The sequence below is a fragment of the Astatotilapia calliptera genome, chromosome 3 (assembly GCF_900246225.1).
Source record: "Astatotilapia calliptera chromosome 3, fAstCal1.2, whole genome shotgun sequence".
In the NCBI taxonomy this organism is placed as follows: Eukaryota; Metazoa; Chordata; class Actinopteri; order Cichliformes; family Cichlidae; genus Astatotilapia; species Astatotilapia calliptera.
In genome coordinates this window covers 8,501,295-8,554,849 of record NC_039304.1, presented here as the reverse complement: position 1 = coordinate 8,554,849, position 53,555 = coordinate 8,501,295, and the positions used below count along the sequence as shown (strand labels likewise).

Below are 53,555 nucleotides of genomic sequence, written 5' to 3'. Positions count from 1 at the left end.
TATATATATATATATATATATATATATATATTTTTTTTTTTTTTTTATATCAAAGCATGTGCTCAAAACATAATGTTCATTTTATTCCTCAATAAGCCTTCTGGGCTTGGAAACAATACGTCCACTCGCAGTTTTGGGTGGGGAACTTGGAAACTGTGGGAGTGACATTTGTACTTTGCATGTCCATCTCACTTTGTCCCTGTGTTTCATCACACTCATTTTGCTGTGTTACGTTTTGGTTGTCCCTTGACTGCCTTAGAAACTTTCTGTTCCTTCTATATGTCTGTCCATCAGGCATCTGAACAACATAAGATCTTGGATGTTCAGACAAACCTGTCACCTGAGCTGGATTCCATACACCCTGTTGCCACATTCTGACAGTGTCACCAACCTGCAGTTGCTTAAGTGCTTTGGTTCCTTGGTTAAAGTATTCTCTCTGTTTCTGTTGTCTTGTTTCTAACAACTGCTGCACTGTCTTAGTGACCATGTGGGGTTTCAATCTTTGCGATGTTGTTGGAAGTCTTGTTCTTATGCGTCGACCCATTAGCAGCTGGGCTGGTGACGCTCCAATGTCCTCCAACGGTGTACTCCTCAGATTCATTAATGATAGATACGGGTCATTCCCCTCGGCTTTTGCCTTTTTTAACAAGAGTTTCACTGTTTGTACTCCTCTCTCTGCCATTCCGTTTGACTGCGCATGGTGGGGGCTCGTTGTGTTGTGACAAAACTCCCACTCTTTTGTAAAGTCTTGGAATTCACGGGAGCTGAACTGTGGTCCGTTGTCTGAAATCACCGTTTCAGGAAGATGAGTGATAACTGTTGCACTTCTTGTGTCTGACTTCAGCCACTCAACCTCAATGAACTTGGAATAGTAATCCACTAAGAGGAGATATTCCTGCTGGTCAAAAGTAAATAGGTCCACACCTATCTTCTGCCAAGGTCTTTCAGGAACACTATGTGGATGTAGTGGTTCTTTGTTCTGTCATTTCTGGTGAGTACTGCACACATCACAGCAGTTCACCATCTCTGTGATACTCTGTGACATTCCAGGCCAAAAGAGTACTTCTCTCGCTCTGCGTCGGCAGCTTTCAATACCCAAGTGACCCTCGTGAATGCGCTTTAGCATTTCTGCTCTCAGTGCTGCAGGAACAATAAGCTGCTCTCCTTTGAACAGAACTCCATCCACTACTGAAATTTGTTCCCTGTAATTCCAATACGCTTGGATTTCTGTTGCAGCTTGGTTTCTTGTTTCTGGCCATCCATCCAGAACTGTCTCAGTAAGTTTAGTCAGTGTCATATCATTCCTTGTTTCCTTTCTGAATTCCTTTAGTTTTGCACTTGTCACAGGTAAGTTGGAAATTACCATATGCACCTGGTCTTCTATCTCATTATCAGATGAGCTGGTCACTGGCAAATATGCTCTGGATAATGTGTCTGCGATGTACATTTCACTTCCTGGCTTGTACTGTACTTGTACCTGATATTTTTGCAGTCTCATTAGGAGTCTCTGTATTCTTGCTGGAGCACTGCTCAACGGCTTTTTCATTATCACTTCTAGTGGTTTGTGATCTGACTCCACATTCACTTCTCTTCCGTACACATACTGATGGAAACGCTCTGCACCAAACACAATTGCCAACATCTCCTTTTCTATTTGTGCATAACGCTGTTCAGTCTCTGTTAATGAGCGTGATGCATAAGCAACTGGCTTGCCATCTTGTAGTAAGACAGCACCGAGTCCACTTTTAGAAGCATCGACAGATAGTGTTACTGGAAGCTGTACATCATAGTATCTGAGCACAGGAGCTTCAGTAAGAATTGTTTTCAATTTGTTGAATGCGTGCTGATGCTCACCTTCCCACTGCCATGCAGCATCATCTCTGGTAAGGCCGCGTAATGGCTCTGTGTGTTGCGACATGTTTGGAATGAACTTTGCTAGGTATGTGACCATACCCAGAAATCGCTCGACATCTTTTTTTCACTCTGGTGTAGGCATTTTCTTTACTGCCTCTATCTTGCTCTGATCTGGTTTCAAACCATCTGCCGAGAAGATGTGGCCAAGGTATTTAATTTCCTCCAGGCCTACCTTGCATTTGTCCTTGTTCAGCTTAAAATTTTTTGCTCTTGCTCTCTCCAGCACTTGCCTCAGTCTGTCGTCATGCTGTACTTTAGTCTCTCCCCAGATCAAAAGGTCGTCTATGTATGTCTCAACGCCATCAATCCCCTCAAACAGCTGCCTCACCGTCCTGTGGAATACTTCTGGAGCTGAATTAATTCCAAAAGGCAGGCGAAGGAATCTGTAACGACCAAAAGGTGTGTTGAATGTACAGAGACGAGAGCTGGCTTCATCCAATTTAAGTTGCCAAAATCCTGAGCTTGCGTCCAGCACAGTGAAGTATTTGGCCTTTGCCAGTCGGCTCGTTATCTCTTCAACTGTTGGCAACTGGTAGTGCTCTCTCATGACTGCTGTATTGAGATCACGTGGATCTAGGCAGACTCTCAGTCGTCCAGTAGCCTTTTCCACAATGACGATTGGATTTACCCACTGGGTAGGCTCTTCAATTTTTGTAATCACCTCCATTTTTCCCATTCTGTCCAGTTCTACTTTGAGTTTTTCTCTCAAAGTGACGGGGATTTTTCTCGGTGGATGAACTTTTGGTGCCACACTATCATTAATTTGAATGGTGTGTTCTCCCTCAAGGCAACCTATCCCCTCAAACACATCAGCAAATTCTTTGAAGATGTCCATTTCATCACTTTTATTCAGTGCCATCACTCTCTTGATGAGTCCCATTTCTTCACATGTTTGAATTCCCAGAATTGGCTTGGTTTCTGATTTTACGACAATGAACTCCAAAGCAAAACTTTTCTTTTTGTATTTCACTGCCCAAGTGCACTTTCCTTTAACTGCTATTTTGTCTCCGGTGTATGTTGACAACCTGACATTTGTGGGTTTAAGCATTTGCTTATTTCCTATTCTTCGTAGTAGACTGTAGGGAACCACATTAGCTTGTGCACCAGTATCAAGTTTGAATTTCACAGGTTTGTGGCCAACTTTTATTTCTACAGTCCATTCATCTGTTCGTGTCTGTGTTTTTGCATTTACAGCTCCAATGAACAGACTTGCCTGCTGATCCGTAGCTTCATCGGCGACAGCGTGCACTTTTCTCGATCTACACATTCTGGCAAAGTGATTCATTTTCCCGCAGTTCTTGCACTGTTTGCCATAAGCAGGGCATTGGCGTGATGCATGCTTAGTTCCACATCGTTTGCAATTAAACGTGCTTGCTTGGTCTTTGTCGTTCGGTTTCATCTTACTTTGTCTGTCTTTTTTACATGTCTGCTTATGTCTCACTGCATCTACGTCTTTACTTTCATGTGCAGAGACTTGAGCATTGTGATCCTCCTCATGCATTTGCTTGATTTGAGCTTTTGTGGTCTCAGCTGCAATGCAAAGCTGAACTACTTTTTCGAGAGTAATGGCATCTTCTCTTAACAGCCTTTCTCTCATTGCATCCGATGTAATTCCACACACTACCCGATCTCTGATGAGGGATTCTTGCAGTTGTCCAAATTCACATGACTTGGCCCTTAGCTTTAGCTCCGTGATGTACTGGCTAATTGGCATATCCCCTTGCTCACACGTGAAAAACTTGTACCTTTCATAGGTTATGTTCTTCTTTGGGCTACAGTATTCCTCAAATTTCTCCATTATTTTCGTCAGCTTATGCTCATCACCATTTTCCGCAAACGTGAAGGTATTATACACTTCAACCGCTTCCTCTCCAGCAACGTGAAGAAATAGTGAAGACTGTACCTCGGGTGGCTTGCTAGCACCTCCTGTAGCCGCGAGATACAGCTCGAACCATTGCCGAAACCGTCTCCAATTTTCTGAGAGGTTCCCTTGCAGCAAATCAAGTCCAGCTGGCGGCTTAAGCCCTTCCATGTGTGCGACACTCTTCTATAGCCTTATCAGTTCACTTCTGACACCATGTTACGATATTACTTCAGGGAGCAGACATGACACCGTCTTAGGTTTTAGCCATCACTTTTTTATTATCTCTCTACCACCCTCCGGTGGCTTCCACATGAACTGCACCTTAAACAACAACTGTTCACTCATATCATGACAGTTTACTCCGTGGACAAATTAATTAACGCGTGGCTGGAGCACGAGGGGAGAGAATTTCGCCAAGCCGTGGCTAATCGGCTACAGCGCTTGGTTTCTGGTCTCCCCTGGCTGCTCAGCTCACTTCACCCGCTCGCACAGAATTTCATTCTGAACGGACTCCGTATTCACCCCCCGGCTGCTACCACCCACCCTGCAACTCATGCTTCACTGCCCGGTCCGACAGAGGATGTTCTGCCCGGCCCGTCAACCCAGCCTTCAAGGGGGAAACGGCGCTCACGCTGCCAATGCTCCTCGCCACAGTCGGACCTGGGGATTTCCGAGCGGCCAGCTGTGGTGAGTGGACAGGACAGTATTATTGGTCTGAACTGTGGGACTGTTTACTCAGGGGTGATGTTCTGTACGGCACAGGACAAAGACTGTTTATCGCCAGAAGCTCAGTTAGCCGCCCGGCCAGAAGCTCAGTTAGCCGCCCGGCCATCATCCAAGTTCAACAACTACAATCCATCACAATAACCGATCTCTCAAAGCAGACATGGCTCTCTTATACCTAAATACAGGTGAAGGATTAAACTGCTCACCCTACTGTCTAAAACAGGTATGAAGAACAGGACTATTCACTATCTATTCATTGCCTTCCCTTCTTTTCTGTGCTGCAGGGTGTGACCCAGTAATCAGTCTTAATGTGCCGTCTTAAAGCACATTTAAGTTTCTGAAATGCACCAGGAAAGGGGAGATCTGGAGGATCTACTATATCCTGAGCAAAGTGTTTTTTACCAATGATGTATAAAAGAGACATAACAAACAGGGAGTGGAAACAGGACTTTGTAAATATGTAGGATTATGCTGCAACAAAACAATGGGCAGCAGCATCTGTGCCAAACATAATTTTTAACTGACTTTGCTTCAATGGCTCAGAGGCATGAATATACACTGAACAAAAATATAAACGCAACACTTTTGTTTTTGCTCCCATTCCCCATGGGATGGACGTAGAGACCTAAAATTCATTCCAGATACACAATATAACCATCCCTCCCAAACAGTGGTCACAAATCAGTCCAAATGTGTGGTAGTGGGCACATCTGCTATATTGAAATAATCCATCCCACCTCACAGGTGTGCCACATCAGGATGCTGATCTGACATCATGAGTAGTGCACAGGTGTACCTCAGACTGCCCACAACAAAAGGCCACCCTGGAATGTGCAGTTTTGTCTCACAGCAAAATGCCACAGATGCCACAAGCAATGAGGGAGCGTGCAACTGGCATGCTGACAGCAGGAATGTCAACCAGATCTGTCGCCCGTGCATTGAATGTTCATTTCTCAACCATAAGCCGTCTCCACAGGCGTTTCCGAGAATATGGCAGCACATCCAACCGGCCTCACAACCGCAGACCTCGTGTAACCACACCAGCCCAGGACCTCCACATCCAGCAGGTTCACCTCCAAGATCGTCTGAGACCAGCCACCCAGACAGCTGCTGGAACAATTGGTTTGCACAACCAAACAATTTCTGCACAAACTGTCAGAAACCGTCTCAGGGATGCTCAACTGCATGCCCGTCGTCCTCATCGGGGTCTTGACCTGACTCCAGCTCGTCGCCGTAACAGACTTGTGTGGGCAAATGCTCACATTCGATGGCGTCTGGCACGTTGGAGAGGTGTGCGCTTCACGGATGAATCATGGTTCACATTGTTCAGGGCAGATGGCAGCTGAGAATGTCCCAGTTCTTGCATGGCCAGCATACTCACCGGACATGTCACCCATTGAGCATGTTCGGGATGTGCTTGACCGGCGTATACGACAGCGTGTACCAGTTCCCACGAATATCCAACAACCTCGCACAGCCATTGAAGTGGAGTGGACCAACATTCCACAGGCCACAATTGACAATCTGATAGACTCCATGCGACGATGTGTTGCACTGCATGAGGCAAATGGTGGTCACACCAGATACTGACCGGTTCTGGGTCCCCAGACCCCCAATAGCGCAAAAAACTGCACATTCCAGGGTGGCCTTTTGTTGTGGGCAGTCTGAGGTACACCTGTGCACTACTCATGATGTCAGATCAGCATCCTGATGTGGCACACCTGTGAGGTGGGATGGATTATCTCAATATAGCAGACGTGCCCACTACCACACATTTGGACTGATTTGTGACCACTGTTTGGGAGGGATGGTTATATTGTGTATCTGGAATGAATTTTAGGTCTCTACGTCCATCCCATGGGGAATGGGAGCAAAAACAAAAGTGTTGCGTTTATATTTTTGTTCAGTGTATGTTGTCTTAGCTCCTTTCTCTTCATGTCTTTCTAACCTTGTCTGTTCACTCGTCATGTGTGAGGGACTGAGCTGCAATTTGATGATTGGGGAAATAAGAGCAAAGGAATCAAGGATGTAGAAACCAAAAAAAAGTAAAAAGAGGGGGAAGAATTTGTTTATGTGTTAACTGTTAAATTGCATTCAGTATTTCCTGGATGAGAGAATTATTCTGTCTCTGGCACAGACTTAAAAGTCTCACTTATCACACGGACCCAACCAAATACTTTAGTATACTCTGCTGTAACGAAACAATGGATGTGCTATATTTAACTGGCATTGCTTTAAAACGACTAAAGCAAGGATGTCTGATATTGTTAAAGCCTCTTAGCTCCGCTCTACATGTTTTTCTCGCTTCACTTGCTCACTTCTCTGGTGGGAGGAGCTAAGATATACTGATAGGTTCAAGGAAATGAGAGCAAAGAAATTAAGGAAGCATGAACCGAAAAATAAGAGAAGGAAGAATTTGTTCATTTGTTGTTCGGCTGTTTCCTCGCTGTTGGCATTTCCTGGATGTCAGAGTTGATCTGTGTCAACTACTTGACACGTGAAGACTGAAAGCACACGCATAAAGACCTTAAAGAGTCAGGGAGGATGATGACTTCAATCAATGTTATCAGCAGATTTAAGTTATGACTTTCCTCTACTTGTAGACATTGTGTAAGTGAACCCACACATGTGTGCATTGCATTCTTAGCTACTTCACCCAGCTCACTCACCAACACCTGGGATGCCGAACTGGTAAATAGACTCTAACTGAGCAATCTAAGTGCTTTTTATTATAAGCTACATTCAGGTAGAGAAGAAGGTACCTAACAATTCATATTTTTAGGAATCAAATCAAATAATGATAATAATATAACTGTAAGAGTGGAATAAACTCTTCTGTCTCTCAGACTTCTCTTGTCAGTGAAGACGTAAAGAACCTTTTCCTCTTTTGATCTTTTTGTTTCCAGTCTCTAAGTTTTTAAGAACTTTTCATGTGAGTCTGCAGACACTGTCCACCCACAGCTGCAAATTACTAAATCTTAAACATAAAATAAAATAATTAGTAACATTACCCCAGCAGTGTAATGAGTCATGATGGGTAATGAGTAAGTCAGTGAGTTAAATAGCAAAGCATCACACAGTTGCTGCAGACTTTTACAGGCACTCTTGTTTTGAGATCTGGTGGCTGTGGAGGCCATTTAAGTTCAGTGAACTCCTTTTAATGTTCATTATACCAGATGATTTAAACTTTGGGACATGGAACTTTATCCTGCTAGAAACATCTGTCTGAAGGTGGGTGCACTGTGTTCATAAAGGGGTGGAGATGGTAGGCAGCAACACTCAGACAGGCAACGGCATTTAAATAACTGCTCAGATGGTCCTCAGTGATATAAAGTACATCAGCAACAGCAGCATGAACTGTTGATAGAAGTTCTGACCCTAACATCTAAATGTCACAGCAGAAATCAAGACCGATCAGCAGTTTATGAAATATTCAGACCAGCCTGTCTGGCACCAAAAACCAAAATCACTTTAATTACTTTTCTTCCCCATCAGCTCCACATTGAATTTTATCTTGAATAAAATTCAATGTGGAGCTGCTCTTTATCATAATCCTGTCATAAAATAATAACAATAATATTATAAAAACAATAAAAGTATTCAATACAAGAGACCTGAATGCTATAAATGTTTTGTCTTCCACACCTCAGTTAGATCATGCTACTTTAATAAAAGTGTGTTTGTGGAAATGTGAAATTATTGTAATTCTTACTTTCGTCTGTGAAATTAACCCTGAAGTTTATAATTATATATATAATAAATGTATTCCACATATTTCATGTCTTTAATCTGCAACACAACAGACAACTTTGCAGTAAATCAGCTAAGGAAGTTTACTGTGAAAGGTTTTACAATGAATCAGCTGATCCTAAGTGAAACTGAAAGTGTTCACCCAGCAGTTTAAAAGGGTTGCGTGATCCTGGACTGCATTCTCGCTTTTCTTCCCTTGAGAAAGACATTTGTCTACAGCATTGAGAGATCAATTTTACTAGAAATACTATAGAAAGAAACTGTTTTACAACATATCATGTTTACCAAGGGCACATCTGCTTTATAAAGATAAGTTTACAGGTAAGTCTAAACTTTGCTTTAAATTGTGATGTTATGTCCATACAAGGTAAGATCAAAACTGGTAAAAAAAATAAATCCAGGATTTTCCAGCACCAACGGATAAAAGAAAAAATACTGACATTTTTTTAAATTAAAACGTTTAAACATCATCTTTTATTTTCGTTTTCTTTTATTGACATCAATTTCATTTTTTTACATTTTCAATTATTCAACTGTAAATCTGAATGCTTTTTTTTAAAACTTGCAATTAAATTGACGAAATGGAAATTATCTTAATAGAAAAAGATAGTTAGAGAAAAGTAGTGAACACAGTCTATCATACATCATGAAATGGTGTGTTAGACTAATGTGTGCAGAAATGCAGGCCCACAGCTTTTGGAGCCCAGAGCTGCACAGGAACCTGAAAACCATGTTCAGTGTTATAATGGCAGTTTGGGGTTTTTTTGTTTTTTTTTTAATTAAAGGAGAAGACAACACAGTTTCCTTTTCTTCTTTTTCAAAATGTGAGAAATAGTCTTTGGGCATAAAACATTTAATACTTGGCTATCTTTACTGTCAACAGAGAGAAGCTGAATTAAATCTGGAACAACAGCTGACTATAGAGTCTCTAAAAGCGATGGAGGTAAAATAAATGAAAAAGATGTCCTCATTACATAATCTCTGTGTAATAATATATATTATGTGTGTGTGTGTTTCAAATAATTTGTCAAAAGATAATCAATGATGAGGACTCAGTTTTTGAGCTGTACTGTGAGGAAGTAAATGACCCTCCATTAGCACCGTGCTCTACCTGCAAGACCTGTCACCACATTGTTACAGGAGGTAAAAATCTGATTTATGCTTTTCATTGGTCAACACTAAAATTTCACAATATCAAATGATGAGTAAAAAACATTACTAATATCATCAATATTTCAATTATCATTATCATTAACACAGTTCCTTCTTGCTGCATGAAGACAACATCGTTTCATATCAGCAGTGAGTTGGTGCCTCAGCATTTGGATGCTCCTGCTGGTGAACTGGAGAGCTACATCATGACCAGCTGCAGTAAGTAAAAGAAAGAAAAATAGCCTCCAAAAGATTAAAAATTCACAAAATTCAATTACCAATACATGGACGCAACGCGCACAGTGTAAAAAAAAAAGAAGAAAAAAAAAAGAAAAGATTTATATGTACACTGCAAAAACAGCTATACTTGAAACAAGCCAAATATTCTTAAATCTGACAAATTTTTCTTGTTTTGAGCAAAAATGGGGTAAGCAAAAGTTGCTTGACTAGAATTCTTAAAACTAGCAAATTAATCTAACTGCCATATGCCTTTTAACTAGACAAAATTGTCTAAAATGTATGCTTATTTGAAGAAAATGTGACTTATTATAAGTAAAAGACACTTTGATATTTAGAAAATCTGCACCTAAAATGAGTATTATGCTTTCTTGAACAAGCTGTTTTCAAGAATTATTTGCTTACTTTAAGATTCTACACCTTAATTTAGATTTTTCACATTAAAAAAAACACCTTACTATAGGACAAATTTTCTTAAAACTGAATTGTTTCTTTCTTGATTGAGCTAACTATAAGAATTATGTTTCGACTCTGAGAACAATAATCAGCAAAAATTCCTGAGAATAAGACACCATCTCTTCAAAAAGCTACTAAAAATAAGGGAATTCATCTTAAATTAAGACAGCAAAAGCACTCTTAGATTTTGCGCTTTTATTGACACAGCAATGGGTCAGTAACTCACTGAGGTCTGTTCCAGGAGAATCATGCCTAAAATTATACATTTCAGCAGGGTACTGTGTAACATGGCCAATATAAGAAGTGCATATTCCAGATACTCTTAAAATGAATAATAACAGTATAACACACTCATGGCTGGTATCAAAAATAAATTTTGCTGAAGCTTAAAACAATCACTATTTCAAATCCTATATTACATAACATTTTAGAAGAACAAGTTTAACGACCACACAAACAAACATGTGTTTTACATTTGAACAACTTTTCTATAGAAAAAAAAAACAACCTCACTGACTAACACTGAGTCTGATAAACAAGGCAGATGGAGTCTGTCATCTGGGAGACTCACTCAATGAATGACTTCCACTCACCAAGCGCCTTCTTGTAAGAGGGGGTTGAATCTCGGTCATGGATGGAGTCTTTGAGTATTTCAGTTTGCAAGACAGACAGCAGCGTGGAAATGCACTATGGATATGTGAGGTGGAGGGCATAGTAATATGCCATCAGATAGAGCAGTCCCTCATTAAGATCCTTCCGGTCAAAAGTGCTCACCGGTGTGGTTCCAACAGCTATCATGCAGTTGCCTTCAGAGACAAGCAGAACTGGACAAGCCAGGGGTCGCTGACGCAGGTAGCCTTCAGGGTCTTCTGAAGTCTACATGACAGAAAAAAAGAGTATTAGAACAAGACTGTAAGAAACACAATTTTTGAGTTGCATTACAGTTTAAAATAGATCAACTTTTTTTGTAGGTTTTAATTAACATCAACATGTTATGGGGATCTGAACTTTAAGAATATTTGACTGACTCCACAGTAAAATATATAAAATGAAAACATGAGTAACTGCAAAATTCAACAATATATACACATAGAATATTGCAGCCTTACCTTTAGGACATGGAAAAAAGCCTCACTACAGATGCCCAGCTTCTTAGGTGGTACTGTGCTGGAAGGGAAAAGCATGGGAAGGGCTCTGAACACAGCTGCTGCATGTTCCACTGGTTTGAAAAAAGAAAAATAAGACAGGGCAACACCATTAAACATTGCAAATAATGTAATCTGCAAAGCATAAATGTAGACAAATCAAGATACTGTAGCATTACCTCCATCCAAAGTTTTTGGATGGAGGTAAGTGCTGGGTTCCTCTCTGAAGAAGTCACCATCTCCAGTAGTTGTTAGCGTTTTTTCAGCAGCAGTCTTGTTCTAAAATACAGTGTACATAGGGCTAATTTCACATAAAATTGCACAAGAACTTTAGGTCTCTAAATATGAAAGATAGTACAACAAAATATCAGTAAAGTGTTGAACAATAAAAAAATATGTATATTTAATAAATGTGTAGGCCACTTGATTTAAATCAAAACTAAAGAAGATTCTACTGTCTATCTGTTAAGTGAGTATTGGTGGAATTATTTGAAACTGCATAAAACAAGCTGGTGTGTTCTCAGTTTTGTCACACAGCGATAGGACAGAACTTACTTCTTCACATTTGTGCACTGCAAGCCATAGAGCCCGACGCCTGAGGCAATGTTCAGGACCAGGAAACAGATCTTTGATGTCATCTCGTGAAAGTGATGAGAGCAGGTCTTCTCCAACATTTGCTTCTGCAATAGGAGTTTCCAATTATCACTACATTGCATTATCCTCATGTGCAAGCCAGCTGACAGCTTTGCTTGGGTAACAGACAGGATACATAGGAAACATAATTTAATATTTACCATTTAAAACCATGACTCTATTCCATTATTCTCCCTCCTCACTGCTCCACAGGTTCTAAATTACCTTCCTCCTATTGACTGGTAAAAGTAATATATTTGTGATACATCAATTAAATGCATGTATACATATAAATGTTTTTTTTTTTTTTGCTTCCTGGGCTAAAGTATATAATGAAATAACTTCACTAATAGAAATTTGAAACTCCCACAATTTCTGTAAAACTGGCATTAACTTATGGCACTTTGCACACTTGTTGAATAAATTCACAGACACTGAAACTAATAACTGGACATGAATTCTTTCATAACTTTCTGCACTAGCATATTTAAAAATGCTAATGCAACTAAGCTAACCGCACAGCTAAGCTAACAACCGGGTATAGCCTGCCATGCTAGCGACTTAACATGCAACATACCAGAACACAAAACATAGAAAAAACAAAACAGTCACATACCTTTCAGGTTGGCAATTGTTATTTCGTCCAGTTTTTCCATAGCGTGCCTTAATTTCTTCACACTGTACCAACTGTATCGCATCTACACTCAGACCCCAAAATCCTGCAATCCAACCGCTTAGGCACGGAGCTAGAGGCGGGAAGGTGGGCTGTACCAACTCAGGAGTATGGGGTTGTGTACGGAAATAGTTTAGTTCGCTCTTTTATACCTATAAAATGATATATATTTAAATATTTGACTATTTAGTTAGATTATGTTCTGTAAATACTGACGTGTGGGTGCTGTTACTTACTACAGCTGTTATAAGGCACTGAATTAGGATAGCCATTCCTACCCTATAATGGAATAATCCTGGTTATCTTGACTTTATGGGAAAAGTAGTTCACAGACCAGTAAAACAAAATGATTTGGCGCTGTGTTATCTACATCGTTTTTGTGGGTCTGACCCTCAAATCCCTACTGAGTCATATTAATTCTGCACATAGCCATAGTCCAGATTTCCGTGAAGATTGTGGCATAGATGGATGTGTCAAAGAATATCGTGTTTACAGCTAATTTTGGTATCACATTCTTCGAACACACTCCAACCACCTTGCCAATGGACGATGCAGCGGATCGATTAGGACACAAAAATCTGTAAGGTGAGACTGACTATATACTTTAATATCTTTGAAAATAATCATATAAAATATTCATGTTAGATGTCTACTTGTTTTTACAGCTTAACAGTAGATATGTTAATGCTTATTCCTTATAATCCACAACAATGCTATCTATTTATAAAGAATATTCTGATAGTGTTTAATTTCTTCTACTAGAGAAAACAACATTTTGTATTTTTTTAAACTTTTGTTTTAAATAAACCGATTGTCATGGTCCGCAGTCTCCTTGGTTGTTTGTGTTTATTAATATTCATTGTGTCAGTTAGTTTCCTAGTTATTTGTTAATTATTTCCAGTGTTTAGGTGTTCTCTGTACCTCCCTTGTCTTCAGTGTATTGTCCCTGGTTCGATATTCGTGTTTATTCCTGTTTTACTTTGATAGTCCCTGCCCTGCATCGGTGTATTCTGTTTTGCTTCCTCCTGGTCTCTTCTCATCTGATTAGTGTCAGCTGTGTTTCGTGCCTGTCTGCCAATTCCTCGTTTCCTTTTGTGTGTGTATATTTAGTGTGTTCTTTGTCGGATCGTCTGTATTCTCTCCTGTGTTATCATCTGTGTTCCCTCCCTGATGTTTTCATGTCTTATGTTCCTTGTTCAAGGTTGTAAGGTTTTTGCAACATTTTCCATGTTTCCTGTGTTCTTTAGTTTAGCTTTCCCATTTTAGGTTTTTGAGGATTTTTCAAGGCTTTTAAACTACAGTTAAGCTGCCAAATAGCAATGAGCATTAAATGAATATCCATTTATTAAACTCAGCTTGAAAACATGCATATTTTAGAGTAAATTATAAAATGCAGTATATTTCTGACATTAATTTTTTTTAGAAATTATCAGTGTACCTTGTATTTAATTTCCTTATCCGCAACTAGTCAATTAATCAACCAATCTCAATTGCAGTTCTAGGAGGGAACCCTCATCAGCAGTGAACAGAAATCTGAGTAACATGTGGGCATACAGGACTGATTCAATGGTGGAAAGCCAGCCAACAATGATATGATATGAGATTCCATTCCATATTACAGTTTCACACACAAAGATATGACATATGCGGTCATGAAATATTACCTGGGTGATGTAATTGGACTACACGTGAGCTCAACATATGTTTTATAAAAGGTACACTGCTTTACATGCATGAACTGTATTTTCAGGTTATTGTTTTGGACAGTTTTGTGACAATTTTTAAAATGAAGTTGTTGTTTTCCTATAAATTCTGACAGTTGAATGCCATAGTATAGATATACTGATGCTGATCTATTATTCTGTTTGACATGGCCTAAAGTGAATGAGTTGTGCTGTTTCTGTTTTTCAAATGGGCCTGTATTTCATGTTTACCATGTGCTTTTAGTTCCTGCCTTTGTTCATATACTGCATATTGTGTCAAACTTGACAGCAATTATATTAAACTTTAGTGTCAATAAATACATTTCTTAAACTGAGCAGCTGTTTAAATGCCCTTACTCTTGAAATGAGAAAAATAATCTTATTTTTATTCTGGAAATTCAACCAAACCATTGTCATGCCTTGTAACTGGTAAATAAAGCTCAAGATGAGCTGAAATATCCTTTTAAGGAAAAGTTAGACATATTTTCCTAGAATAAGCTTTATTTTCTTGTCCAAAACTTGCTTGTTAAGAATATATTTTCTTTTTAGGCAAAAAATAAGAAAAAATGTCCATAAACAAGGTTTTTTTTTACTTTCTTGAAAATCGTTTTTTGCAGTGTAAATGGTTTCAAATTTCAAATGATTTTAAATCTTACAACTTCCATAATATTAATAATAATAATAATGATGATAACGATAATATTAATTATTAGCCTTTTTTGACTTCCTTCTTGGACTTTGGAAACCTAGGTTTCTTCAGTGGAACTTTCTCCTTCCTTTTTGCCTTAAAGTACAGGTGTCTTGCTTATAGCTCAGTAACCAATCTTATAACTTCACCTCTAGGTAAATGTATTTCCCTGTACAGAGAAATGGAGGTGTGGCTGTATTCAGGCTGTATATTAGCACAAACCTGTTGATTTAGAATATGAGTGATCAACATGTGCATGGTGATAATTGGCCAATACATCAAAAATACATCATAAAAATCTGATGGTGATTTCGCATGCAAACACATGTTGTGCAGTGTATGAAAGGTCAACAGGCTATTCACAAATAATATCACTGAACATGTGCACCTCCTTGTGTTTGGGTTTGACCAGCACCCAACCAAGCTAATAACACAGGTCAACAGTTCAAAATCATCACAGATAAATTTGTGTCGGTTTGTGGTGTTTTTCATGCTGATTTTACATCTGTGTTTAGTTTTCCCTGGCATGTGCAGGTTAGTGATGAAGCTAGTTATATATTGCATGATAGTTGGTATAATTAGCCTAAGCGTATTACCAGATTTAACAACAGCTCCCTGTCTTTTATTTTACAGACGGCATTAATTGTGATTGATTTCAGTTGTTAACATGCCTAAAAATTAATCATCCAGACAGATTCTGTTATGTGTGTGGTTGATTCACAATGACAGCACAACATTGCCCAATTATCACAGACATACAAGAAGATACACAAATTGTACTTTGGCTGTCCGCTGGGGGACCAGGATCAATCTTGGGCTCCACATGTCATCTGCAACAGTTGTTCCAATGGATTGGCTAAATGGATTGGCTAAATCACTGAATGGCAGCAATGCCAGCTGCAATCCTGGTGGTGTGGCAGGAATTATCTCATTGATTGCCAGTTTTGCCGTGTGAATACAACAGGATTCTCAGCCAAAAATAAGAACAACATTGTATATTGCAGCCTGGGTTCTGCAATAAGGCCTGTTCTTCATGATGACTCATTGCTTGTTCCTGTACCACCACATGATGTAGTAGCTTCTGTAGAAGGTGAAGAGGAACACGGTCAATGGTGCATCTGGTTAAAGTCCAGGGTCATCAGATCCTGATTAGGTCCCCGATGTAGATTTACAACCAAGATTTACAAACAAGAGACTTTGACACAAGCAGAGCTGATAGTTGTTTGTGATCAAAATCTGATGAAAGACAAAGCAAAACTTCTTGCTTTGAGGCTTAAGCAAAAGCATTTGCTGGCCAAGGGTGTTGCTGTAACTCACTACAGAAGTCAAAGTGATAACTTGACAGCGTTCTTCACTGCTCACGGCTCACTGTGCTATTGTCATGACATCAACGGACTCTCCAGCAGTTTGTCACAAGAGTGTTTTCTAGCTCAATGTCATCTCCTTATTGATTCTTCACAAAGAAGCTTGAAGGCAGTCCTACTTCATAATGGAAAAGCCAAACCGAGTGTCCCAAATGCCATTCTGTTCATCTAAAGAAGTCCTATGACTACATGAAGACACTGCTTGAGTCAGTTGAGTATAAAACTCATGAGTGGAACATCTGTTGTGATCTGAAGTTGATTGGTATGTTGGTGGGAATGGAAGGAGGACTTACCAAATTCTGATTCCTTTGGCTGTGAGACAGCTGATCTACTGCAGAACATTATGTCAAGCCTAACTGACAGCCACAAGATGCCTATGAGCCATGAAAAAGGAGTGCCAAGTTTCTGCTTCTTGGTCAGACATAAGCACTGCAAAAATGTAGGAAGGGATATTTACAGGTCCACAGATCAAGTCTGTTTTGCAGGATAAAGGCTTCAAACAAACTCTCTCATCAGCCGAGTTCGGAGTGGCTCTGTGAAAATTTTCTTGGCATCCACAAGTCACTGACAATGATCATTATATCTATGCCACAGTGTGCGTCAGTGTGCGCCTAACACATGCAAATCCATTGCAAATTAATATTACAAATTTTTTAAAAAGTTGACGTGACTGAAAAATCTGAAATCTGCACATCTGAAATCTGCATGAAAAACTCGTTTAGAAAACTGTATTGTGGTTTCGGATCATTACAAAAACAAAAAAAAATGTTGACCTGTGTATTCAGTAAAACCTGAGTAGATAGTAGACAGAGTAGGTAGTTACGTTTTAACTGGGTTTGTTCATTGTAGCAACTGTGAAACTGAAATGTATGATTAGACACACACTTTCCAGTTGCTCTCTGTTGTGTTCATTAGAGTGTGAAGATTAGACAGAACGCATTTAGGTGTAGAAAACAGTGCTTGTATAAATATGTGTTGACGAGGCATGTTGTATAAAGCGCTTTGAGTGTTCAAATATAATAGACAAAAACTACATAAAACAAATCCCAATGTAGCTGACTTGGTTGTTTTTCCAGAAATAACAACCTTTTTTTTTTATCCACAGAGACACAGCTGGCGAGGTTATTGGAAGATCTGGGCTTGGAGCAGTACTACAGAGAAAAGATACAACTGAGAAAAATACTTGAGATTGATGAGAAGACTCTTATTGATGAACCCGGGAATCAGAAATCAGACCTTCCTTGGTATTTTCTAAAGAAACTGATGATGGTTAATGTGACAGCAAGGAATGTGACATGTACCTCAGTTTGTAATTCATGCAGTGACAATACATCAGGGAATACAAAGTTATCCTTTGAAAATCTATTTAACAGTTCAAACACAGATGACAAGGTGAATCCTCTTGACATAACCACTGCTCTCTTTGTGTGTTCTGATGGTTTTGTACAGCAGGAAATGGCACTAAAAATGTCCATGTGTCAGTTCTCTGTTCCTCTGCTGCTTCCAAATTGTAACACCAATCAGTGCACACTCGTGCTGTGGGCCATGAAAGACATTGTTAAAAAGTACAGACCTCAGTCTCTGTCAGAGTCCAAGGGCTTCATTGAAGACAGAATCGTTCTCTCTGAACTTCCAATGATCTCTTTTGTCAGACTGGGTGAGTGCTCCTTGTCCAAGTCAGAGATTCTCAATAAGCTTCTGAGCAATTCTCAGCAACACCATGACACCTTTGTTCACCACAACATGGAGTGTGGTGACAGTCCAAGAAGAATATCCAACGGACTGACTGAAATTACTTGGTATCTTCCTTGTGGAAACACAAACATTGATATTTTCAGTCAGCCAGTGGCTGTAGCTAACCTTCGTGGGGACATTGCTTCATTTGAAACACAATACTCCTTTCTGTGTCAGACATCTGCAGCAGTTTTTGTGTTCTTTGACCATTTGGACTCTGAGTGCAGTCTACTTACCAACCAACACCACAAGGCACAGATTTTCTTAGTGGGTAACTATGAGAGCAAGCACAACAGTACAAATGCTTTGGAAAAACTAGTGCAGACGTTGGGCTTGACCAAAACCAACATCATTATTAAGACAAAACAAAGAAATGATGTAGACTTTGTGAAAAGTTTGAGGGAAACAGTCAGAGATGTAGTTAGGAACGCAAGGATGAAGATGACAATAGAGCAGATGGCAGTAATTGCCCATGAACTGGGGATCCTGGTTGATGAAGACTCTCCAGAGTGTCAGACTGCAAAGACAAATGCAGAAGCCATCACTGCTGAAATTCAAGACATCCATAAATACAAAGAATATCAGCTTCCACGACAAGGTGAAATATGGAAAGAACTGACCTGCTTAGAGAAGGAAGAATTTCGACTTCAACATATCAGGTCTGAAAATATAGAAGATTACAAAAGCGAACTTCAGAAAAGGAAAAAAGGACTACGAAAAAAACAAAACTCTTATGACATGTCAACAGCTATGACATGCTTCATTAATGCAATATCAAGCCTAGGAACAGAGAGGTTTTATTTCCTGAAATGGATGCGAATGAACCTCGATAACCTGTCTCGTATAAAACTGTCTAAACTTCAAGAGAAATATAAAGAAAAATGTAAAAACTCTGCGAACAAAGAGGAGATCAAAGAAATTGACAGACAAATTTCCAACAGCTCACTGGGGACTGAACACTTCTTCCGTGAAATGGGTCAGATCTATGAAGCCTCACTGTCCCTTCCACAAACAGATCCAGCACGTCAACAGCTGCAGCATCTGCCCAAACTGTGTGCAGAGTTGTTGCTTGATGGATTTCCTCTTGAGCTTGTAGATGGAGATGCATCCAACATCCCTCTCAGATGGGTGAGTGATGTTCTCTCTCAGCTCAGTGACTTGGTTTCTCCAAACAGAAAGATCCTGGTAGTCACAGTTCTTGGAGTTCAGAGCACAGGAAAGTCCACTCTCCTTAACACCATGTTTGGAGTGCAGTTTGCAGTCAGCAGTGGTCGATGTACTCGAGGTGCCTTCATGTTGCTCATCAAAATCAATGAAGACATGAAAAAAGTCCTAAACTGTGACTTCATGCTGATCATTGACACTGAGGGCTTAAAGTCACCAGAACTTGCACAACTAGACAACAGCTATGAGCACGACAATGAGCTTGCTACACTTGTTGTGGGGCTGAGTGATGTCACTATTGTCAATGTTGCAATGGAGAATTCAACTGAAATGAAGGACATCTTACAAATAGTTGTGCATGCTTTTCTCAGGATGAAAGAGGTGGGCAAAAAGCCTAAATGTGTGTTTGTTCACCAGAATGTGTCGGATGTTTCAGCCCATGAAAGGAACTGGCGAGACAGGAAACTGCTCCTGGAACAGTTGAATGAGATGACCCAGGCAGCAGCCAAAATGGAAAAGAAAGAGGAGAACAAGAGCTTCACTGATGTGATGGAGTACAGTCCAGACACTGGGAACTGGTACATTCCTGGACTCTGGAATGGAAACCCACCAATGGCACCAGTCAATGCAGGCTACAGTGAGGCTGTATATGAACTCAAGAAACACATCATCCAACTGCTGGGAAACTGTCAGTCATCGGATAATGATATCTCGGAGTTTAAAGAGTGGATGAGAAGTCTATGGACTGCAGTAAAGCATGAAAATTTCATCATCAGCTTCAGAAACAGCCTCGTAGCTGATGCATACATGAGACTCTGCACAGAATTCAACAAATGGGAGTGGGAATTCAAAAAAGTAATGTACACCTGGGCAACAAATGCAGAAACGAAAATTTCCAATTTTGGTACATTTGCAGCAAAATCTGAATCTTCTGACATGAGAGAATTTCTCACATGTTTGAATAGTGAAGCCTCCACACTGCTGTCTAGATGGCAGACAAGGCTTCTAGGAGATCTGAGACAATATTTCAAGCAAACAGAGGGTCATGTTTATCTGGTTGAAGGATACAGAGAGGAATTCTCAAACAGTGCAAAGAGCCTTCGAAAAGAAATGGAGAGATCTGTTTTTAATCAGCTCACAGCAGCAGCAGAAAACAGACAGGGAATGAAAGAAATTGATAAAATCAAAGAGAACTATAAAAAAGAGATTGAAAAGGTAGTTCATGTGTTAATAGATATGTGCAGAAAGAAAAAAGCCCAGATGAAAGATGATGACCTGGACAAAGAGTTTGATAAGATGTGGAATGAAACTCTAAAGAAGCTTTCTTTTTCTGAACAAAAGATCACAAATGTCTTCACCAGCACATTTCACTACCTGAGAATCAATCTGTCACACAGGGGGAGTCATGCATGTGAATTATTAAGTCAAAAAAGTCTGCAGGATTGTGGAAAAGAGCCTTTCAAATATACACCTGAAGGATTCTACAACCGATGTAAACACAAACCCAGGAAGTGGTTCATCATTCATGATCACACTATGGCTGTACAAAAACTGGCTGACAGCATCATCAATGTTTGCTCTCAGTTTGCGAGAGAAATAGTGAAAAGAAAAAAACACTACTCAGATACTTACATCCAGGAGATCCTCAACATCATTGATGAGAAATTACAAAGCAATCAAGATGTTAAGACAGACACTGAGTTTGAAGTTTCCCTGAAACAACACATCTGTGGATTTGCAGCCAGAGAGTTTCAGAAAATGCACGAAGATTTCGTCCAAGAAAATGATCCTTACAGATGTCTGATGAAAAACAAGGAAAAGTTTCGTGATGATTTCAAAGATGTTTTCCATGAAAGAGACCAGTGTCAGAAGAAGGCAGAAGAATTCACCAACCGATGTTTGAAGCCTGCTGTTGAAGATTTTATTAGTCGATGTCTGGGACCTGATATCACTGGTGAAATGCTGACATGTGAGCAGTTCAGCAATCGAATGTCCTTCCAGTATTCCGTTTTACTGGATTTACTCTCAAAGGATGATTTTAAAAACTATGTGAGCTATATTTGCTCATATGAGAAGTATATAAAGTCATGGATTCACAACAAAATAGTGGAGCGCTTTTCAACTGTGTCAACAATATCTGAGTTTGAGGACCGACATCTTCAGTCCTGTATCAGAAGCATAAATGATGCAATCCACAAGGCAAAAACAGGAAAGAGTGATGACTTGAAGACATTTGTTGAAGATATTTGTAAAGAACTTGGTGATAAACTGGTCATTTCCCAGGATGCTCTTGGTGCTTTTCTGAACATACTGAACAATGCTGACAAGGAACAGTTTGCTGACTGGCTCACAGTGTCTGTGAATGACATTGCACAAGATCTGAGAATGAAGTTTAAAAATGTAAACATAGAAATGAAACTACAGCATCTCCATGTGCAGCCCCAGAATGAGCTTTTCAACAAACTGGTTGGTTGTGGCAAACAGTGTCCATTCTGCAAAGCTCCCTGTGATGCAGGAGGAGGAGGTCATACTGTGCACTTTGCTTCAATGCATCGGCCTCGAGGTCTCGGAGGATTCAGTTGGCCAAATACACAAATACTGATCACTGATACATGCTCTATGATGCGTTTCCCCTGGAGTATTGTAAACCATCATAGGCACCTTTACGGGTATTATAATAAAATTTACCAAGGCTGGAATATCCCTCCAGATGTGAGCCTTGAGGCATCAGACTACTGGAAATATGTGATGGCAAAGTACAACAATAATTTTGCCAAAGAATTGAATGCAAAACCTGCTGATATTCCATTAGCCTGGAAACAAATCACAAGAGATCAGGCAGAAAAAAGTCTCAAAGAATCATTTAACATCAAGTAAAACAATTGATATCCTTCTTCCTGTTCTTCTAGTGTACAGAGGACATAATGTAAATTCATTTTGGTTTATTGCTATAGAAGGAAGGCTCCAAATAATATATGCCAAAGTTGAATATTATTACTGCCCATACTGTAGGATGCTTTGGTCTTCCTGTGAAACTGGTACAATAGGAAAACAGAAGAAGAAAAAGAAAGAAAAAAAAGAAAAATAATATCTCGGACTTGAAACGATTTTATTTGGGTTTGGGTTGGGTTCTGCAACATTTTACTGTCAAAAGGTTATATACTCTGTTTTAAAAGATCAATTTAATCTTTGAAGAAAGTTTTGTCATCTACTGCTGTGATTTTCTTACTGTAATTAAGACGTCTTTGGTTTTCTTATCTTGAAACAACAATGATGTCAACTTTTCATACTTTTAAAGAAATTCATTGAATATCAGATTTGTAACTAACTCTTTTAAATAAATGGTATATAATCACTCTTTATTATATTATAATTTTAAATAAATTTTATCATTTACCACTATTTTCTTTTCTCTAGGCATTAAGTAGTTTTTACAAGTTTCAGATTGAAGAAAAGAGTAAAAAGAAGATGACAGGTTTAAATTTGCAGCGAAGACCAAGCAGGTTTATGTCAGTGAGTGAGTAAAGATTTGGTTATTTGGTGTACATTCCTGCCAGTAGTCTGTAAGCTTCTTTGTAAGCCAAGATGGTTTAGAGACACCCTCCTACTTTATGTCAAATCAATGATTTATAACTATGACAGAGGAGGTAATAAAGCAAGTATTAAAGGTTTATGACAGTCATCATTTTTATAAACATCATAAAATAATGATATTTCACAATGTGGCAAGTTTATTCTTAATTAAACTGGTGCATTTGTAACAACAGAGGGCAGTGAAAATGGGGGAGCTGAAGGCTTTAAAGTCTAATGCGTTCTCACACTGCATTTATAATTACTGCATGAACTGATCAGGAATTACATTCAGCTTTATACTGACTGGCCAAAATTCTCTGAGTGTATCTGCTGTAAATAACAACCATTTTACAAGGAGATTATTAGAAATAACTATTTTACTATTTTTGCAATTTATTTATTTTTGTATTTTTCTAATATATTTCTGATTCATTTTTTCTTGCTGATCCTTGTGCTGCTGTAATATGTGAATTTCCCCATTGTGATATTAATAAACTCTGTCTGTGCCAAAATTTTAAACTTCTTTTTAAAAGATATTTTAGCTATCAACATGTTTAATTTGCAATTAAGACTGTGACATGTTTATGTAAAATGTTTTCACCATTTGTACGTCAGGAGAGTGACCACTCTTCAAGCCTGTGTGATGCACAATACTACTACTAATACTGCTACAACTTCTACTCCTACTGCTACTGTCTGGTTTTTTTAGAGACAGAGAGTGAGAAATCATGTTCTACCCTTAAGAAGAGGGGATTTTTAGAGGGGTTGATATAGGAAGCAGTCTTCACTGAAAATGTTTTTTGACATTACAGTTTTTCCCAATTTTATTACACACATTTCCTGAAAGCATGCCTCATATTGTCAGAACCAGGGCTGGGTCATATCATACCGTTCACGGTAATACCGGTATAATGTCGGGCAACAATAAGAAAATGAAATATCGCGATAGAATATGGATAAAAACACGCATGCGCAGTGCCTTTCTTTTCATACGCACGTGTCGGAAAAAGCACGGCAGCGACGGAGAATGAGAAGGGCAAAAGCGGATCGTTGAGTGAAACGGATGAACCATAATTGGTTTGTAAAAATGGTGCAACTTCATTGGTGTGGAAGTGGTTTAGCTTTCGTCCGTCAGATACACAACAAAGCACTATTTTTGGTAGCGCATGCTAGCGGGCCGTCGTTATTGCCGTGTTTTTTGGAAAATATGGCACACTTAAAATCAATCCTTAGATTTTTCTGAAAGTCGACAGTGCCCCTTATAATCCCGTGTGCCTTATGTATGAATTCTGGTTGTGTTTACTGACCTCGAAACGATTTTATGTGGTTTTAATCTCGCCAAAATGAAAAGGAGAGGCCGTAGTGTGATTGGCCAATGGGCCAATGCTGCAATGCTGGTTACATGCTGCACTGCTACACCCAGTTGTTAGAGTTTGTATTGTTGATTGTTATTTATGCTTAGAAATGTTTAACCATAGATGCTTAGAGGTGTATAATCAATTGTGTAGTGATAAGTTGTGTGATCTTTAACAGGCTACAGAGGCTTGGTGTGCATTCCACACTAGAATGCACACCTACATCCTGGGAGCACGGGAAGAGGTCGCATCTTGTTTTAATTGTTTTATGGTAGGATTAACGTAGCTACGTCTGTTCTAGTCTAAGTGCTTTTCTGTTTAGATGAACTGCTGGACTTCCTCACCGGGGGGGGGGGGGTCTAGTCTACCCTCTTCCTGACCAAGGATGTTTGACCCTTTGATCAGCAACACACACACACACACACACACACACACACACACACACACACACACACACAGGCAAGGTACTCTTTGTTTGTATGTAGACGTCGTATGTTAATGAACCTATGCATATTCATGTAACCTCAATAAAAGGACAGTGTTACGGGAGGACGGACGAGAGCGACTGGGGTCAAGCGAAGGGACGGCGCTCTGTCCGGTCTCTCCCGTGCACGAGTAACATGAAGAACTTTGCCTATTTGTGTCTTGCTTAGCAGTGTAATTATATTGTCTTCAACGTTCCAGCGGATGGGTTCAAGCTACAAACCTATCATTAATTGGTCCTTCGATGCCGGAGCCCTGGAATCGCATTCACCGAGGGGAGGAGAGGCACGCTGAAAGACTGACGTCAGCCAGGAAGTTCCTGTGGATTCGCGGTCTGTCTTTTCTCCTCGATGAATGACGGTCGGCGGGATTTGGGCTGATATTACACTCTAAGCAACGCCAAGTAAGTTTAAAGAGGCCGACTCTATAACCGTGTCGTTGTGCAGTCTCCGCCACTGTGTGAGGCGTTGAGAAGAGCCCGACTCTATAACCGTGTGGTTGTGCAGTCTCCGCCACTGTGTGAGGCGTTGAGAAGTTCGCTACTTTGTGGAGCGATACCCGGGTTCCTTGCTACTTTGTGGAGCAAGAGGTTCCTCGCTACTTTGTGTGGCGAGAGGTGAGTTCTCCGCCACTTTGTGGGGCGTTGAGAGGTTCCGCGGGGTCCAGACTGTGCTGGACGATAGGCCTATTTTGTGTTGTTTTTGTTGTCATCGTTGTTGTTGTTGTGTGGGTGTGTGCGGAGCAGAACACGTGGTCTGTGACACCGACTGTTGTTGTTATCATGGGTTTCTAAGCAACCAAGAGTGAGTCGGAGGGAGACAGACGTTTGTGCTGGACTTTGCTCCTGGCAGCACAAAGTATTTATGTAAAAAAGAGAGGGAGCGACGGCTCCACAGCTGCGCGGGTTCACGCGAGCGCGGTCACGCGGGTTTCACGCGGACCTGAGCCGTGCGGTTAATCGCAGGCTTAAAAATGGAAGAGATTAAAATGTTAGAAGTTTTCAGAAAACACACCAGCCTTGAAGAGCGTGTGGAGAAGGCCAGCCCACATCAGCAGCTATGCTCTGGTGGGTGGCTGTCCCCCCACCCTTTGCTGACACAAAACGTTAACTCTTCAGCCTGTGTGCCAGACCATAGACGTAATTGAGGTGGATAGTTGTTAAAAGTCATCTACATTACGCTTGTGGTTGCTTAAATTCAGTACGATGACATGTGAGGTGAAGTGATATAGATAAATATTTAAACTAATGAAGTGCATAGAGGCACTTGACCTGTGTGGAAGACTGTCGTCTTATTATGAGCCATTGTTGAGATATACAGCACACCTGTGAAAACAACTAATATGCTGAACCCTGTATGAAACATCTAAAAGTACATGATGGAGAAGCTGTGTTGAATATGAAAGTGTAAGACTTTGCCGCTGTGGGCAGAGCAACTACTGTGTGATGTTGCGTTGCGGGTTTTTTTTTTTTCTTCTGAGCTGATGAGCAGGCTACACATTATCAGATCGAGAGCTGTCTGAGAACTACTCTAAGAGAGGGAAACAACGCTATGATAACTGTGATAACTGGAGTGTGCAGCGTTTCCATGAGCAGTTTTCCTGAATCTTGACTCTTGTGTGTGGAGTGTTCATAGCATCAGCATCATGTTTTTGTTTATTTGTTTTGTTGGGTTGAAAATAATTAAATAAACGTGTAATCATGCCTATGGATCACCATGGCACATATCATCAGTCATGTGATTTATTTATGCAGATGACAAAGTGAGTGTGAATGTGTCTGACATCACAGTGGTTTTGTGCACTGTGCAAGAGTAATTGCCTTTGATTGTGAGTGACAGCGGTGATTTTGCAGGTCACCAGCTATTGTAAATAAAAAAAAAAAGAGTGAATAAGAGGGAGAATTTATATTGTAGAAAAAAAATAATCATAGGAAAAAGGTTTTGTGTTGATCAACCAAAAAAAACAACTATAATTTCATTTTCTGCTTTTAAGAAAGGATTGTTCACAAAAACACAGAGCGAGAGAGAGAGAGAGATATGTGTTGATTAAGCATTGATGATAATAATGAAAATGTCTTAGTTGTCACTTTCAGGTGAAAAGCAGACCTGAATCAATTTTCCACATGCAGCGGTCGGAAGAAAAGTTATAGTTTAACAATTGGAAACGTTCAAGCCAAGTTTCTGGCTGACTTATTTACAGCACGATCTGTCTCAAAACTCTCACTCTTCCCTGAAAAAACCTGATCAGCAGCGGCAGTATCGGAGCAGAGGCTGCAGAAGCAAAAGCAGCAGAAGAAGAAAGCAAACCCATCTTCCTGTCTGATTGAATGAATTCCACGGAAGGGCGAGCAAGATGGCGGCGTGAAGAGGAGTTTTTGTTCGAGCGCTTAGCACGAGACACTTATTTGACGTCTTTCTGGCTTTCGGGACTTTTTTGGAGATCAGCGCGCTAAGCTTGCTGGATTTGAGGCCAGGTTCTGCGGCGGCAGCATGTCGAAATGCTCAGAAAGGACTGAGTGACTCGGGCAAGCCACATGCGGCTAGCATGCTGGCTAGCGACCATAGCTACATGAAAGAAATGGACCCTTCATGATGCGCTCAACGTGCCGGCGCTGTGGTGGGAAAGGCTCCATCATAAACACGCCCTGCGCCCTGTGCAGAGGTTCAGGCCAAGAAGAAGAAGACGACGACTTCCAATCCCAAGAAGGTTGGCCCCAGTGTGGGCGAGCTGATTGTGAAAGCCGTGGCCGCCCTCAAGAAGGCTCTGGCTGCCGGAGGCTACGATGTCGACAAGAACAAGGCCCGTGTCAAGACCGCCATCAAGAGTCTGGTGGCGAAGGGCACTCTGGTGCAGACCAAGGGCACCGGGGCCTCCGGATCCTTCAAGATGAACAGGGTTACTGAGACCAAAGCTAAGACGCCCGCCGCGGCCAAAGCCAAGAAACCGGCAGCAGCTGCTAAGAAGTCGCCCAAGAAGGCAGCAGCAGCACTTCAGCTACTAGACAGGACAAAGCTGAAGGAGAACTGCCGGGACTGTTGAAGTGGGAGAGGACAAAAGAGTGAGAGGACAACAGAGTGAGAAGACTAGGTGAGAACACATAGGAATTATTTAATGTGGGAAATCAAAATTTGGGTTAGCAAACCTGGGGAAAAGAAAACTGACTGCTTAAGTTGGAAAATTGAGACGGAGTCTGAAACATTGCGAAAATAGAAACATATACAAAATCACACACACACAAGCAGAACATGCATTAACCCTACTAACAATTCCAAACACAAAATGACTCATGAAGACTCATAGCACATTAGTTAAGAAATGATTAAATAATAGCAGAGAAGTGTGTAGGAAAGGCAGCTTTAAGAACATGCTCTGCTGGAGATGCAGCTCCACAGACATGCATTAGACCTGCCTAATAACACAAACACATGTAATGAAAATTAGCTTGTTATCTTTCATCAGTGTTAAATTAGTGTCAATTTAGCAGACACTTGTTATTAAATACTGAATGTATCCAATGCAAAAAATTGACTCTCTGGGTTGCAGGACAACAGTTTAACCTTTGATCCTGGGTTGACCACCAACCAGTGATCAGACAATAAATTTAGTTGTTAATATAGTAAATTGGGAGAAGCTTCCTGCTTGATTAATGCAGCACAAGTGATTTACTGTATGAGGGAAATTGTCTTTTGTGATACTATTTTGAACATGCTTTTCTGTCGTCCTGTCAACTTAGTGGGTTAATAGCTGATATGCAAATTAGTTGATCGGTTTTAGATTAATGAAAGGTGACTGAATTCTAGTATGAGTGAATGAGATGTGTTGGAGTTGTTGTGTGTTGAGTGGAGACTCTAAAACACTGAGTTTCCTGCTTTGATGTGCGAGTGAATCCTGTATTTAGATACACAACTCTGAATACGTCAGAACAGACTGTTTTGTGAAGTGCATGACAGCATGTCACATGTTTTATGATGAAGGGAAAAGGAAAATTGAATAAAATAGATCTGTGACCTAAATGAGTGAAGAGCACAGACCTGGGGATTAAACTCATAGCTAATAAGGCATTAAGGTTATGTTGTTTTGTGCAGCTGATGGTTGATTTGGAGTGAATCTAGCTGATGATTTTTCTTTTGTTGTGAAGTTGAGCCTGCCGATTAGTATGATGGTATGATGAACCATGCTAATGGTATGATTTACCCTCCTGAGATGAGGAGCTTGTGTCATGACTTAACAAGGCCTTTTTATTTTGATACTTTCACAGTGCACTGAAAGTTTTGTTCGATAATCTCTGTTCTTTAAGCAGATCTGCACGTCGGGAATTAAAAGCGCTACACGTCGTCGAGAAAATTGTGCCAAGTGAGTTCTCCACATTTAAATGGACTCTGGAGAAAGCCACTTATTTGGGACAATTATTAAATGACAGTCCCAGTCCAAAAGGATTCAGCGATGTAATCCAAACTAAAGTTCTTCTTTTTCTTTTTGAAATGACGTCATTTTGCTGAGAGTGGAAACTAAATGCGACGATAGGTTCCACTATCAGCAAAGAAAGAAAGAATGAATGCATGAATGAGTGAGTGAAAGGAAAACAAACTGACTGACTGGTAAAAGCTGACAAAAGCTGACAAGACTTTACTGATGTAACACGACTGTGTGAAGTTGACCCCCGCCTGGCAGGGGTGCAGATGAGTCTGTGTGTGCTTCCCTTTACAGAAGCAGAAAGATGACAGCAACACTCGAGGTTGCGTGATGATTTAACATTTTAAATGCCATTTTCTGTGTCTGTGAATTTACTATGTGTGTGTCATTCACTAGCTTGTGTGCTCACAGAGATAACTGTGACAAAGTATGCATACGCCTGCGCAAGCGCTAACATTTGCATTTTCGTTTTTACAGCATTACGGTTCTTCATGTGTTTGATCATGTGATTTATAGGAATACTGGCTAATGTTTCTCTACTAAAAGATTTCTGGGTTTATGTGTGACGAAAACTGTAGTTACAGGCTATATGTTGATGGAGAAATTAATATAGTTTGAGACATACTGTGATGAGACCAGTGTTACTTTTTCCACAGCGAGTGTTAACTTTATGGTGTTTTATGGCACCTCTGGAATGTGGATGGCCGACGCCTGCCCACCAGGATGGTCAATGTGTATTGCTAATGTTTGTTTTTCTGAGACTGCATTTAGAAGATTCAGCTGAAGCGGACAAGTGACATGAGTAAAACAAATAAGAGATTACGGTATTTATGGAATAGTTTATTATGGGCTCATTTGCTGGCCACTTTTGAACCCATAATAATAATATATGAGTGGAGTGACTTTGCTTAAGAGAAGTCACTGATTACATTAATGTTAACAGAGTACATGGGATAATCCATGTCTGAGGTGAATTAGGGTAATAGTTGTAGTTACTGATTTGAGAAAACCTGCACATGACACTTGTCTTGCTGATGTTGAATGCTTATTACTCTTATGATACAATTGTTTACAGGTATGAAGTTTGATTTCACTTCCAGATTTTGCTTTCCAGGCCGTGATGGTGTGTATGCAGGCTCCTGGGAGAGCCAGGTGTTAAGCAAACTTAATATGCAACACATCTTTTATTGCAGGGTTACGGAGCTACTCCGGAGGAGGTGCCCTGATGTTGCCTGGGACATGATCTAGCTAATCTTTTTCTTTAAGACAGGGATCCAGGTTTGGTGAGTTGACGCATGGGAATGTCCATGCGTCAAGAGGTGGAGTGCAAGGATTAACATTAAACAATGTTTACTATTATTGTTGCAGTGATTTGTGTGATTAGCCGTTTATTTACAAGTATTAAACCTATGCAAGTGGTGCATCCATGTTCAGATGAGGCTTTGATGGCCTATAAGTGAAGTTCACTGAACTAAAGAATGTGGTTTGATGATTGTTGACATGCTCTCCAAATAGAAGTTTTTCTTCTTAGCAAGGAAATACAGGTGCAGCAGTAATCTCCTGAGAAATCTTCAGAGGCCCAGTGAGAAGCGTGAACCATTCCAGGAATAGCTGACAGCCAGGCAGTGGTTGAGGTTAAAGGTCAAGCTGGTTGGGGTCCATCATGAGATCAGACCTTGGAGCCACAGCAAGGACCATGAAACTGCCTGCAAAATAGAGGAGAGGATCGTCCACAAGATGGGAGCTGAGGCCAGGAGAGAGGCTTCAGGAGGATCAGAGATCATCTTCAGCACAGCAGACATCACACAGAGAGCTGTGCTACTGAGCTTCCAGGAGATTTTAAATAAAATGAAAGATTCAATATTGACGCTGAGGAAGACAACTAAGGTGTACGACGTGCTCTGCCTTAAACCTTCAGCAGCGTTGGAACATGAAAACTCGTGGGATGAGGGGAGCGTGCCAAGCTCCATCGACAGCGCAGAAGGAGTTCGAGGATGACATCATGATTCTGTGAAAGCACAGGAACCAGAAGCTATGGTGGTGATGACAGCAGTTTCCTATGAACATCACCTAATGCTGTGCCACTATACTGTGCATACGATGACACTCTGAAGGCTGCTGTAAGACAACTGAACCCTGCACCCTTTCCACAGAGGTGTTTCTCTGCAGAGCGTGGACAATGAAGGAGTCATAAATATCCCCCTCGCAGGATGAAGGCCTGAAGTGAGGTGATGGGAGGCCATAAAACTAGAGTGCTGAGAGGTCTGCAGCTTTGGAAATAGCTGAGACCCATGTTGACAAACAACAAAACTAACTGGTATGTTTGAATGTTTATTCTACATACATTTGGACTCTGGTCCTATGGACAACGAAACAACTAGAAGAGACATTCATGACGCCCTGCAGAACTCAAACCACCCTGCAGAGAGACATGTGATTTGCACACCCGGAGGAAGCATCACCAAGCTGAGATGTTTTTGAAAATGTTACTTTCTTAGTTTCACTATTAAATTAACAATTTCTTTGGTTGCTCGTAAGATGCAGTTTGCCATGAGATGAGCTCAATGAATGGGGTAACTGCTAATACATTTATTAAACTGTGTATCTTTGCAATAATTTAGGGTGATTTGACATATGCTGAGTATAAAAATGTTTGCATTGAAACTGTCAGACATGAGGTATGCATAACTGGGAACTTTCTAGCATAAAGGTCAAAAACGGGGGAATGTTAGAGTTTGTATTGTTGATTGTTATTTATGCTTAGAAATATTTAACCATAGATGCTTAGAGGTGTATAATCAATTGTGTAGTGATAAGTTGTGTGATCTTTAACAGGCTACAGAGGCTTGGTGTGCATTCCACACTAGAATGCACACCTACATCCTGGGAGCACGGGAAGAGGTCGCATCTTGTTTTAATTGTTTTATGGTAGGATTAACGTAGCTACGTCTGTTCTAGTCTAAGTGCTTTTCTGTTTAGATGAACTGCTGGACTTCCTCACCGGGGGGGGGGGTCTAGTCTACCCTCTTCCTGACCAAGGATGTTTGACCCTTTGATCAGCAACACACACACACACACACACACACACACACACACACAGGCAAGGTACTCTTTGTTTGTATGTAGACGTCGTATGTTAATGAACCTATGCATATTCATGTAACCTCAATTAAAGGACAGTGTTACGGGAGGACGGACGAGAGCAACTGGGGTCAAGCGAAGGGACGGCGCTCTGTCCGGTCTCTCCCGTGCACGAGTAACATGAAGAACTTTGCCTATTTGTGTCTTGCTTAGCAGTGTAATTATATTGTCTTCAACGTTCCAGCGGATGGGTTCAAGCTACAAACCTATCACCAGTCATAGGATTCCTCCATTGGCCAAATCCTACTTTAACTTCTGAAGATATCTGAATATTTTTGTCACATTGTGAATTCATTTAAAGCCAAGAGAGGGACAATTGTGTTTACCCAGAATCGGAGAAACCTGAAAACAAAAAGCAACTTCTAAGATCAAAGAGTACAGCACGAAAAGCACAGTGTGTGGAGATTTTCTTTAAATTGTTTTTAAATATTTGTTTTCACTTCAGTCCTCCTTATAATTTAACTTTACTACGCTCCATGGCTGGCTGATGGAAAACAATTGCACAAGACGGAGAGGCACGCGGACTGCTTCTACTGCATACTGTGTACACTGCCTCCATCTGACAACAGAGCTCTCTACATACAGACATACATGCTAAATCATAAATCTACTTAAGATGCAGAGAGAAGATCAAGGAAATCAGAACAAAACAATCAAAGTATGTGTCAAAAATAATATCCTTTTATAAAATGACAAAAACTTTTAATAAACATACCAGTCATTTTTGTGAGCTAGATGAAGACAAACTTGTAAAGTGAGTGTGCCTCTGTTGAGGAAATGAGAGTAAAGGATCAAGGATGTATAAACTTCCCCCGCCGTACTGTTGGCCTGTAAAATAACAGTGGACAGGTGATGTAACTGTATCATGTATCATATTTAACTGGCACACTTTAAAATGATGGGTCTGCGGTAAGAAGGTCTCATTTTGTTAAATGTCAGCTGTCTTACTTCCTCTCTTTATGTTTTCCAAACCTGTTCTGGTGGGAGGGTCTAAGACACAATAAGAGGATTGAGGAAATGAGAGCAAAGGAATCAAGGATGTAAAAACTGAAAAATAAGAAGAGGGAACATAATTTGTTTCTTTGTTTACTTAACGACGTCCTTGTTATTGGTATTTCCTGGATGCCAAAGTTATTGTCTTTGGCCGAATGCAAAAGTCTAAGTCACTAAGTGGGAATATAGAACAACTTTTTGAGTTGTGACTGATAAAACAACTTTATAAAGGTTAGAAACACATGTGTGAAGAGTTTGAGTGGTGGGAATGTAAGTTGAATGAATGCTATTAGCAGATCTAAGTTGTGGGTTCCCTCTGATTGTAAAGAAAGACCATTAAAGACCAGCATGTTTTATGATAGATTTTAAACTGCTGAGCATCCAAAGAGTAGATGATGCACTCTACTAGTGGAGACATCAGCAGTTTGATACCTGACAAGCAATAAAGCTGTCAGAGACAAATAACCTCATCTCTCTCAGAGACCACCTCTGCTCCAGGTTCAGCCTGCTGCGGGCTGCATATTCTAGAGTGATGGCCGGGCTATACCAAAGTTGATTTCTCACACCCACATCGAGAGATTTGAAAAAGTGTTTACCCTCTTTCCTGATTTTTTTTTTTTTTTTTTTTTGCATGTTTGTCATAATTAAACGTTTAAGACCATTAAACAAATTAAATATGTAATTGTCTATTCTGGGAGTGTAAGTTGACTGCTTGTCATTAGCAGATGTAAGTTACGGGTTCTCTCTGATCACTTGACCACACTCACTCATTCACACACATTTTATTCTATGCCCTAAATGCTTTCTAACATTCATGCACACACATTGATATATATATATATATGGAGCAATCTGAGGTTCAGTGTCTTGCTTTCAGAAACTTCAGCATGTGGCCTGGAGGAGCGGGGGTGTGAACCATCAAACTTTAGACTAGTACGGAATCTGTTCTATTGTTTGGAAAGTCGAGAGTCCAATCCCCAACAATGACAACAAAACTGTCAGGGAGAAATAAATTCACCTGTCTCTCAGAGACTTCAGCTCAGGGCCTACATCTTCCAGGCTGACACCCACACTGATGGTCAACAGTATTACCAAGTTTATTTGTCACATGCAATATGTTATATTTTGCATCTTTGCAGGAAAATGGTTTCTATCAATCTATTAATTTTCTTACCCACTTTAGTGTTGCAGGGTTTCTAGAGCCTATAACACAGGAGAGAGTAAGGATATACCCAGGACACGTTGCCAGTGAAACACAGAGCAAACACAAAGAGGAAAACCAATCATTCACACTTTACCGCCAAATTAGATTCAGCAGTTAATCAATTTTTTAAATTGGAATGTGGGAGGAACTATCTGCCAAAAATTATATTCTTTAATAAAATGAAAGAACTTTTTACTAAACAAACCAGTTGTTTTGTGAGCTAGATGTAGACAAACTTGTAAAGTGAGTGTGTCTCTGCTGAGGAAATGAAAGCAAAGGAATCACGGATGTATAAACTGAAAAATAAAAAGAGGGGAAAGAGCTTGTTTCTGTGCTGTCACTGTTTCCTGAAAGGCAAAGTTAGTCTGTCTTTGGCCCAAACTCAAAAGCCTTAAATGATGTTGGATGTAATATAGAACAACATTTCATTCAGTACACAACCTTCTCTACTTGTGACAAACTTGGTGGTTCAATCCCCAACAATCCTTATAACTTCCAGGGATAAATAAACTCTTCTCACTGTTGTAGAAGAAAATGAAAAGGTATGATATTTGAACAATTTAAAAATACGTCTAAAATTAGAAGTTATCATGAACACTGTTATTCTCCTCTGGCATGTAGAACATAAAATGCTATTGAATTTGCCTGTAAAATAACAGTGGACAGGTCAGTTAAATATGGACATGTGTCATATTTAACTGACACTGGTTTAAAATGATGGTTCTGAGGTAAGAAGGTCTCATTTTGTTAAATATTTGTTGTCTTACTTCCTCTCTTTATGTCTTCCACACGTTTTCTGGTGTGAGGGTCTAAGACACAATGAGAGGTATATCTGTGTTTTACACTCATGGAAATCCTCAGATTCTGGATTTCCTCCTTTTTAGTGCTCTCCCAGGCTTTTACTGCTGTGGCTTTCAGTTGCTGTTTGTTTGTGGGTCTTTCTGTCCGAGGTTTAGTCTTCAGCAAGTGAAATGCATGCTACATTGGGTTAAGTTCAGGTGACTCACTTGGCCATTTAAGAATATTCCACTTTTTTGCTTTATGTATGCTTTTATTTATTATGACCCAAAACATGTGGCTATTTTTTTGCGTCATGTCCATTTTTATTCTGAAATGCAGCCAAATCAATTTGACAATTTGAGCAGACAGTTTTTCTCTGAAGGCCTCAGAATTCATTTGGCTGCTTCTGTACTGTGTTACATCATCACTAAACACTAGTGTCCCAGTGCCACTGGCAGTCATCACACTGTGTCCACCATGTTTTAAAAAAATGATGTGTTGTGCTTTGGAGAATGAGCTGTTCCAAGCTGATCTTGGTTTTATCTGTCCAAAGAATGTTTTCCAGATCTGCACGGGCATTTTTAGATGTTTCTTAGCAAAGTCCAACCTAGCATTTCTATTCTAGAGGCTTACGAGTGGCTTGCACCTTGCTGTGAACCCTCTGCATTTACTTTAATGCAGTCCTCTATTTATGGTAGACTTGGACACTGATACAACTACCTCTTGGAGAGTGTTGTTCACTGGTTGTTGTGAAGGGGATTCTCTTTACCATGAAAATTATTCTGCGATCGTCCACCACTGTTGTCTACCATGGACGTCCAGGTCTTTTCACAAGTTCACAAGTGCTTTCTTTCTTTCTCAGGATGTATCACACTATAGATTTTTAGTTGATATGAAAGTAAGTACTTTGTTACATTTGTTTAGCTTGGATAAGTAATGACTAGTTTTGCAATAAGCTACCAGATCCATAATGGCAAGATAGCGTTTATTAAAACTGTTAGCAAGAAGCTTAACAATATCATCAGATGAGATGGAACCATTAAAAAGAGAAAAAAAAAAACAGACATAACAGAATCGTCAAGAAAGAGTCTACTTCTAATAGATTTAAGGTCACTGAAAATAATTTATGTGCAAATGGTCTAGGTAACAACATAGGTGAAGACCAATTTTAAAGTGTCTCCTGCAGTGTGAGTAGGCTACAAAACATGTTGAATGAAGTTAAGAGTCCATCATGCTCAGGAACTACTTATCAGTACTGTCTGATGAACCATGAACATAAACGTTTATGTCCCCAACTATGATGGTCCTACCTAACCTAACTAAATAGTGGAGGATAAGAATTAAGAAAGTAAATTGCAATAAAAGGGCAGAGTTCCTTTAATTATCGTCATAATCATCTTGAAAGAGCTTTAAGAGCTTTTACAGGCCATTTGGCATAAGAATACATGTTTAGAAATGATAGGACCTGCACCTCCATGGTTGAAATCCGTGGTGCACATAAAAATGAACATAGTCGTACAACATGTGACGCTTCAGTCTCATGTTTTTATGTCAATTTTCCACCATGAACTCATTAATTGGACATGTGAAGACCTTGGTGGATGTAAGGTAACCTAATTCAAAACTTTTCCAGCTACTGTATTTATAGAAAGAATGTCATACACACATATGCACAAGTTAACTAAAGCATGACCTTCTGACAGTGACAGAGGCACAGCCAAACACAGGCATCATCTTGGTCACAGAACTTGTAAGGGACATGTACATAAAAACAAAACAGCCTTATGCCAGCCAATGAGAGACCTCATTTTTAAGTCACAGCCGACATCTGAGATCATAAAACACAAAACAATGCAGAGCTGTGTCACATGCTATATTTATCTGACATTTGTCTCATTTCATGAATGTCTCATTTTGTTAAATGCCTGTTGTCGTAGCTCCTCGCCGTGCATGTGTTTCTCACTTTGTGTGCACACTTCTCTGGACTGAGTTGTAATGAAGTGATTGAGGAAATTAGAGCAAAGGAATCAAGGATGTAGGAACTGAAAAATACGAAAGGGGGAAGAATTTGTTTTTAGGTGTTGTCTTAACTGCTATCTTGCTGTTTACATTTCCTGGATGACAAAGTTACCCTGTCTTTAGCTCAAAATCAAAAGTCAGAGCTACTTGATGGCTGTTTCTAGAACACCAGCTGTGTCTAAAAAGCTTTTTGAAGGTTAAAAACAGATGTAAGTAGTGTAGGTTGATTGAATCTTGTTACCAGATGTAAGTTAGTGAGGACAGTTATTGAGTGACATATCCTCCTGGGAACTGAGGAAACAAGTATTTTTCAGTTACATTTTTTGTGATGTCTTGCCTATTTGTAGTTAAAAGAGGCCACCCAAACATGTCTGTCTTTGAAAAGGCCAGGATATCTTCTTTTGACTTCGACAGGAGGTATTAGAGTAGCTGAAATAAGTTAAAAGATATAGACCAAAAACAAATGTCCATCAAATAGAACATAAATGAATAGGCTGGTTCTCAGAAGGTTGTTGTGTAACTGTGGTCTAATAAAGTACTGGATGCAACAGAAGCAAAAGTTGTTTGGTACATTGTACAGCAGATAACTATTGAAAACTGCAGCATACAGTATAACTTACATTGTTTAATCTTCCCTTCATAGTTTATATACTCGAGCCTCACAAGGATGGACTATTGAAATTAATTATCGTCAGGCTGATCTAAAAACTGTCTGAAAATCCTTCAGTTAATCAAAAAATGCCATAACAAGAATACTGAAGGTGACTTGAGAGAGAAAGAACATGTTTCTCCTTTATTGGCTTCTCTTGATTGACTCCCCGTTGAATCCAATATCATATTCAAAATCCTTCTCCTCGTGTACAAGGTCTTGAATAATTAGGCCCCATTTTATCTCAAAGTTCTCCTGCCTAATCACCCTTTCCTGCCTTCATTCAATGGGGTACAGTGAAGAGTGACAGAGGGGAAGACATGACCGCACACACCACCGCACGGCCTGTCTCCACAGACCGCGACAAAGATATTTTATATTAAAAAAACAAACTGTATCCATTTCTGTGTTTCATGTCTTTAACCTGCAACACAGCAGAAAATTTGCACTAAATCATCTCAGGAAGTTTACTGTGAAAATCTTTTACAAGAAACCACCTAAAGTAAAACTGAAAGTGTTCATCCAACAGTTTAAAAGGGCTGATCAGAGTGCACCTGGACTGCATTCCCACAGGGACTTAAGAAAGAGATTTATCTGCAGTAGTGAGAGAACAATTTTACTTCAAATACTACAGAAGTAGAACCCCCCTCCCCCCACCCCCAGGACTTTAGCATAACATTTTTGCTATGGGCATATCTCCTTTATAAAGGTAGGTAATTTTTTTAACTTTTCTTTTATCAGTGATGTACTTTTATGTGCATATTAAGAAAACCTCAAAACTACTGAGCCAACAAATAAATAAAAAAAAATACATTGAGACTCTCCAGCATCTGCAGGACAGTGCTAGGAGATTAAACTGCAAATGATGACATCCAGCAATGACAAGTCTTTTTTTTTTTTTTTTAAAGAGAGAGAAGAAAATAGAATTTTCATTTTCATTTAGTATTTTGTTTTTTAACTTGTATTTTCATTTTCTTTTTTGCATTTATTTAACGTGTGCAGATGTGTGGGCTCACAAGCTTTGGGGCTCTGGGCTGTACAGGAGCCTAAAGCTCATGACCGGTGTTGTGATGTCAGTCTAAATTGCCCAATTGATGAAGGAGAAAGGCATATAGCTGGTGCGCATTTTTAAAAATGTGACAAAATAATATTTGGGACAGAAAAAGCTAAATACTTACCTATGATTAATGTAACAGAAAGAAGCTGCCTACCTAAATAATCTGGAACAAGAGTTGGCTGACAGTCTGTAACAACGATGGAGGTAAAACAAATGAAGCAGAAATACTGTTTATGTACTACAAAGTTAGCACCATAATCTGTTAGACACAGACAAGTTTTGTAGTTTTGCATATTTAGAACACCACAGTGGATTAAAATCAAACAAGCAATATGGGATTGAAGTTTAATTTGAAATTTAATTCAAGTTGTTTTTTTTAATCAACTGTTTAGGAATTACAAACATTTTTATATACAGTCTCCCATTTTCAGAGGGTGAAAAATATTTGTCCAAATTAACATAATTCTATATATATAAAGATTGCTTTAAACTCTTTATTTCCGTACATGAAGGTGTCCCTTGATTTTAGTCTTTCATAATGACACATTTATCTCCTCAAGAGTTTTCTGGGCTTGGTTAGATGTTATGGTTCACTACCATATTTTTCGGACGATAAGGCGCATGGGATTATATGGTGCACTATTGACAAAAAGTTCTGTTTTCATACATAAGGCACACTGGATTATAGAGCGCATAAAAAAAAAAAGGCCTCTTGCTTCCAGTGGCGTGTCTAGAAAATTTTTGTTGGGGGGGGCCAGGTAGGGGCACAGATTTGGAGAAGGGTGGCAGATTTAATTGGCAGATAATGTTTAAAAAAAAAAATTCTACCAACCCTTAACCATAATTCAATAATCCTATAAACCTAATAACCAAATGCACTTTTAACTCTTATTAGAATGAGATTTTAACCACTACGGTGCAAAGTTTTTAGATACTGCGTTGATAAAGTACAAGAGATACAATCAGTGCTTTGTCAGTGTTTACTCAGCATTCAAGGACATCAATATTTGCATAGTATTTTTATTGACATATAGTGCACATATGTTTTGGGCAAAAACATTTTTGAAAATTAAAATACGAACATTTGTAACAAACAATTGACAAATTAGCCAATGCCAATGCAAAACTTTATCTGCCTGTTAAAAAAAGAAGATAATCTTCTCACAAACTGATGTTTGATTTTGAAACAGGAAAAACAGATAAAAACTTTGGTTGTAAGATTTAGATAATTATTTAATAAAAACTAGGTATTTTAAATGAGAATAAGAAAGAAAAGTATTTCTTTGTGCCCCCCTTTCCCTGTTAATGCCCTACCTGGCCCCCTGGCAAAACTTTGCTAGACCCGCCCCTGCACAGTTACCAGCTGTCAGCTACATAAAAAAGGATCCTGGTGTTATTTATCTCTCAGAAACAGTTGATAACTTCAACTCATTCATGTCACCTAAAAGGTAAACCTGTTTCTCCATCACCTGTTCAGCTCTGATGATTCAGTAAGGACATCTCCTGGTTTCATCTTCATGTTTCCCTCTCACCACATATCTAAACAGACATCATGACCAGCAGCTTTACAGCCGTGGCTCCAGCAAACATCAGCTGATACTAGAAATTAATATTAAATACATTCTAACAACAGCTGATCAAGCTTAAACGTGCTGCTGTTGTTTAGCGCAATATCTGCTGGTTTCCTCTTTCTGGCGCAAAGTGGGCGATAAACAAACAAGAGAGAAAAGCCGATCAGCTGATCATTGATCAGTTTCATGATTGAAGTAGCAACAGGAGAGGGAGGGGGAGAGAATGAGAGAAGAGGCAGCTGTGCAGCATAAAGACAGAATAAATCCAGCTTTGTGTCTTTTTTCCATTCTAGCTAAAGTCCGGGACAAACTGCGTCTCTTCTCAGCTCAATACGAAACGCGTAATATTTTCTCTGAATGAGGGACCATTCCATTTTTTTAAGGAGCCGTTGGCAACTCTACTAGCCTTATGAGTAAAATAAAGTTCACTATCAGTAACATCATAGCACCCACCCAGCTGTATAAAAACTCCATCAAGCTGGCTAGAACGCAGTATGAGTTATTGCAACTGACAGTAAAAAGTCAACAACATGAAAATAAACTCCACCTAAACTTGGTTTATATCTGACCCAGATAGACTGCAGGTCATAACTTCTTACCTGAAGTTCAGTTCACCTGACACTCGGACTGGTGGCTGCTTCGGGTCTCTCCTCCTGCCTCCCCTTCCCTCATCCACCTGTTGCCTCTGTGGAAGCCCCGTCATAGCCACCACCAAACAACGGAGTTATTTCTACACATCGACCTGCATCTGGCCAATCCACCACCTCTCATTGTTCATGCCATTACAAAAAAATAAAAAATAAGTCACTGGGGATATGCCCGATGGCCAATCCAGCTATGTTAACCTGCAACCAAATTTGCAGCTCCATACAGCAATGTTACGACTTAGATTATATCTTATAACTCATAACTCTTATGTTAGCTGCCCTCAGTAGCATACTGTCTGAAATATTCCACAGCTGCAATAATTCTTTAAGTGTTATTTTTTTCCTTGGTATTCTAATTTCACCGAAGTTTACTAAACTCAACAAACTTGATATTACTTACCGGGACATTTATTCTGTCCTCATTTTCTTTCACCGAAAAATTGTTTCCTGCAGTGCCATCTTTCGCGCTTGGCTCTCCTACCTTTGCTAACGTGATGCGCATAGCGCAGAAGCCATGCTGCATTCACTTACACTCGGATATCTGAGCGTCACCGTGAAAACATAATCAGACATTTGATATTTGATTGAATTTTATTGTTTTGCCTTTGGGGTGGCACCTGGGGTGGCCAGTCTGGTTGGGGGGGTGGCCTGTGCCCCCCCAGGCCACCCCGCTGGACACGCCATTGCTTGCTTCCTCTACTTCCATACCATTGATTCATTAATGTTGAATTCTCTGGTACCTGCTCTATAAACACTGGAACAACAGTATATGTGTCAGGGCTCTGTGTGCGGGCAGGCGGAGAGGAGGATCGAAGCGCAGGACTCAGACACTGAACTGTAACTCAAACCTAAGCTTTATTGCATAAAACAAAAGATGAAACTGAGTAATGGTACTGAACATGAAAAACTGACACGAAAACACACAGGCATGATCTGACCATATAATCCCAAAAGTTGGCGTTCATTCTCCAGGTTCACTGTGTTATGCTTTGGTATACTAACATAGCTGTGTCGCTAGTGATCACTAGCACAGCATTACATACCATCTAGCCCAACTTCAGTAACCCTACAAACGTTACTGCTGTGTAGTTTTCTGTCTTCATTTATAGCAAGTTAAGTTAGTTTGTCCAATTATTTATTACCTTCTGAAAATGGCAGAGTGTGTATAAAAAACGTTTAACAAATGTCTGTTATTCCCAAACAGTTACTGCAATAGTTGATTGTTTGATTTAAAATTCACTATAAATATACACAGAGGTAAATCCACAAAAATTGTGTCTTTGTAAAATAAATTATTGAGCTGACTTAACTTTTATCTTTTATTGTTGTTGTTTGTTTGTTTTTTATTGTTTGAAATAATTTGTCAAAAGGCAATCAATAATGAAGATAGATTTTTTGAGCTATACTGTGAAGAAGTAAAGGACCCTCCATCAGCACCATGTTCTACCTGTCAACAGATTACAGGAGGTGAAAGTCTTATTTACTTTTTCTTTGCCAAAGCAGAATCATACAGTGTAAGTTTTTTCTGTAAGTAAAATCATTGCTAATAATATCCCTATTATTATTATCCCCACAGTTCCTTCTTGTCATGTGACAACAATATTGTATAATGTCAGCACTAAGTTAGTGTCTCAGTATTTGGACACTCCTGCAGGTGAATGGAAGAGCTACATTGTGACAAGTTGTGGTAAGTAAAAGATAGGTATTGTTATAAAAATAATAAATAGTTTTCAGATAAGTGCACATCACAAAGTGGCCCCTACCTTTTAGGTGGAGACCTCAGTTCATGAGGACATAAAAATAAAAAAAAACATTATCGTAACCCTTTAATACCTGACCTGTCACTGGCGACAGAAAGGGGTTTTGTAATAGTTTTTTTTAAACATCTCTAACTCCTGAACCATTTGCTCAATTGAAAGAATCAAATGGTTTCTAAAAGCAGTTGCCTTTCAGAAACCATCCATGGTTATCCTAATTGGGCTTTCATCAAGTCAGCAAAGATGCACAGAAAAGAAGATCAGACACCAGCTAGGGAGGATCAGAAAGACAAACGCAACAACATTGTCCTCCCCTATGTAGCCAGTGTATCAGAGAAATTCAGGAGAGTCTTCTCCAAGCACGACATCCCAGTTTACTTCAGATCCAGCAACACACTCAGACTAAAACTGGTTCATCCCAAAGACAAAACTCCTAAACGCAAATTTAACAATGTAGTGTATGCTGTACCGTGTAGCGAGGAATGCCCAGACCTCTACATTGGAGAGACCAAACAACCACTTCATAAACGCATGGCACAACATAAAAGAGCCACCTTCACCGGACAAGACTCAGCAGTCCACCTGCATCTAAAGGACAATGGTCACTCTTTCAAGGATGCCAATGTTCAGCATTTTGACAGAGAAGACAGATGGTTTGAAAGAAGCCATCTATGTCCATTGTGAACGACCATCTTTGAACAGAGGGGGTGGTTTACGGCACCAACTGTCTGCCATCTATAATCTAGTGTTGAGTTCCCTTCCCAGACGCCTAAACGCCCACTCACATCCTGGGCAATCTGACCTCAGGAAATCACATGATAGGGTGGGGCTAGGTTTGACAATGAGCTCACCCAAAACCTTTGCTGATTGTGACCTACACCCGTCTTCACACCTTGGCTCATGTGGTTAGGTAGAGAATCATTACGGGGTCCATTGTCCCTCTCGGTGGGTTACTCCCACAGGGCTTAAATCTAGGACTCTCCACCATTTGACCCTAGAACTTGTTAAGGTTCACATATTGAGGAAGGAGAGTACAAACGACCATGGTCCAGAAGATCTTGGTCAAACAATTGATTTTAATGAATACACGCGTGGGAAGACCAGTCTGTACGCAGACAGGGATTGATCTTCTTTTTTTTTTTGTTTTTTGTGTTTTTTTTGGGCCTGTCCCGTTTGGCTCTTTTGCCATCAGAATTGTTGTCTAAAGGCAAAGAAAGATGCCCAACGGATTTACTTTACCAAACTGACCATCCCAGCCTTGCCGTAATGGTCCATTTGATTCACCTTTTATTGTTTATTTTATTTTCACTTACTGAATACGGGACAGACTTGACTGGGGGAAAGAAGGGGAGAAAGAAAGAGGGGAAGAGAAACAGCTGAGAAGAGGGACGGGGGAGAAGGGCAAAAGACAAAAACCAACAGAACGGGCAGAGAAAAAAAAATGCATATATCAATCATCTGGATCACCTGCTGAGAAAGAAAAAAGAAAGCAAGCAGAAGAGAACAAGAGTAATAGAATAAACAACATCACAATGATATATGGGAATATGACAGTAAATACTAAATATTAAACATTATTGTGCAGCACATAAGATCAACAGAACACAGTGTGCTTTGAGGTAGGAGCCAAAAAGGGTGTAGTTTGTGGGTGTGATCACCCGTGTGTACACCTGTGAACATGGACGCGCTTGTTTTTTGTTTTTTAAAAGGTTCCTTCATGTAATAATCTGCTAGAGGGTGTGTGTGTGTGGGGGGGGGGGGGGGGGGGGGGGCACAGCCCCGTCCTCCAGGGCGTGAAGCAGGTGTGGCGTGAAGCAGAGGCCCCCAGAACACAAGAGACCAAGGAAGACCAACAGAGGGGCAGCTGCGCCACTGTCCCGGAAAGAGCTGAGGAGAGTCCCAGATGAGGGCTCACTCAGCAGCCGCGGAGCATAAGCCAGGGGGAGTTGCAGTGACGCGCCCGTGAGCTCCGCCGGCAGCCAGCTGCGCCTGAGTGACCGAGCCCCAGGCCGAGAGGCCGGGGGCACCCCACCTCCGAAGTGGCCCGAGCGAGCCCCAGGCTCCAGGCCCCGATAAGCGGCCGCCAAGGAGTGAGCCGGTGTGTACCTGGACGCCCATCCCCGGACACAAAGAACCACCAACGCACCGATGTCTGAGGGGGTCCGCCACTGGCAGGGGAAGTGGTGGTAGGGGGAGATAGGCCTCCAAACCTTGGAGGGCCTGAGATGTCCCCAGAGAGGTGGCGCCTGACACCCAACCTGACATATAGACACAGACATACAGGCACACACAGATACAAACATCCATTCCCACCCTCATGCTCTCATATGCACTTACTCCACACTCAACCAACGTGGAGACAAACATAAAGAGACGTTGTACACACGATCACACTCCCCAAGCGTACTCTACAAACCGGGTCTAGGTGCCCCCGCCCCTGGAGGGGGGGACTGCACCCAGACCCAGGTGGTGTTTCCCTTTTCCCTGCGGTGGGGGGAGGCAGACCGCCCCGACTCTGCAGCAGCAGGAAGGCTCCACACTCCAGACCGCAGTCGGACGGCCAACTCCTCCTCCTAGTCCTAGCCCCCCTGCTCCAGCAGGTCGCAGAGAATGGGGGTGATAGAAGACTCCAAACCTCCCTCCACCCGCTCATTGTAGTGTTGATGCATGTGTGTTCTAAGGTGCATTTAAAACCCAGGAGGGCTTGGAGCTACCTGCCAGAGAGCAGCAGGTAAGCGCATGGTCCCTCCTGCTAGCCCTCAATGTCTACGTGTATTTAAAATTGAGAGGTGGGCAACGATGCCAGGGGTGGGGTGTACACCCTGATGGTACTTTGGACTCCGTGTATCGTGCCCACCCCCAAGATCCTATATGTATGTGTAATGAGAGTGTGAGTAATGTGAATGTCTAAGTTGTGGGATAAAATTGAGGCAGAGGCAGCCAGAAGGGGACAGAGGGGGGGGGGGGGGGGGTAGCCTCCTCTGCCCCCTGGTGACATACCCCTACTCCAAGGCCCTGCATGTGTGGGTGGTTGTGGTGGAGCGGGAAGAGGGAGGCAGCTGGAGATGGGGAGGGAAGGAAGGGAGGGGCAAGTGACCCCTCCCTGGGGCCAGCTCCCCCGCTGACCCCAGTAGGCACCCCCATACTCCGCGACCCGCCAGGGAAAGGGGGCCCAGGCCCATCCAGACCGGGCCCAGTGCAGCAGCGCCACCCGGCCCCACAGAGCCCGGGACAGTCCACCCAACCCCACCACAGAGAAAACTGCACCCACCCCACCATCCACTCATCTTCCAGACTACATAAGACAATAAACACCCAGGCTGAGATCTTCCTCCACCTCTCCTGTATCTCCCCCTCCTGCAGAGGGAGCTCCTGAGGAGAGGAAAGCTCCTGCAAGATGTGACAATCTCCCCCACCAGTTGAAGAGCCCCCCAGGTGGCTTGACGCACCGGCGGCACCCTGCTCCAGGGCTGGGCCCCCATGCACCCACCCGCCCACAACCCCGGCAACACACCAACCAGGACCCAAGCCCCCGAGGCCCGGTCCGGGTCCCAGCCCAGAGACGGAGCGCCCCCAGAACCTCACGCCCATCCCGAACCCACCCAGGGGCAGCCAGGCTACCAGGTCAGTAACCCACGTCCATCAGCACAGACCCTCCCCTAGCCCCGCTGCACGCAGCCGCGAGGAAACAGTCACCTGAGAGCCAACAGAGCCTCTAACCGGACATGACCGCTACCCCGGGTTGAGGAAGATGCCTCCGGGGAACCCCCCGACGCCCTAAGCCTGTCCCTACCCCCACACCAATCACAACAGTGAAGGCGGGACCAAACTATGACCCCCCCACCCCCACTAGGTGATGGAGCTGATCAAAGGAGCCCAGAGCAATTGATCTGATGTGGTGGCAGAGGCTGTATCAAGACTAATGTAATCTAATAGATAATTTCTATATTGGTTAGAATTAAGATTATTTTTATTTTTCCAGTTCATGAGGACTGTTTTCTTGGCTATGCATAGTGGACTGGGCCCCCATGCTGGTGGGAAATGGCTGAACAATGGGTGTGGAAATAGTGATGGCGTGTGTGTTACTGGCAGGTTTATTGGAGAATGTTCGGGTTTTTCTGCCACCACTATTTACAGTCTTTGAAGAAGAGCAGAAAAACTCTTCCCAGTCCACGTCCTCGTCTAGGAGGGAGACTCCCCATGAATCAGAAGTGGGTCTATGGTGCGTTTCAAGTGAGTAATCAGATGGTGAGTGCGAAAAACAGTCACTGGAGCTCACCATCGGGAGTGGCTGAAAATAGTCCTTGTTATGGCGACGTGTGCGCCGCTTTCTCCGGGAAGAGGCAGTGGGTGGGGTACACAGCCGAGCCTCTGGCACGGGAGCCTCCATTGAGCCGAGGTGGTAGGCGGAGCCGCTGTGCCATGGCGAGGTTGAAGGTCCGGTGAGTAAAACGGCTGGCGGGCGAGCGAGGAGCGGAGCAGCGGGAGAGCGAGCGGCCGAAGCTTGGCCTGCGACGCCCACTCTCCGCGGCGAACGCTCCGATGCAGGTGAGGCAGCAGGTGGAGGACCGCGGCGTCTCCGAGGCCCGCCCAGAGCCAGACGAGTCCCCTCAAAGACGTGCTCCCTCTCTGAGAAGAGCCGCTGTTTCCACCTGAGCTTCTCCGCCCAAATGGAGAGCGCTGCGTCCTGCCGCTCGTAAAGGTCCGAGTCCGCTGGGTCAATAGCGTGTCTTCTTGGCACGGGTCGTGTCATTCTGTCAGCGGTTGTGTGTGGAGGCGTGGAAGAGATGACCCAAACGCTGGACTCACGGTGCAGAAGTGAAGAGGATTTATTGGAGGGTGAATAAACAAAGCAGGAACGATGGAGTGAGTGACTGACTGGCTGAAAGACTGGAAGACTGGCTGGCTGACTAACTGAACATACAGACGGAGGGACGACATGAACATCAACATCACAATAACATCAATGACACGACATTGGACTGGTTGAACTGAGGGACATAAATACACAGGCTGAGTGATGAGAGATTAGAACCTGGTGAGTACACAGCTGAACATAATGAACTAATGATAAACAGGAAGAGGACGGAACATAATGCACATGGACCAAAGCTAACACAATAAAACAGGAGGTGAAGCAGACAGAATATAAACAGTGAACATGAACTAAGAATACTGGGTCAACGACCCAGAAACCCTGACAAGATAAAAGAAGGATTGATTAATGATCCTTATCTGCAGCCATCCAAAGGTTATTGAAGACTTCAAGGAGAGCTGTTTTAGGGAAATGCAGCTATCTGAAACTACACTGAAAATTATCAAGAACATTATGCTTCTCAAAAATATTATTTAATTGTTTCGCAAGAACCTTTTTTGATATTTCGATTTTGGTGATAAAGAAAATTTTGAAGTGGGCCTATTGAACATGATGGATCAGGATTTGAATTTTTCAACAGGTGTTGAATGGCACATAACTAATGGGACTATCTGTGAGGTTTCATTTTTACTGAGTACATACATTTTTTAAAGAAAAATTTCCAAAGTTTATTGCAGTCCATATTCAAGAAGGTTGGTGTAAATTATGTTGTTGGAGAAACAATATTAGTCATGATGTTGAAGAACACTGTTGGTTTCATTTTTTCTAAAGAAATTAGACTATAGGGTGGATAAAGTTTTTCTTTTTGTATGATGGTTGATCAGTGCTTTTGGACTGATGATCTTGGATTTTTATAGTAAGATATTTTAGCATAATAAGGTATGTTGAAACCATGTTTTTATCCACAGAGACTAATCTGGAAAAGTTGTTGGATGATCTTGGCTTGGAGCAGTACTACAGAAAGAAGCTAACACTCAGAAAAATACTTGAGATTGATGAGAAGACCATCACTGATCAACCTGCGAAGAGTAACTCAAACCCTCCATGGTTTTTTCTAAAGAAAATGATGATGGTTAATGTGACAGCGAGGAATGTGACATATACCACAGTGTGTAAGTCAGACAGTGATGGTGTATCAGGGAGTCAAGAGTTCAGTATTGAAAATCTGTTTAAAAGCCCAAAAACAGGTGGCATGATAAACCCCCTTGATATAATCACTGCTCTTTTTCTGTGTTCTGATGGTCTTGTGCAGCAGGAAATGGCAGTAAAAATGTCCACATGTCAGTTTTCTGTGCCTTTGCTGCTTCCCAATTGTGACACCAATCAGTGCACACTCATGCTGTGGGCCATGAGAGACATTGTTAAAAAGTACAGACCTCAGTCTCTGTCAGAATCCAAGGGGTTCATTGAAGAAAGAATTGTTCTCTCTGAACTTCCAATGATCTCTTTTGTCAGACTGGGTGAGTGCTCTTTGTCCAAGTCAGAGATTCTCAATAAACTTCTGAGCAATTCTCAGCAGTACCATGACACCTTTGTTCATCGCAACATGGAGTGTGGTGACAGTCCAAGAAGAATATCCAACGGACTGACTGAAATTACTTGGTATCTTCCTGGTGGAAAAGCAAACATTGATATTTTCAGTCAGCCAGTGGCTGTAGCTAACCTTCGTGGCGACATTGCTTCATTCGAAACACAATACTCCTTTCTGTGTCAGACATCTGCAGCAGTTTTTGTGTTCTTTGACCATTTGGACACTGACTGCAGTCTACTTACTAACCAACACCACAAGGCACAGATCTTCTTAGTGGGTAATAATGTGAGCAAGCACAACAGTACAGATGCTTTGAAAAAAGTAGTACTCAAGTTGGGCTTGACCAACAATAACATCATCATTAAGACAAAAACAATAAATGATGCAGACTTTGTCAAAAGTTTGAGGGAAATGGTCAGAGATGTGGTTAAGAACTCAAAAATTAAGATGTCAATAGAGCAGATGGCAGACATTGCCCATGAACTGGGGATCCTGGTTGATGAAGACTCTCCAGAGTGTCAGACTGCGAAGACAAATGCAGATGTCATCACTGCAGAAATTCAAGACATCCATATATTCAAAGAAGATCAGCTTCCACGGCAAGGTGAAATATGGAAAGAACTGACCTGCTTAGAGAAGGAAGAATGTCGACTTCGAAAAGTTGGCTCTAAAAATATTGAAGATTACAAAAGCCAACTTCAGAAAAATAAAGGACAACTAAGGAAAAGGCAGAACTCTTATGACATGTCGACAGCTATGACATGTTTCATCAATGCAATATCAAGCCCAGGAACAGAGAGGTTTTATTTCCTGAAATGGATGCGAATGAACCTCGATAACCTGTCTCGTATAAAACTGTCTGAACTTCGGGAGAAATATAAAGAAAAAAGCAAGAACCCTGAGAACAACAAGGAGATCAAGGAAATTGACAGACAAATTTCCAACAGCTCACTGGGGACTGAACACTTCTTCCGTGAAATGGGTCAGATCTATGAAGCCTCACTGTCCCTTCCACAAACAGATCCAGCACGTCAACAGCTGCAGCATCTGCCCAAACTGTGTGCAGAGTTGTTGCTTGATGGATTTCCTCTTGAGCTTGTAGATGGAGATGCATCCAACATCCCTCTCAGATGGGTGAGTGATGTTCTCTCTCAGCTCAGTGACTTGGTTTCTCCAAACAGAAAGATACTGGTAGTCACAGTTCTTGGAGTTCAGAGCACAGGAAAGTCCACTCTCCTTAACACCATGTTTGGAGTGCAGTTTGCAGTCAGCAGTGGTCGATGTACTCGAGGTGCCTTTATGTTGCTCATCAAAATCAATGAAGACATGAAAAAAGTCCTAAACTGTGACTTCATGCTGATCATTGACACTGAGGGCTTAAAGTCACCAGAACTTGCACAACTAGACAACAGCCATGAGCACGACAATGAGCTTGCTACACTTGTTATAGGGCTGAGTGATGTCACTATTGTCAATGTTGCAATGGAGAATTCAACTGAAATGAAGGACATCCTACAAATAGTTGTGCATGCTTTTCTCAGGATGAAGGAGGTGGGCAAAAAGCCAAAATGTCAATTTGTTCACCAGAATGTGTCCGATGTTTCAGCCCATGAGAAGAACTCACGAGGCAGGAAACTGCTCCTGGATCAGTTGAATGAGATGACTCAGGCAGCAGCCAAAATGGAAAAGAAAGAGGAGAACAAGAGCTTCACTGATGTGATTAAGTACAGTCCAGACACTGGGAACTGGTACATTCCTGGACTCTGGAATGGCAACCCACCAATGGCACCAGTCAATGCAGGCTACAGTGAAGCTGTATATGAGCTCAAGAAACACATCATCCAACTGCTGAGAAACTGTGAGTCATCTGCTTATGATATCTTGGATTTTAAAGATTGGATGATAAGCATGTGGAATGCAGTAAAACATGAAAACTTCATCTTCAGCTTCAGAAACAGTCTAGTAGCCGATGCATACATGAGACTCTGCACAGCATTCAACAAATGGGAGTGGGAATTCAAAAGAGAAATGTACACCTGGGTAACAAAAGCAGAAACTAAAATTTCCAATTTTGGAACAGTTGCAGCAGAATCTGAATCTTCTGACATGAGAGAATTTGTCACATCTTTGAAAAGTGAAGCCTCCACAGTGCTGTCCACATGGGAGACAAAACTTCAAGAAAATCTGACACAGTATTTCAAGCAATCAGAGGGGCATGTGTATCTGGTTGAAGGATACAAAGAGGAATTCGCAAACAGTGCAAAGAGCCTTCGGCGTGAAATGGAAACGAGTGTTTGTAATCAGCTCGCAGCAGCAGCAGAAATCAGACAGGGGATGGCAGAAATTGATAAAATTAAAGAGAACCATCAAAAGGAGATTGAAAATGCAGTTTGCGCTTTGATAGATAAATGCAGAATGAAAAAAGTCCAGATGAGTGATAAAGAGCTGGACAAAGAGTTTGAGAAGATGTGGAGTGAAACTCGAAAGAAGCTTTCTTTTTCTGAACAAAAGACAACAAATGTCTTCACCAGCATATCTCACTGCCTGAGAATAAATCTCTCACATAGGGGGAGTCATGCATGTGAATTATTAAATAAAAACAATCTGCAAGATTGTGGAAAAGAGCCTTTCAAATACACAAGTGAGAACATACTTCACAAAGCTACACATCTAATTGCTAAATATTTCAAAATTGAAGATCACATAATGGCTGTACAAAAACTGGCTGACGGCATCATAGATCACTGCACTCAGTTCGTGAGAGAAAAAGTTAAAAAGAAAAGCAATTACTGTGAGACTTATATCCAGGAGATCCTACACATGATTGATGAGAAATTGCAAAAGAACCAAGATGTTAACAAAAACATTGAGTTTGAAGTTTCTCTGAAACAGCACATCTGTGGATTTGCAGCCAGAGAGTTTCAGAAAATGCACGAAGATTTCATACAAAACAATGATCCCTACAGATGTCTGGAAAAAAACAAGGAAAAGTTTTGTGATGATTTCAAAGATGTGTTCCATAAACGAGACCAGTGTCAGAAGAAGGCAGAAGAATTCACCAACCAATGCTTGAAGCCTGCTGTTGAAGACTTTATCAGTCGATCCCTGGGAGTTGATATCATTCATGAAATGCAGACATGTGAGCAGTTCAGCACACGAATGTCCTTCCAGTATTCAGTTTTATTGGATCTCCTTTCAAAGGATGATTTTAAAAACTATGTGAGCTATATTGACTCATATGAGAAATATGTCAAGACACGGATACACAACAAAATAGTGGAGCGCTTTTCAACTGTGTCAACAATATCTGAGTTTGAGGACCGACATCTTCAGTCATGTATGAGTAGCATAAATGATGCCATTAACAAAGCCAAAACAAGAAATACTGATTCTGAATTGGGGAGATTTGTTGAAGATATTTGTAAAGAACTTGGTGATAAACTGGTCATTTCCCAGGATGCTCTTGGTGCTTTCATGATCCTGAACAATGCTGACAAGGAGCAGTTTGCTCACTGGCTCACAGAGTGTGTAAAGGACATGAAACAAGATCTTAGAAAAACGTTTCAGAGACTGAACTTTCAAACAAAACTACAATGTCTTCATGTGCAACCTGAAAATGAGCTTTTCAACAAACTGATTGGTTGTGGCAAACAGTGTCCATTCTGCAAAGCTCCCTGTGATGCAGGAGGAGAAAAACATTCTCAGCACTTTGCTCTACTGCATCGGCCAGAGGGTCTGGGTAACTACAGGTGGAACAGTACTAGAAAACTTGTCACTGACATATGCTCCTCTCTCATTGTGAGTGACAGCAGATTCCAATGCAGTGCTACAAACAATGAATGGCACCCTTATAAGCGTTACAAGGAAATTTTTCAAGACTGGAAAATCCCTCCAGATGTGAGCCTTGAAGCATCAGACTACTGGAAATTCATAATGGTACAGTACAATAATGATTTTGCCAAAAAATATAAAGCAGAACCTGCTGATATTCCTGAAGCTTGGACAGGAATTACAAAAGAGCAGGCAGAAAAAAGTCTCAAAAAGTCATTTAACATCAAATAACAATTCACATTCCACTTTCTTTTTATGTGTGTGCAGAAGAGCACATCAGCATATTTTATTGTGGTATTCAAGAAAATGTATTTGTAAAATACTGTTCACATTTACTTGAGCTTACATTTAACACATTTAATGAAAATAATCAGATCTCAAAAAGGATCTGTCTTTTTTTGCGTACATCTTTCATTTTGTTTTTATTATTTGTTTTCTTCTTAAAACAAATTCAAGGCTTTATAATAAATAA

The 53,555-nt window shown here is 40.9% G+C and overlaps 2 protein-coding genes across 2 annotated transcripts; both read left to right on the top strand.

Moving 5' to 3' along the window:
* Positions 1-9,173: 9,173 nt before the first annotated feature.
* LOC113018537 (up-regulator of cell proliferation-like) lies at positions 9,174-22,158 on the top strand. Its single transcript, XM_026161614.1, has 4 exons — positions 9,174-9,197; positions 9,289-9,397; positions 9,515-9,625; positions 17,411-22,158. The coding sequence occupies exons 1-4, from the start codon at positions 9,192-9,194 to the stop codon at positions 22,078-22,080; spliced, it is 4,896 nt and encodes a 1,631-aa protein (XP_026017399.1). The 5' UTR covers positions 9,174-9,191; the 3' UTR covers positions 22,081-22,158.
* A 2,700-nt stretch (positions 22,159-24,858) lies between these two features.
* Positions 24,859-53,314, top strand: LOC113012059 (interferon-induced very large GTPase 1-like). The gene is made up of 5 exons (XM_026152008.1): positions 24,859-24,946; positions 27,274-27,590; positions 42,459-42,555; positions 42,665-42,775; positions 48,630-53,314. Exons 1-5 carry the CDS (start codon positions 24,859-24,861, stop codon positions 53,312-53,314), a joined length of 5,298 nt encoding a protein of 1,765 aa, XP_026007793.1.
* Positions 53,315-53,555: the final 241 nt, after the last annotated feature.

What these genes read in the sequence shown, in the direction of transcription:
- LOC113012059 (XM_026152008.1), top strand. Translation starts at nt 24,859, where the DNA reads ATGCCGGAGCCCTGGAATCGCATTCACCGAGGGGAGGAGAGGCACGCT. An exon ending in CTAAGAAGTCGCCCAAGAAG is followed by an intron (nt 27,591 to 42,458) that starts GCAGCAGCAGCA and finishes ATTTGTCAAAAG; the next exon opens with GCAATCAATAATGAAGATAG. An exon ending in CTACATTGTGACAAGTTGTG is followed by an intron (nt 42,776 to 48,629) that starts GTAAGTAAAAGA and finishes TTTTATCCACAG; the next exon opens with AGACTAATCTGGAAAAGTTG.
- LOC113018537 (XM_026161614.1), top strand. An exon ending in TCACCACATTGTTACAGGAG is followed by an intron (nt 9,398 to 9,514) that starts GTAAAAATCTGA and finishes TCATTAACACAG; the next exon opens with TTCCTTCTTGCTGCATGAAG. An exon ending in CTACATCATGACCAGCTGCA is followed by an intron (nt 9,626 to 17,410) that starts GTAAGTAAAAGA and finishes TTTTATCCACAG; the next exon opens with AGACACAGCTGGCGAGGTTA.